The 72089-nt window shown below is 34.0% G+C and overlaps 4 protein-coding genes, 1 long non-coding RNA gene and 1 other non-coding gene across 7 annotated transcripts; 4 read left to right on the top strand and 2 right to left on the bottom strand.

Moving 5' to 3' along the window:
• Nucleotides 1-470: 470 nt before the first annotated feature.
• On the bottom strand, nt 471-1591 carry LOC106373155. Its single transcript, XM_048766802.1, has 3 exons — nt 1555-1591; nt 882-1444; nt 471-731 (listed from the first exon to the last, which is right to left on the bottom strand). The coding sequence occupies exons 1-3, from the start codon at nt 1589-1591 to the stop codon at nt 471-473; spliced, it is 861 nt and encodes a 286-aa protein (XP_048622759.1).
• A 683-nt stretch (nt 1592-2274) lies between these two features.
• On the top strand, nt 2275-2380 carry LOC125592125. Its single transcript, XR_007327974.1, has one exon. It is a non-coding gene; the product is annotated as a small nucleolar RNA R71 (small nucleolar RNA).
• A 27233-nt stretch (nt 2381-29613) lies between these two features.
• LOC111209128 lies at nt 29614-31830 on the top strand. The gene is made up of 7 exons (XM_048765484.1): nt 29614-29749; nt 29847-29942; nt 30939-31001; nt 31089-31136; nt 31272-31334; nt 31426-31488; nt 31598-31830. The coding sequence occupies exons 2-7, from the start codon at nt 29889-29891 to the stop codon at nt 31613-31615; spliced, it is 309 nt and encodes a 102-aa protein (XP_048621441.1). The 5' UTR covers nt 29614-29749; nt 29847-29888; the 3' UTR covers nt 31616-31830.
• Nucleotides 31831-36894: 5064 nt separating this feature from the next.
• Nucleotides 36895-40238, top strand: LOC106415559 (importin subunit alpha-2-like). The gene is made up of 11 exons (XM_013856308.3): nt 36895-37275; nt 37358-37454; nt 37540-37631; nt 37701-37832; nt 37901-38086; nt 38161-38324; nt 38400-38478; nt 38891-39019; nt 39118-39245; nt 39361-39735; nt 39856-40238. Exons 1-10 carry the CDS (start codon nt 37051-37053, stop codon nt 39731-39733), a joined length of 1605 nt encoding a protein of 534 aa, XP_013711762.1. The 5' UTR covers nt 36895-37050; the 3' UTR covers nt 39734-39735; nt 39856-40238.
• Nucleotides 40239-43229: 2991 nt separating this feature from the next.
• On the top strand, nt 43230-44674 carry LOC106413700. 2 transcript variants are annotated; one of them, XR_001282641.3, is made up of 3 exons: nt 43232-43789; nt 43875-43945; nt 44169-44674. It is a non-coding gene; the product is annotated as an uncharacterized LOC106413700 (long non-coding RNA). The 2 variants fall into 2 exon arrangements; XR_007327320.1 differs by having other exon boundaries at nt 43230-43789; nt 43875-44674.
• Nucleotides 44675-63529: 18855 nt separating this feature from the next.
• Nucleotides 63530-64367, bottom strand: LOC106413767 (leucine-rich repeat extensin-like protein 5). The gene has a single exon (XM_013854509.3). It carries the CDS (start codon nt 64106-64108, stop codon nt 63608-63610), a length of 501 nt encoding a protein of 166 aa, XP_013709963.1. The 5' UTR covers nt 64109-64367; the 3' UTR covers nt 63530-63607.
• Between the last annotated feature and the right edge of the window lie 7722 nt (nt 64368-72089).

Raw genomic sequence — 72089 nt, 5'->3', positions numbered from 1 at the left:
CAAGGGACCATGAGCAAGAAGCATTAAGTTCATTCAGTTCAAATAGGGTTTGTAGTTGGCTTCAAAGACTGAGTTTCAGCAATCAACTAGTTTCAGGAAGAGTTTTCAAGGCTCGAAGCATACAAGTCTTTTTGAGAGGTGCATAAGCTACTCAGGTGCAAAGTAGTGTTCTTTACAAGGCGTTTAAAATCATTGCTCCCAATGCAAGTGAATGCAACCTATATGCTCTAGACTCTCCTAAAAATGCAAGTGATGCAATCTATATGATTTGTTTTTTTTTTTTTTATGCTAAAAGGTATGTATGCAGGACTCAATGAAAAATCATCAAAGCAAACATGATCAAATACTTGGTACCTCCCCCAAAATTAGATGACACAGTCTCTGTGTTGTCAAGCAGAGAGAGATACCCAAAACAGAAAGCTAATATGCAAAAATGAAATGGTATATACAAGGGAAAGTAGAGAAGTACCTCAAGTGGAAAGTGGAGAAGGAGGATCCTTCTCAATGTAGGGGTCTCCAGAAGTGATGGTTCCACAATACTCAACATCCAGTGGAGACTGAATTGGGTAAGAGACAGCTTCGTTGACACTGAGGAGTGTGACCTTCTTGTTGGCGAAATCGATGCAAGCACCCACAGTAGTAAGGAATGGTGTGCCCAGGATCAATGGAACTCTCTTCTCAGTTGCCATCTTCAAGACAGTGAGGTCTATGGGGATGGTGCAAGATCCAATCTTCAAAGGGAAATCCTTGATGAGACCAATAGGGATAGTAGAAGAAGAATCCCCAAACGTGAGAGAGGAAGTATCTGGCTCCATGTGTTCAATCTCAAGACTCTTCACCATCTCCATTGAGATCACATTCACACTTGCACCAGAATCAACAAGAGCATCATCAAAGTTGAGCTTACCAAGAGAGCAAGACAAGGTGAACTTCCCTTGGGATTCTAGTTTAGGGAGAGACTTTGGTGTGACTGGTGGATCAAGTTTCAAAGTTGAGATGTTGAGAAGCTCTGCTACTTCTGCTTGGTGGTCTACAATGTCCTTGATGAGCATCATTTGGACATGAGCCTCACGCATACCCGAAATCGCTGGAAGCTTAACTCCAATATCACTTAGGTCTTTTCTGAACTTGGAAATCACCTTCTTCTGAGCTTTGGTGAGAACCCTTTGTGGAAATGGGAGCTTGTCATAGGGTGACTGCTCAACCTCAGTGGTGTCCTCCAGCTTGACCTCTTTCAGCTTCTGGTTAGCTCTCTTCGCAACTGGTTTCTCAGCCATGGGTTCATCTCCCTTCAAAATCTTTACTTCAACCATTTTGTCAGCTTCCTCCACAATCTTTGCTTCAGCTGTTGCTACAATCAGATGCTGAACCTGTTCAATCTCAGTTCCAAACACCAATCTTTCAATTTCATCTACCTCTTTCTTGTGGTTACTCAATTCAATCCCTGAAGAAGTGGTAGAGAGGACAACATTGCAATACTCCTTGGGTGTTTGCTCAGATTTTCCAGGTAGAGACCCTTGCTGGCGATTCTGGTGAGTGGTCATGGAAGCAAACTGGTTTTCCAAAGCCCTGAACTTGTTGTTGAGCTCATTGTAACTTCCATCAATCTTGGAGTGAAGGTTCTTCAACTCATAACCAACCTGCTTTTCACTTCTAGTCTGAGACTCCAAGATCTGTTTCAGTAGAACATCAGTGCTGCTTTCCTGAGGAGTAGAGGTAGAAGGATTAACTTGTTGTTGAGAAGACTGGTTCCCTTTGTTGGAGAAACCAGGAGGAGGGTTTTGCTGAGGCTGATAGTTGCCTTGCTGGTTGTTCCTAGGCTGATAACCACTCTGTTGGTTGTTAGGATAGGATTTCTGTTGGTAGTTGTTGTACTGAAAGTTGGGCTCTTTCTTGTACCAACTGCCATTGTTGTTGATGAAACACATCTCTTCTTGACCTTCCAAACCCTCAACCTCATTGATCCCAGGTGGTGCATCTGGGTTTGAGTTACCAACAAAGTTTAGCTGCTCTTGGGTGGATTTATCAGCAATGAGTATGTCTATCTTATCCTGTAGAGCCTTTAACTCCTTCCTCGTCTGCTTGTCATCTGTTCTACTGCCTCTGTCGTGGTCTCCACTGTAGAGTGCGTCACTCTTTACCATGTTGTCAACCAGCTCCTCTGCATCTTCCTCAGTTCTTCCCAAGAAGAACCTATTGCTAGCTGTATCCAATCTGGCTCTGTACTTAGGAAGAGCTCCCCTGTAGAATGTGCTCAACAGGCTTTCCTTAGAGAAACCATGGTGAGGCATTGAGCTTGGTAGCCTTTGAATCTCTCCCAGGCTTCACTGAATCCTTCCAAGCCCTTCTGTTGAAAGCTGGAGATCTCATTTCTCAGCTTAGCAGTTCTTGAAGTAGAGAACAACTTCTCCAAGAATGCTTTCTTGCAGTCATCCCAAGTGGTGATAGAGTCGTTGGGTAGAGACTTCTCCCACCGACGCGCCTTATCCCCTAAAGAGAAAGGGAATAACTTCAGCTTTAAGGCATCCTCTGACACACCATTGGTTTTTGACAACCCGTAGTAGCTGTCGAACCTGTCCAAGTGATCGAATGGGTCCTCTAAAGCCAAGCCATGAAATTTGTTGTTCTCGATCACGTTGAGGAGTCCTGACTTGACCTCAAAGTTGTTGGCTGTCACAGCCGGTGCTCGGATTCCCAGTTTATGACCATGAATGTTGGGCCGGTCATAAGTACCAATGGGTCGAGCTGCCCGCGGTTGGTGTTCTGCCCCTTGTTGTGGATCTGCCATATCAACGTCCAATTCCTGCAAGTGGGCTTGTTGCTCTTCTTCTCTTCTAGCTCTAGCACACTCTCTCTCTAAAGCTCTGAAGAAGAAGAATCAGTAACAAAACAAAATTTAAAATGACTTAGTCTCAAGCAAGTGACTAAATCTCAATGTTTCAATCTACTCAGAATTTGGCAACGGCGCCAATTTGATATTAAGAGTTTTCAAGGCTCCTAAGACAAATGTTGTAGTATAAAAGATTGTCGAACCAGTTCTGAGGGATATCAAAGCACCGAGAATGCAAGTATTCACTTAATCTAAGTGCAACCAATGATTTAGATGGGTTTTAAACTACTACTAATACTAGAAAGCAATAACAGAATGATACTTTCTTGACTAAGGGAAAAGAGAACTCATGGGCATAGGGATTAGACCTTGGGTGATCAAGTATCGAACTAAGGATGACAAATGATCAATCAAACTATCAACCTTAAGCCTAGACACAATTCTAAGCAAGCTCTATGTCTAGATGAACGCTCATTTGCTAACATATCTCAAACATCAAATGTCTTCGGTTGAATAATATGAAAGCAATCATTACTAACAAGTCTATTAGCTATTTTAGCACCTTTAACAACAAATGTCTTTGGCAAAGTATACTAAAAGCCTAGGAGAGTTGTCTCAGGTATTTCAACAAACACCTTTTGGGTGGGAAATGTCTATTGATCAACTTTTGAGTGGCCAACTCAGAAGATGCATTATGAATACTGTAATAGCAAGGAACAAGAATGATCTACACTAAAACATCCTAGAACTAACCTAATCACCCTTAATCTCCCTAACCCATGAATTCAAAAGGTGATTACTCTATAATATCCCTGATTCCTCTTAAACCCATATTGGATTTCAGATTAATCATGTAGAGAAATAGATAAGAAATCAACAAGAACACAAGATGAAAGCAATGAAATCTGAATCAAAAGAAGTTTTTACTAGTTCTTCTCTCTCGAAAAGAGATTCTCTGCCTCCAATGACTTACAAAAGTACTTAACTTAGGTTTAGAAAGTGTAAAAACATCAAAACAAATGACCAAAAGGCCCCTGAAATAACATAAAAATCGTCCAAGCAAAACACGCGGAGTGACCTAGCATAGTCGCTCCAGGAGGTCACTCCCGACGCATTTCTTTGTGTCTCGACCCGTCAAAATGCGAGTGACTTGATCTGGTCGCTCTGGCTGGTCGCTCTGGCTGGGAGTGACTTGAGCTAGTCGCTCTGGCTGGTCGCTCTGGCTGGGAGCGACCTCGGTAGGTCGCTCTCAGAGGTCACTCTGCGATGCTCGACCAGGATGGATATGCTTCTAGTAAATTGATCATAACTCCTTCATTACATCTCCAAATGACTTGAAATCACTTCCATTAGAAAGCTAACTCAATTTTCTGTGTCTCCACAAAATCTTAGCAACAGGAGATTTCTCTAAAGGCTCCATCCATGCTCATCTTTCACCTCCTTTTGGATCACAATGCTCCCAAACATCTCAAATCACTCCATGGCCCACTCCAACACCTAATAAGGACAATGAATACAAAATGCAACCTAGACATGGCTAAATTCTAATTTATATGATGAAAATTCTCATGGATGAATGGATAAAACAATGTAAATATGCAAGATATCAGTTCCCGTTTGTGGTTCCCGATCCCCGAGATCATCGTCCGTGTGTTGGGTCGTTTCGGGGTGGCGATAAGCCAACTGAATCCTCTTGGCATCCAGCACCTCATAGGGATCCTGGTCCTGAGCTACGAGCATGGTCTCTCTCTCACCGTTGATCACTTCGAAGCGCTTCTTCGATTACAGATCATCAGGGACACGGACACGTACAGGCTAGTTCCTCGGAACTTCATGTCAGTGGTAAAGGGGGTTGCTTCTAACTTCAACTCTTGGAGGAAGTTTTTCTTCTTCGTTCGTGAAGACGCGGCGTCTGTTGAGGAGAGTTGTATCCCACTGTTTCGGAGGTTGCCGAACGATCGTCCCTTTATCAACCCTCTTGCTCTGTTTCCTGAGGACATTATTGCGATGAGGGATCTGCACAGGAATGGTCTTTTTTTCTGGACTTCCTTTACGCCGAAGAGAGTTCGAAAGGCGCTGAGGTTGTGCATCCTTGTCCTGCTTTGGGCGGAGAAACAAGGAGTGATTCCGAACCTGAAGACCAAGGTCCCAACGCCGCTCCCACGATTGTGACGGGGCCGAACTCTTCGAAGGGGAAAGATATTGATCTCGGCGACCTGGAGTTTTCGGTGGACGACTGCATGCTTCCAGGATGGGATCTGAACCTTGCTTTCGGCGATGGAAGCGGTACGAGCGAGGTCCCTATTCCGGACTTCAATGATTTCTTCGCTGGTCTTCCGTCGGGCTTTGACGCTCCTCAGGCCACGAGCGAGTCAGGGAGGCTGAAAGTTGTTGCGGAAGGATCTCGTATCATTAACGGGGTATAAACTTTAAGAATTCTGACGATCGTTATTTATTATTTTATTTTTTTGCTTATAACGTGTCAATCGGTTTTATAGGGTTTGAACTTGCTTAAATCGGCCATCGAGGCGAGCCATAGAGAGGCCATGATCTATCGCTTTAAGGCGGAGAAGGCGGAAAAGGATCTTGCTCGCATGCGAGACGAGATGCTGGCGCGAGACGCTCAACTTGCTCGTGATCATGCCAGGGCTGTTCGTTGGGCAGAACGGAAGGGCAAGAGGGAAATCGTCAAGGTGATGAAGACTCGCGCTTCTCAATTCCAGGTTGAGTACGGGAATCTTAACGGCGCTTTCAACTCGCTGGGCGACTTCCGTGAGTGTCGCGGCTCCGTCGGGAGCCTTTGGAAGACGCAAGAAGATGACTACGTTTTCGAGAGAGAGATGGAGTTAATGAAGGGTGGCATGAAGGATCATGCTTACGCTGAGGCGACCATTCCTCCGATCGATGGGAAGATTCAGGGATTCTGGGATCCCATCCCGGTTTCCCCTGATACCGTAGAAACTACGACTGATTTTGCCGGTGACGATGAGGAAGTGAACTTTCCCGCGGATGCATTCGGAGCTTCCTTTTCCGGGAGTTTTAACTTTGATCAGTGAGCGTTTTGACGGGAAAGATTTTTTCCCTTTATCTAGTATTTAGCGGCCGAGTGTGGCCTTTGTTCATATATGTCTGGCCGAGTGTGGCTTTCGAACTTTGTACGGGCCAATTTTGGTCGTTTTTGTCGGGATTGGCCGTTGGTGGCTTTGAACCCCTACCGCTATGCGGTTTATATAATGGATGTTTGTTTGAGTTACTTTGTTTAGAGTGGGTTTTGAAGTAAACATTAGTTGTCGTCTCATATTTATCTTCGTTGAGGCATTCAATCTGTTAGTTTGTTCGAGACGTGAGTTTTCGTAAAAATTATTTACAATCTTTCGGGAACGTTGAGATATGAACGAAGAGACATGTTTTAGGATCTCGTATCGTTTAGATATCATGTCTTTGAGATGTCTGAGACCAATGCGATGGGTTTAGGGCAAGACCTAGGTTTACTCTCGGTTTTAAGGTTTGTGCGGTGACTAGCCGGCTACCGGTTTTCCTGTTACGATTTCTATCTTATTCGTACCGATTTAAAGTCCGCGATAGGTTCTCGGCTTATACGACTTGTATGGTACGAATCGAGCATCTTTCCAGAGACAATTTTTGAGCCAACTGGAAGTGCTAGACCAAAATTTCGGATTTTTTTTGTAGCGCGCTTTCGTCCTTGTGTTGGGCGTTTGAAGATCAAAAGAGTGATCAAGTTGCGTTTGTTTAAGACGGTTGATGTGTTCGTCGGGGCCAATCGACAAACGGAGTGTAAGATTTGTAGTGGTCGCGTTCGGACAATTTGTTCGTATCATCTCGATTTTTAACTTAGCGACGTCTCGCAGTTATTTCGAAGACTATACGTATATTTTTGGTGCTGCAGTGAGATTGTTTTGCGATTTTGTCTTAAAAAGGAGCGACGCATATTGATCGTAAAAAATTTTGAAATCTCTATAGAATTTGATTAACAATAACGCATTTTTTCCTATGTGGGAGTATACGAGTATACGCACCCACTCCCCCCCCCCTTTTTTGAGAGGGGGATAGCTGAACTCGTCTTTCGACGAGCTTCCTACGTACCCCTTTCGAGGATCAAGCCATCTCGTAGTTCTGTTTTATGCCGCGAGTGTTTTCACTCGGCGGTTGTCGCCGTGCTGATCGCCTTGATCGAGATGATCGTGGCTGGGTCAGTGTTCTCTTCCGGATGTTCCGGTTGAGTTGTAGTGTCGGCTTCGGACTCATGTTGAGTTACGACACCCGAAGCGTCTGCGTCTGCAGACGATGTTAAATCGTCTTTTCTCGAAACGTTGTTGGTCAAAGATTTATCAATCTTCGTGCGTTTGCGATTTGCCGTTGCAGAGGTTGTCATCTGTCTTAACTTGTGTTCCGCGAGGAAGCACAGTCGCGACTGTTTCTGACATCCCCAGATAGCTGCGACTCCGTTTGGGGTCGGGAATTTGACGCCTAGGTGGTACGTCGATGGAACGGCTTGCATAGCGTTGAGCCATGGGGTTCCCATGATCATGTTGTAGATGGCAGGATGATCGACTACCGCGAACTCGACGGTTTTTGTGACTCCTTGGCCATGACTGGGAGCTGAATCGATCCGAGGGTCATCGATACTTCGCCCGAAAAGCCTGTGAGCGGTTTCGGAGTTGGAGTTACTTCTCCGAGTTCGATGCTCATCCGATTGAGAGTGTCGCGGAAGATTACATTGACCGTGCTTCCCGTGTCAATGAATACTCTTCCGACTTCCAGATCTCGTATGACGAGTTCTATGACGAGCGAATCGCAGTGAGGCTGATCGATCCCGCCGGCTTCCTCCTTTGTGAAGGTGATTGAACAGTTCTGATCATCTCGGGTAGGAGACCATGTAGGCCAGTTTGCGGTTGACTCCACCTTCCGCTGGTAAGCCTTGATGGCCAAAACTGTATCGTTGCAGAATTGCGATCCTCCGATAATCATGTTGACTCTACGACGATTGTTATCGTTCCCTTTGTCGTCTGGCCTCCTGCCGCGTTTATCCCCAGATTGGTTTCTTTGGGGAGATCTCTCCGCGGGAAGATTTCTGTCTGGCTTCGGGGGGCGATCGGTCTCGAGGATGAGATATTTCACGCTGGTCACTTCCGAGAGTTCTCCGGCTAGTAGCTTCGCGGCCAGCCTTGCTCCCAAGACCTTGCAGTTAGTCGTGCAGTGTCCTCGAGACTGGTGGAACTCGCAGAAGGTGTTTTCATCATATCCTTGGTTGCGAGTCCACGTATTACCCGTGGTTCGGCCCTGGTCAGAGCCGATCGCGTAATTATGCGCTCCTTGGAGTTCTTCCCCTTCGTGATGGACATACTTGTCGTTACGAGGGTTCTTCTTCCTCGTTTTTGGGTCTACATCTTTTGAGGACAATCTCGCCGACTTATGTTTTTGCGATAAGATTTTCATTTCTTCCTCGATCATGATGTAGTCCTTCGCCTTGTAGAGGGCGTCTTGGATCGTCCGCGGTTTTTCGAGGGATATCCATTTTCTGAATTTTGACTTGTACCAGAGCGCCTTTCTGAGCGCATCGATGGCAACTTTGTCACTTATCCCGCTCACCCTGGACATTACCAACTTGAATCGGCTGATGAACTCGCGGAGGGGTTCCTCTTCCCTCTGGGACAGACTCCAGAGATCGACATCGGAAGTTTCTCTATCTATGAACATAGAGTATTGCTTGAGAAATTCTGATGCGAGCTGTCGGAAACTCCCGATAGAGTTTCGCTTAAGGCGCGCGAACCATTCGAGGGCTGCTCCTTCTAGATTCTCGACGAACAGGAGGCAGTAGTCGGCGTCTCTCTCGCCGTCCCTCAGCCTCGCTCTTCCCATCGTGATGTGGAAAGCCTGAAGGTGCGCTCTCGGATCGGTCGTACCATCATACTTCGGTACTTTGATTTTTCCTGGATCGGATACCCTCGTATCTGAGATGCGAGCGGTGAAAGGGGTCTTCCGAGCCCCTTCCAGCAGCCTGTCGATCTCGGGGGCCGCACTAGTAGCGTGATAGATTTGGGATTTTACGGCTCTTACTTCTGCCGTAGTCTTGGTGATATAGTCGCGAAGATCGCGTATATCCGACGTCTCGTCAGCAGATTTCCGCGCTTGTCGGCGTTTACTGCGAGTGAGCTCGGTTAGTTTTTCAGCCAGCTCTTCTTTTTCGTTCCAATAGAGGATTTCCTCCTCTTCTGTCATTGGTTTATCGAACGGAGAGCTTTCCCGAGTGAATCGGCTTCTGGTCCTCCTTGGATGTCTGTCGACGTCCTCATCAGTATTGTTGGAGACATCGCTAGGATCCAGGTCGACTTGCTCGACTCCGTTGTCCTCTGAAACCTTCGCGGGAGGCGGAGGGCTTTCGGAGTTTCCCTTTTCGACGGGAGATTTCTCGCTAGGGTTTCGACCCGAAGGTCGTTCCTGCGCGGCTCCAGGCCTGTTGGGTGGGGTTGCAAAGTCGAGTCTTTTCCCGCGGACTTTAGTGGTTCTGCGAGGGCGGATTGCTCGAGTCCTTGCCGTTAAAGTTTCAACTTGTTTGGTCAAGGTGCTCACGAGCTTATCCTGTTCTTCCGACCTTTTTTCATAGGTGGCGAACATCTTTTTAAACTCCTCGAGCGCCGCGGCGTTGGCTGGTTCGTTGGCCGCGGATACGTCCGCTGCGGGAGTGTGGAGATCAGTGCCGCTGCCTCCATTAAGAGGAGTCTGCACGTTATCCGTGTCGTCAGTTGACATGTCTGGTTGAGCGTGATGTGGTTGAGAGTTAGATTGATCCGTACCCCTCCTCCTTCTAGCGCCAAACTGTGGGAACCGAAATTCGCACTGTCGATTTCCGTTTGAATAAGGAAACTAGGAAAATCCTAATTTCTCAGAGGTCCCAGATATCTGCTAATACCACACGCCAAGCAATCAGAACACAATAATGACAACGATAAAATATAAGAAATCAAAAAAAGAGAGCAAAGTAGATCTTATTCTGAATTCGCGTTTGAGCGTTACAACAAGGTAAGAGCCTGGGCTACAAGAGCTGTCAGCGAGATTCCTAGTTCTAAAACCCTAAGACGGCAATAACCTAGTTGAGTCGCAGCACGAATAACAAAAATGGAAATATGCCTAAATCGCTCTAAGTGCTAAGTTTGCTGTGAAAAATCCTCCTTCATGCCTCTCGCCTAGGACTCCTTATATACTGGCTCCAAGGTCGGTTTACGCTTTTTCCCTTCTGCCCTTAAACCGTCATAGCATAAAAATGGAGATATTCCATTTTTTCCGATCTTCGTAATTATCTTCAAAATTTCGTATTTATCCGCGGAAACTTAACATTTATCTTTCCTTGCGAACAAAACGTAAACCGTCATGCGGCTTACGGGCTGTTGGTTAAGAAATCGTAAGTTGGGCTTCGAATCATGTCTTAGGTCCCTTTGGGCCGTCTTCCGACTCAAAGCATTTATTACGGTTCTTTCGATAAAGAACAAACTTTCCGCGGTTTTTACGGTAAAGTTTGATCGATAACTTAGCATGGCGGGGAATCGTGAAATAGTCTCGCTGCGGTCTTCGGGAGATAGCATCGAAGGGTAGACGAGAACGCATGGACTAATGTCGTATCGACGTTTCGGAAGAGCTCGGTCGCTACCGAACTTTGGTTCGAGCTCGGTCGCTACGTAGCGACCGAGCTCCGGCTAGCGACCGAGCTCCGGCTCGAGCTCGGTCGCTACGTAGCGACCGAGCGGAGCACGTGTTCGGTCGCTGCGTAACGATCCTTTTCGAGCTCTTTGTCCAATGACTCGCGTTTCCTCCGCAAAGCTTTTTGTAAAGAAGAATCTATTTCGAGAAAGTATTTGTCGAAGAAGGTTTCTACATTTTTCTTCTTCGGGGATTTGGACGTTAACTTCGTCGTAACCGTTTTCGACCCCAACAAAACCCGAGCGGCCTCTGGGTGTCGCTGTGGTGAGGTCGCTCTGGAGCTGGAGCGACTTCGCCTTGTCGCTCTAGGAGGTCGCTCCGAAACGAAAATGGCGAGCGACCTCGTGTTATCGCTCTGGTAAGGTCGCTCTGAGAGGTAGGGCACAGCGAGTTCATGGCGTCGCTTCGGTAGGGTCGCTCCCATGCACTGCTCATCCAATGATCACCTTTATCACCTCTTTTGAGCTCCAAACGCACCCAAATGTCTCCAAGAACTCCATGTGGTACTCCAATACCTAATAAAGACTCATGCATGCAAAATGCAACCTAAACATGGCTAAATCCTAGTCTATATGATCAAAATGCACATGGGTGAATGGATAACACAATGGAAATATGCAAGATATGACTCTTAGATAGTCATTGTAAAGAACACCCTCAATCACCAAGTTAATAAAAAGTTTATTCAGTTTTTATCAAAGATTGTTCTTTGTATAAAATATCGGTCTTTAGGATTCAAAGAGAGATTCTTTGTTGTTCTATTGATTTCGTGAGTCTGGTTTGTTTGTGCAAATCAAACAAGCTCAGTACACAGATTGAGAGAGTTAATCACATCGTTTCCATCATCCATCAGATTGAGAGATTCAAACAAACATTCATCCGCAAATCCACTTCAATCCATCTTTTGATCAAGCTGAGAGTGATACACATCCAGCAGCTTGATTCCACCATATCTATCATTTACCTTTGTTTATTTATCTTAGTTTATTCTTCATAACATTCGTATCTCATTCATCTTTCATTTGTTTCAGGTCTTACAATCGATTTCAAACCATATCGACCAACCGGTCACATCTTTGGTTGATCCGATTTGAACCTCCAACAACCAGTTGGGCGACCCAGCTTCCAGCCTGTAACAAAGCTTCTCAGGTTTTTGTGAAAGACGGAAATTCTTCTACAAGAACAGTATAGAAATGATTCGAACTTCTTCTATGAAAGATAGTGAATCCACATGAATTTTGGTGCTCAACACATCAAAAGTGTTATATGTTGGGAAAAAGGGTACGTTTCAACATTCAAGCTTCTTAAGCTACGTGTTCTTAAGGCTGTTTAGCCTTGATCCATGCTTGGTAGCAATTTTTAATTTTAGTATAGTAAATCAAATAAAAATATATATTGAAGTTTTCACTGTGTTGTGACTTGTGAGTATTGTTATATAGCTAATAAGAAATTGTGAAAATTATGTTCAAAAAGCTGCAGATAATAAATGAGTATACAAAGGTTTTTAAATAGTAATATAAAAGAAAAGTTACATAATATCTTATGCAAAATATTTTTTTAAAAGTCATGAAAAGATTAATATTAGAAATTTTAAAATACCTATTAACAATCAAACTATGTATTTGTAATATAATATAAAATCTGGCGCGTGGCATCGAGAAATTCATAGCATATTTAATGACAAAGATTAATATGTTAAGTTAAAGAACTAATTACAATTTAAATTTCTTTGCTCCATAATATCTACGGCTAGTCATTTTACCAATCATTTGAACGATTTTTCGACAATCTCTCAATCTTCAAAAGAGCTATTTTTCTACCAATGGTTTTAAAGACCGATTCTTCACTGAGTTATTATACTTTAAAAGGAAAAACACATTTCTTCTTGAAGCAATTGCATCTCAAACATCAGTTTCTTACAACTATGTTTTGTGCAACACTTTGTAGTTTTTTGTAGTGTCACTCAAAATATTCATTAAAATATAAATTATTAGTGTTTTCTTAATTGCAACAAACACTTTCTTTTTGTCATTCATATTTTAACTTACCATACATTTCTTATAAATTGATTTACATGTTAAACTTACTGTTTGAGCAACACTACAATATAATAGTATGATTGGTCTTGATTTCTTTGCCCACGTGGACACTCTAAAAACTCTTGCTCAATCCTTTTTATATATTGGAATTTTCATGAGAATCCAAATATGTCAGCTAATTAAGTATTTAGATTATAGTTTTAATTAACTTTTTGTTTATTTGCATCTTCATCATCTTATTTATATATATATATATATATATATATTATATTCAAAAGACAACCACTTTAAATTTAAGTTTTAAGCATTTTAAATTCAATATAAAATATATTTTTTTATAAATTAACCATAATTTATGTATTTTATATATTATCTGTAAATATATTTGTCTGAACCCGGGCGTAGCCCGGGAAAACCACTAGTTTATATAATAATTATAATATAATAGACAAATAAATATCAATCGTATTATGGTGATAGATTAATTTTCGTTTTAAGATTAAATAAATATTGCGGCGGCACAGCCAAGCCAAATAATTATAGTGTATTTAACAATCAAAATTTATTAATGAGACGACATACCGCCCGCATTAAAATAGGTAAATAATAGTACATTAAAACAACCACTATAAATAATAAATAGTAATCTAGGCGGTATACCGGCCATTATAGTAGGGTATATATATACATATAAATTTTATCAAATCGGAGAGTGATCATGCTGATAACATGTTATAAAATAACTTATAATTTTATAACATTGGGAAATTTAAATAAGGCTGAAATTTTATATCCGCAGAGAAGAAATAATATTGATATATGATAGATATACGATAGAGAGTGTTTATTATAAAGAGGGAGAAGAGAGGTAAGGTGCAAGTTACAAATGATCGAAATCGATCGTTTATATAGAAGTAAAAAAGGTAGAAGTTACTGTATAAATAGTGACAGTAGGCTCTACTCAAATTTCTTTCACACGATCATTGAATGCAACTTTGGTTAACATCTTCTTTTTCACGTTTACAAGGGATACTATATTTTTGATAACAGAAATCAAACTAGCTCAAATTAAAATAATAATAACAATAACAATAATAATAATAATAATAATAATAATGATGCAGATCCGAACATGTCATGAAATCATGTGGTGTATTTGTTGGGTTTAACTTCATGTGTCACTCTGAAAATCTTTGAGAAAAAAAAGAATATAGTACGTTACATTTCGCTTAATTCGTTATATAGATAATGGGTCTGATTCAATTCACCTAAACATAAGTTCTAAATGGTGACCAAGAGAATGAATAAAAATAGTAAATTCATTATCATTCTTTACAATTTTGCATTATTTAGAAAGAATATTTGTTATCTGTAATTCTTTAACATTCTTTTATATATACAGTTGCAAAAATATATTCTTTTATAATTAAAGAGTTATAGAGTATATTTATTTCTTTATCAAATACAAAGAAGAACATAACTAATAAATATTACTTTTCATTTTTCTTTCGTTCTTTTTCTTTTTAATGGTTACCAGTTAAGTATTTTTATATAGAGATTGAATTGTTTTTCACAAGGAGATGATACATTTACATTGCTTTATGACACATCAGCCTTCATAAGAATATATTTTTAACAAATTTAAACTGTAATCTAGCCACTTTGCAGCTTTAATAAATTAGTTATCATTAGTATCTTCCTTAATTTCATCAATTTTTTTGTCACCACTTTAAATCTTCCTCTTTATGATATCAAATTCTCAATTATGCTCCTATGGATGTATCCAATCAAAGATTTAAAAGGCGATGGACAAGATGAAGACCAAGAGGATGAGGAGACTTTCGATTTTGGTCGTATCTCATTGCATCTTTGTTTTTATTTTGAATTAATTTAGAAATACAGTGCAAAAGTATTTGATTTTCGTGAATTTCGGTTTGGATATCTTGACGTGGTCTTTCCATTTAGGCAAAAATAAAATAAACTATTATATTTTTTATATTCAACTTGGGATGATATGTGAAATTTCACGAGTAAGCACTAAGCAGTATGTTCCACAAGATCAATATCAGGAAATAAGATCATTTACAAATATATATATATCAGGAAATAAGAAAACAGTTTGGTACATTTCACCAAGCAGGCAGTTCAAGTATTTTAGCCTTCGGCTCAATCTAGAAGTGAACGGTGAAAGCATCATGAATCATTTTGCGTATGGACTGAGTGCTCCAATCTGGTTGAGTCTACAATGATACACCTATATATATTTGGTGGTGGTAAAAAACATTTAAATTTAGCTTAGCACCAAAAGGAAGAGCGTGGCTATACAAAAGATCCGTAGATCAGAGAACATTCAAGAAAATGTTATGATTTAAGACAATTTCTTGTGAAGAAGGAGAGCATGGAGAAGATGATGTCATATCCAGCGGAAACATGGTCATCAGATCAGGTAAAAATGTTGTGATAAAGTGAAACCTCTAAACCATCTAGAATACTTCAAATTGAAACCCCTCTTTTTAAAACACAAAAAAAAAAGAATATTTCAAATTGACTAAATTCATTCAAGAGCATGAAGGTAAATATTCTTTCGAGAAAAACATGAAGATAAATAATTCTAAAATTAAAGAATATGTTATCATTTAGTTTGATCCAATACATATTAATTACCAAGACCAATTGTTTACTGGAAACATTTGACACACATTTCATTTAAAAGATGCATCGAAACACCTTCAACCATCAGAAATCCAGAATCATCTTCATTTAGCAAGAATTAAGTTTCCCAATTTGAAATTCAATGGCTAAAGTGTGGCAAAAATGCCATTAAGCAATTAGATGATTTATCTCAAAATTTTAATTTAATTAATGCATGACTTTATTTATATTTAATTTGTTTGACCCTTATAGTTCATATACACGAATCTATAAAAATTTCATCTAAATTGTGATTAGTAATTTTAGAATAAAAAAGAAAAAAAAAAGTGAAAAAGTAGAAGTGGGAGAGAAAGTAAAATGGAGTAAATAAGTTTACACTTGTCTCTTGTATATACTAGAGTATATATATATATATATATATATATATATATATATATATATATTTCTCTATTTCAACAGTAATTGGATAGAATAAAATAAAGAACATGATTTCACTTGATTCGTAAGTTTCTCGAGTAATTAAGAATAACTTTTTTTTTGAACATCAATTAGGAATAACTTATTCTCACTGGAAGTCGCTATTGATAAAGAAACCAGAGTTAGATACATACGTAGGTACACTTGGACTATCCAACTGATGTCAAAAATTATTTCTTGCCGCCCAGCTCGGCGTAGGTTCATCATTAGTTTGCCACAGACACATTGACACGCAAATCCCGTTTCTATTTGTTTTCTTCATTTTTATCTTCTCAAACTACATTTTAATCTTATTTTCAAAGCTAATGATGTATCATTTTTTATTTGCAGATTTGTGTGCTACACTGTTATTAGAGTTCCAAGGATAGAACCATTACATGTCACTGTTAAAAACTAGTACAATACCAACACTAGCCGTTAATTACTTGGTCGAGCCGTCATTTAGATTCACTGTACAAATTATTATATCCTGATTTTCTTTTCGGTTGGCTACTAAAGAATTTTGCCAATTAAAACACGTGTATAGATTGATGACATTCTTTTAGGGCCCTCCACAGATTTTCCAATTTCTTCATCTTCAAGAATCCTAAATCTGTTATAAAAATAACTGAAATTTTATTATATCGCAGAAATTTAAATAAGGAAATATTTTATACCCGTAAGAAAAAGATAACACTGATAACAAGAGAGGATGTGTTATTGAAGGAGAAGGATGGTGTGTAATACAATGAACGAAAAACGTTCGTATATATAGAAAGAAATTCACTGTGCAAATAGTGCAGCGGACCCCACATCTTTTATATTTTCTACAAACGCGGCTGCTCCTTTTTCTTGACTTTCATAACACTCCCCCTTGGGGGCCGGTGTCACTATCCGCTCTCGCTTAACGTTTTTGTTGCCTCGTTAAAAACCTTTCTAAGGAAAACCCAATGGGAAAACCATAGTAAGGTAAAAAGAGTACAACTACGTAAGCTCCCCCTCGAATGAGCAGTCATAGATCCTTCTGATGACGCATTCCAATGTTACGAACATGTTTTCTGAATACCAAAGTCGGAAGTGATTTTGTGAAGAGGTCAGCTGCATTGTCGCATGATTGGACATATCTTACTTCAATCTCTTTCTTCTTTACGAGCTCTTGAGTATATGAGAAGAACTTCGGATGAATATGCTTCGTTCTATCGCTTTTAATATATCCGTCCTTTGTTTGAGCAACACATGCTGCATTATCTTCATATAGAATAGTTGGCTCCGTATATTCGCCAATCCCGCTGCTTGAACAGATGTGTCGGCCCATTGATCTCAGCCATACACATTCTCTACTTGCTTCATGGAGTGCAATGATCTCAGCATGATTTGAAGAAGTAGCCACGAGCGTTTGTTTCTGGGAACGCCAAGATATAGCAGTGCCTCCGATCGTGAAAACGTATCCTGTTTGTGATCGGGCTTTGTGTGAATCTGAAAGATATCCTGCATCTGCAAAACCAACCATTTGACCTTTTGAACTTTTAGGATAAAACAATCCTAAATCAATGGTCCCTTGGAGGTAACGAAAAACATGTTTAATCTCATTCCAATGTCTTCGAGTTGGAGATGAGCTCAATCTTGCCAAAAGATTCACAGCAAATGATATATCAGGTCGTGTATAATTTGCAAGGTACATCAACGCTCCAATTGCACTTAGATATGGTACTTCCGGACCAAGTATCTCTTCTTTTTCCTCAGGTGGTCGAAATGGATCACTTTCAATATTAAGTGACCTAACGACCATCGGGGTGCTAAGAGGAGTTGATTTATCCATGTTAAATCGTTTCAACACTCTTTTAGTGTATGTGGATTGATGCACAAATATACCATTTTGTGAATGTTCTATTTGTAGGCCAAGACAATATTGTGTCTGTCCAAGATCTTTCATCTCAAATTCTCCTTTGAGATAGTCTGATGCCTTTTGTATTTTTTTTTGAGTTCCGATAATGTTAAGATCATCAACATATACCGCGATTATTACAAATCCGGATATTGTTTTCTTGATGAAAACACATGGGCATATAGGATCATTCACATATCCTTCTTTTGTTAAATGATCACTGAGACGATTATACCACATACGTCCAGATTGCTTTAACCCATATAATGATCTTTGCAATTTTATTGCACATAACTCTTTAGGTTTGGAACTTAATGCTTCTGGCATTTTAAATCCATCAGGAACTTTCATGTAGATATCAGTGTCTAATGATCCATATAGATAAGCTGTAACAACATCCATGAGACGCATCTCTAGATTTTTATCAGCTGCTAGACTCATCAGGAATCTAAATGTAATGGCATCCATAACTGGAGAATACGTTTCTTCATAATCGATTCCAGGTCTTTGAGAAAAACCTTGAGCCACTAGACGAGCTTTGTATCTCGTAATCTCATTTTTCTCATTTCGCTTTCGAACGAAAACCCATTTGTACCCAACTGGTCTCACATCTGCAGGTGTGAGCACAATAGATCCAAATACTTTTCGTTTATTAAGCGAATCAAGTTCAGCTTGTATTGCATTTTTCCATTGTTCCCAATCATGTCTCTTTTGACATTCATAGACAGATTTTGGTTCTGGATCATCGATTTCTTCATTTATTTCACTTGACACAATATATGAGAAAACATCATCAAGGTCATTTTGTTCATTTCTATTCCATATCCTTTTATTATGGATGTAATTAATAGAAATCTCATGATTATCTTTCGATTCATGATGCTCTGATTCATCAGAATCCTTATCATTTATTTCTTCCAAAATATTTTCTGCTATTTTGGATGCATCATATATTTCAGCTTTCTTCTGTTTCCTAGGATTCTTATCCTTAGAACCAACAGGTCTACCACGCTTCAGGCGTGTTTTTGGCTCTCGTGTGTCATCCTCCTTTTCTTGTTCATTTGGCATTTTGATACGAGCAGGAGCATTTGCAGCTGGTATATGAGATTTAGTTACCGTCTTGGTATCTACAAATGCATCAGGTAGTTGGTTAGCTACACTCTGTAAATGCATAATTCGTCGAACTTCTAGTTCTGACTCTTTAGTAGGAGGATCAAGATATAACAATGATGGTACACTCCATTTTATATCACTTCCAACATTTTTGTTTTCTCCCCCTAGAACTGGGAATACATTTTCGTCAAAATGATAATCAGCAAAACGTGCTGTAAAAACGTCACCAGTCTGTGGTTCTAGGTATCTTATAATTGATGGGGAATCAAAACCAACATATATTCCCAATCTTCTTTGTGGTCCCATCTTTGTACGTTGTAGTGGTGCTACAGGCACATATACCGCACAACCAAAGATTCTAAAGTGGGAAATGTTTGGTTCTCGACCAAACGCTAACTGTAGTGGGGAATACTTATGGTATGCACTCGGTCTGATCCGAATGAGTGCTTCTGCATGCAAAATGGCATGTCCCCATACAGAGGTTGGAAGTTTTGATCTCATGATCAATGGTCTTGCAATCAATTGCAGACGCTTAATTAAAGATTCAGCCAAACCATTTTGCGTATGAACATGAGCAACCGAATGTTCAACTTCAATTCCCATTACCATACAATAGTCATTGAATGCTTGGGATGTGAATTCACCAGCGTTGTCTAGTCTAACTCTTTTAATAGTATAATCAGGAAACTGTGCTCGCAGTTTGATTATCTGAGTTAGAAATCTCGCAAATGCCACATTTCGAGATGATAATAGACAAACGTGTGACCATCTACTGGATGCGTCAATTAATACCATAAAATAGTGGAATGGTCCACAAGGTGGGTGTATAGGTCCACATATATCGCCTTGAATTCTTTCAAGGAACTTTGGTGATTCTTTATCGATTTTGGTTGGCGATGGCCTTACGATCAATTTTCCTAGAGAACATGCAACACATGTCATTTTATTCCCTTGAGAAATCTCCTGGATTTTCAGTGGATGACCATGTGAACTTTCTATGATTTTACGCATCATTGTAGTTCCTGGGTGGCCAAGGCGATCATGCCATAACGTGAACTCTTCTGGGTTCCGTTCTACTACAAGATTTGATTCGATCTCATCGATATAAGTATGATGTAACCCCGAAGGAAGCTCTGGAAACTTTTCCAATATGTGTTTTCTGCCACATTTCTCAGAAGTTACATACATGTATTTCTTTCCATCCTCAGTTGCAGACTGAGTATCATATCCGTGGAGATATATGTCTTTAAAACTCAACAAATTCCTTTTAGAACTTGGAGAATATAGAGCATTATTTATGGAAAATTTTGTTCCATTCGGTAAAGTAAAGTTTGCTTTACCAGTTCCTTCAATCACGTCTGCAGGACCTGATATTGTATTGACGACAATTCTTGTCGGTTTTATATCAGAGAAATATCTCTTTTGTCTCAGAATAGTGTGCGTTGTTCCACTATCTGGTATGCATATTTCACGAATCCGTTTCTTGGATTTTGCTTCATTAGTATTCTGATCCATTTCTGAAATTGTCATAAATATTAATAAAAGAAAAACATAAAATTCATTCATATAAGGAAACACATAATAATTATACAATAAGATGACGTTAAAAACATCATTATTTGTTTAAAACATGAAATATAATAATTATACATGGTAATACTGAAAACTATTCAATACTCTTATCATAGGCATTTCGATTCTCTTCAGGAGTAATCTAGTCCAGCTCATTAGCGAAGTCGGAGGATTCAAGGTATGAGGTCCCTTCAACATTTTCCGTGAGGTTCACCTCTTTAGCCTTTCCTTTTATGGACTCTTGATATAACTTGCACAAATGTGGGGGAGTACGACAGGTACGGGACCAATGTCCTTTACATCCACATCTGTAACATACAGTCTCACTTTTCTTTGTGGTATCCTCTTCAGTTTCTTTGCCTTTAGGAGGTTGTTCAGATCTAACCCATTTGTTAGATCTAATACTTTTAGGATAGTAAGGCTTTCCACGTTTGTTGTTGAAACGCCGACCACGACCTCGGTTGGTCTGGTTTCTCCTTCCCGAATATTCTACCGCCGTAGCATTCACTTCGGGAAATGCCTTGGCTCCCGTAGGTCGGGAATTATGGTTTTTGATTAGTAACTCATCGTTCTTTTCAGCCAACATGAGTGTTACCATCAATTCAGAAAATTTGGTGTACCCACATTTTCTGTAAATTCGGGATAAGACGTTGTGTTCTTTGTGGAAAGTATTGTATGTCTTGTCAAGCATTTCTGCTTCGGTGACAGGGTTACCACAATATTTTAATTGTGCAACTATCCTCAAGATAGTGGAATTGTAATCTCTAACCCTTTGGAAATCCTGAAACCTCAGGGTTTTCCACTCTTCAAGAGCGTGAGGGAGATTGATTTCCTTTTGATTATCGAACCTATCTTTCAAGGCTTGCCATAGTACGGCTGGGTCCTCAACGTCTCCATAGTCGTGAGTTAGATTCTCATCTAAATGCTTCTTCAGGAAGATTATCGCTTCGGCTATATGCTCGGGTGGCGATTTGTTACCGACTTCTATCGCTTCAGTTATCTTTTTTATTACAAGATAATGTTTCACATTTGTGACCCATCTGACATAATTTTCGCCGGTTACTTTCAGAGCCGGGAACTGGAGTTTCTCGATGTTTGCCATTTGTATTTCTAAAACACAAAATAATAATTTTATTAGAACTTCATAATTTAAAAACCGTTTACATTAATCATGCAAGCAATTACAAGGAGAAGTGATGTAAAGAAAATTAAACCGATATTCATCTTAAATTCACTCGGAGTAAATTCTCCAACGAATAAACCATAAATAGAAACACAAATAAAAATGGCACATAAAAAAAAAGTGCGCGAATCATCTTTCTTGAAATTAAAAATCGGAGGAGAGCGATTTGAAATTTTTTGAGAGAAGATGAAATGTTTTGGATGATGAAATGGAGTGAAAATGAGTTGTATTTATAGATGAAAATTACTGTTCATGACCGTTGGAGAAAATGGAAAATTTTTGAAAAATTTTCTTTGTGACCGTTGGGGTCAAATCGAGTGCACTAAAAATCAGTCTGAAAATATCGTATTAAACAGTCAATCAAATCTATAAAATTTCATAAAAGTAAAAAATTATGGCAATGAAATATTTATGTTATGACAACAAATCATGTGACGGCTCAGCCGATCAATGCAGAGTAATAAATAAATTATACGGCGGCTCGGCCGACCAATTAGCAATAAACAAAATATAAGGCGGCTCAGCCGACCAGTTAACAACAAACAGAAAATAAAGGCGGCTCGGCCGTCCAGTTAACAATAAATAGAATATAAGGCGGCTCGGCCGACCAATAAATTAATTAAAATATTAATAAATAATATAGGCGGTATTCCGGCCATTATAACATAATATAAATAATAGTACAGGCGGTATACCGACCATTATAGCAGGGTATATATGATACAATAAATTTTACCGAATTGCAGAACGATCGTGCTGATAACGTGTTATAAAAAGAACTGAAATTTTATTATATCGCAGGAATTTAAATAAGGAAATATTTTATACCCGTATGAAGAAGATAACACTGATAACAAGAGAGGATGTGTTATTGAAGGAGAAGGATGGTGTGTAATACAATGAACGAAAAACGTTCGTATATATAGAAAGAAATTCACTGTGCAAATAGTGCAGCGGACTCCACATCTTTTATATTTTCTACAAACGCGGCTGCTCCTTTTTCTTGAATTTCATAACAAAATCCACCTTTTTGAATTCAATTCAATACATTTACTTTCCTTTCAAACCTATTTACTCTGCAACGGCTAGTAGCCATAATTCCAGCTTGGGTTCATCACACTACTTCAAAAGGTTTCAAGGCCCACCATGCCATTCCTGATTCCTCTACTTATACACTCTGTTCAAAAACTCGGGCGCCTAGCCGCCCGTTTAATCGCTGATCGGACTTAAGCCGCCGCGACTTTGCTTAATTCGGACAAAAAAATCGCCAACTGAAAAGTCGGCCCAACAAACCGATTAATCGGCCTATTTAGCGGTTAGTCGGCCCATTATTTGGTTAGTCGGCCCGACTAAAAAATTGCAAACTATGAATGTATTTTTAGGCCTACTAAGAAGCCCAAACACTTGACTAAATCTCTACTAGGAAGAAGACAATATATAGATTACAATTTCCCTTCTTTTTCCCTCACTCACCGATGTGGGACTTTTGTTAAACAACTTGATTAATAATCGAAAATAAATAAAACACACACCCCTGCGGTTCGAAGACAGGTTGATTGGCGTCAGCACAAGGTCCAAGCCACCAGGAGACGTCAACTTGTTTGTCCATTCACACATATATTAATATATATACAAATATAAATAGAATAAAAATATAAAAACTAGGCCCCAATTAATCCCCGCTTAATCCCCGATTTCTTGGTAACTTGCTAGGCCCGGGGTTCCCGCCCGACTAGCGCCTAGCGTAGTTTCGAACAGAGCTTATACAACGTTGATGATGTCACATACGACAAACCATGACGAAGATTATACAAAGATGATTCTCACGGATTCGTCATGTGGTTGATAAAGAGAAACCTTATGGATGGCAAAATATTAGTTTGCTTGAGGGTAGAGATCAAATTCGCCGGCTTAAACAAGAAAATAAAGCTCTTAACGACTGCAACTCAAGTGTATAATTCCTTCGAATCAAGATTCATCAGCTACACAAACAATATAGAGTGAGCCGGCTAAAACTGATATTGTTCTCCAAGATATTCTTAACCAAGAGAAGAAGCTTCGCCAATTTGTTGTTCTCTTATGGGGGAGGATTTCTAGCAGCCACTGCAATCATCGTTTCTATCGTAAAAATTTAGTTATTATTGGTCATTTCTCTGTCTGTCTTATCTAATCCATCTTTTCAATCTGTAGATTCGCTTCTTACCAATATCCACATCTTCAAATCTCCATATTTGTCTATTTTGAATGGGGTTTCGAATACCAAATTTTTAATTTTCGTTTCCGAAACAATTAATTGTAGTTGGCCATTCTCAAATAAAATCTGAACACTATTGCTGCAAACAACATACCTGGATATCTGGTTTTAAAATAATACAAATCAAACTCTCTCATTGATACAGGCATAATCTCACAACCGGATATCCTAAGGGCATCTCTAATAATACTCTACAATTTTCTCTACATTTCATTGTAAAATAGAGTTACTCTATTATAGAGTTGAATTTGCTTCAATGGTTTACTCTATAATAGAGCTACTCTATAATAGAGCTACTCTATAATAGAGCTACTCTATAATAGAGTGTAATATAAAAGAATGTTCTTTTTATTCTTCTATTTTTAGAGTAAAAAACAATATTCTTCTATATTCTTCTATATTCCACTATATATTGAGTAACTCTATTATAGAGTAAACAATTGGAGAAATTCCAACTTTATAATAGCGTAATTCTATTTTAGAATGAAACTAGATCTTGACTGCACTTTGCAAGCGCGGATTATTTTATGATGAAAAATTTTACTAATAACTTAACAAATATTTTGTTAACTTGTAAGAATTTTGTGTATTTAATTTTCTTTTATATTTAAATCGATGCTTTTAAATTCGACCCGAATCCACGGTCAAACCAATTAATCCGATGATCCAATAATTCAATTAAAGTTTTTTAAAATATTCATATTTTAAAAAATCACTAAAACCCAAGACTAACCGATTGAACCGATGGATGACCGATATGTAATCAAATTTAATATAAATTGTTATATTTTCATAATTTGTCACCTTTTAATCCAAATTTTAAAGTTCGCTACTTTGCAATTTTATGAAATTATGACGTTTCTACAAAATTTGATAGAGAAAATGATAGATATAAAATGATTAACAACTATAAATATCTCTTGATCTTATTACTCCTTTTTATATAGCTTAATTAATTTATTATAATTGTTTTGTGTAATTTATCTTGTTAATAATTTATATTATTATTTATTATTAACAATTAATCTTAAACATTTTTTTAGATAACCTATATTTTGAACATTCTTCATAATTATTTTTGCTATTATATTTATTGTACAATGTATAACCTTTATATATATTTTTTTTATGTAATGGATATTATTGAATTATTATATTAATAAATAAATGATATAACTATTATTAAGTAAATATAAATAAAATAATCAGTTAATTAAATTGATTTATTATTGATTGAAATGTTTTGTAGTATTTAAACCTGTAAAAATAATTTCTATTCATTTTCATTGTTTTCTAAATTATTTGATTTTTTACATTATTTATTTTATCTAAATAATCTGAAAGAAAATTGTTAGAAATTATTAAGAATATGAGTTCTAATATTTTACATTGTTTGGACACAAGATTAATTATAGTGTTGTTTGGAAATATGGATACTAGTGTAAAGAAATAAGTATATTGTTTAGAAACATAGATAGAAATATAAGGAAAAAAGTATTAATGATTTAATGTAGGTTTAACTATAAAGTAGAAAAGTGTATTTAATTTAAAAACTTACAAAATAAAAGTTAGGTCCAACACAATGTTTCCGTTTTAATAATATAGATATATAGAAATATAAGGAAAAAATATTAATGATTTAATGTAGGTTTAACTATAAAGTAGAAAAGTGTATTTAATTTAAAAACTTACAAAATAAAAGTTAGGTCCAACACAATGTTTCTATTTTAATAATATAGATATAGAAGAAATTAAATAGTACCACTGGAGATGATCTAACAATATCTAACAAAATAATATTCACCAAATCCAGTGACTAAATAGCAGTAGCTATGACATACATTGTATGGAGTGTTCTGTAATTTTGCATACCCATATTACCCAACGACGCAAATACTTTTGAAAACTAACCAATTAATTTATTACCACTCTCTTTTATATTCACCTAAACTGATCAATTAATAACTATTATGTATATAATTTATATAAAATCAAGTAAATTCAGTTTTTATTTTTTTAAAAAAAATTTGTGGTGTTATTTGTAAAATTATTTTTAAAATTCATTATGTACACATTATGTCACTAAAACACCAAATAATTTAACATAAAAAGACAAAAAAAAAATTTACAAATTAGTCAATATTATACTGTAATAGCAAATATTCTTTTTACTTTAAATTAAAAATATTTTTAAAATAGAAATATAAAGAGAAACTTTTTTTATAAATTAACCGCTTTAAAAATTAATAATTTTATAAATTAGTAAAATATTATAATTTTATTTTTACTATTTTTTCCTCAGGAAAAACTTTATCTAGTCAGATGTAAGAAAATTACTTGTGCGGTTCTTACAATTCACAGGTTTTTTTTGTATTGAAGGATTATATTGAAATAAGTGAAATATAGTTTTTACACATAGGCCACCAAAAAACATTGTTCTTCTGGAGATAGAAACCGACCGAGATAAAAAAATTTCACAGAGATAAATTCAAAAACAAAAATCTAGATAAAATATCATACAAATATATAAGTAGAAAATCATGTTTTAAGGTTTGAAGCGCCATGATAATTGCAAGAGAAAGTGAAAACACATCGTTTTCAGAATAATTGATAAAACAGATATTTGAGACCTAATCCGGATCCGCTCCAAAAATAGGATATCTTGGGTGCACGGATCTAGATCCGGATAGTAAACTGCCAGATCCATCGAATACGGATTCGAATATCTTGATTTTTAAGTCTAGATATCTGGATCCGTATTTTTTAAATATATTAAATTTTAAATTGTATTAATAACTATAGTTGATATATTAAATTAATACATAAAATTAATATTATATATTAATTTTTATAATCTTATATATATATTTATAAAATTTGTATAAATATTTAATTTATATGTTATTTTAGAATATTAGTATTTTTTTAAGATTTTTTAATTATTTTATTTTATCTTTACATATCCAAATCCGGATACTCGTGGGTAATACACTATTTAGACGGATATCCGGAAGGAACAGATCCGGATACTAAAATCTTGAATCCAACAGATCTGGATACTAAAGTCACGGATCCAGCTATCTGGATACCCTAAAATTTTCAGATATCTGGATTCGTCCCACCCTAATCACTATGACGTTGAGATAATCTTGTCGCTAATGTAAACGATAGCTCCATTTTTATCTTTTGTAAGAAGCCAATTGATTGTATTCTCTTGGTGAATTCTTTTTGCCTTATATGATGATACGGCTGAAAAACTATCAATTAAATACGAAAACTTTTATATGAACAGTTAATTATATACTTTAACATTAATAAGATTGATTTTTTATCTATTTATTAAATGGAAATGCATGTAAATATTATATAAATAAAATCCGTTTTACAAAATAAATATTACTAAGGTTTTGAATGGTAGAAGATAAAATAGAAACCTTCGACAAGGTGGATCACACACACACACACAAACATCCATTAACACCATTAACATTGTTCAGATAAGTGATTCTATTTAAATAATAAAATAATAAAATAATAAAAACTAAAGTTGCAGTTCGAACAGTCTTTTCATTATTCAACTTGTACAGTAAAACCACCGTATATTGGGTATATTTGTGTTGCATCCTCTTGTTTTATTATAATTTTTTTTATAAATAAAACATTAAATATTACTACTGTAATAAAAAAAATTTATAGGTAAATTAAATAATAAAATATGTTAGAAAATAAAAAATCTACAATATTATTTAAATATAATAAATAAATATTTTAGACCAATTGATTCGCTAAAGTTTCAACTGATCAGCTTGATCCATATTTGTTCCACTAGATCCACTTGATCTGTTAGATCCGCAATGCTTTATCCATTTTTACCATTCGAATCATAAGATTTAGTAGATGACTAGATAAATATTTTCAACTATTCTAAAAGGCACATTCTCTTTTTTTCTCTCATCTATTTTTCATAGCAGAGCGGTTTCTGATTTTTTATTTGTTATCAAATTGGATTTCGTCTCTGATTACCCGTTTTTTTGTTTGTACATATTTTGAGGCTGAATTTTCTTACTTCAATATGATCGGACCTAATAATTACGATTCAGCTTCTTAGCTACGGTCGGTCGAATTCTTCTCATTCTTCTGTACGAGATGAAGTTGATTTAATCTTCAATTTTCAATCAAACAAAAATATATCTCATATTTTTTGTTGGCAAAACTATTTTAGTCCCGCAAAAGATTAGTCATTTGGTTTTGTTTGTTATATTTAGTGGTTGATTTTTATTGAGACCAAAATATTTTGGTCAACAAAAATATGAAATTCTTTTGTTCCACTTTATTAAAATATCTTACTAAAAAAATTGTTTCCTTAAAAGTTATAACATTTTCATCTTGATTACAATAGTTCTCTAAGGAATATATGATTTAGATTAACTTAAAAATAATAGTTTTAAAAACGAACCAAGAATAAAAAAGTTTACTCAATAGAAAACGTAATTTAAACACACAAATGTGAAGTAAGTTTAGATATATCAGAGTAATAAGTAAGTTCCTAAACTAAAAAAAATAAACATAAACATAAAAGTGATAGTTGTTCTTGAGACTAACATTGTAATGATTCTTTCTAAATGAATAATTAGTTAGAGCCTGACTGGTTCAAACGCAGCGGTTGCGGTTGCAGGAGTTTGCGGATGCGGGTGGTTGCGGTTTCTAGCGGTTTTAAGGAATTTGTACGAATGGTTCTACGGTTAGAAATTGGTGCGTTTGCGGGATAGTTATGACTGGTTAACTACCAAATATATCAGCGGCTAAATAGGAAATTAACAATATTTACATTTTATATAATTATAAAAATATAAAAAATCATAATTTTATAATAAATACAAAAATTATATTTACAAAGTTATAGTTTTAAATTTTTAAAAATTATAGAAAGTATTTTTATTTTTAAATTTTATAATATTAAGTATTATATTTTAGTATTTTTATAATTCCAATTTAAATTTTGATTAAATATTTTATTTTTGTATTTATATTGTTTTAAAAAAGAAAAAAAATTATGCTCCCGCAAAAAACGCTAGCTGGAACAAACTTTTGAATTTATGATATTTAGAGCGGTTTGAAGCGGTTTGGAGCGGTTTGAAGCGGTTTGGAGCGGTTTGAATGATTGTTGCAAAACGCCAACAACCGCTACCAAACATAAAAGCTGCGTTTGCGGGTGGTAGAGAGTAAACCAGTCATACTTTAGTACTACAACAAAGCATATGTGTATTCAAATTCAACAGCAAATAAATACAACAAAAGCATATCACAATATATATAAATTCAAAAACAAATAAACACAACAAAGCATATTGTATTAGTGGCGGAGGCAGCGGGTTAGGAGGGTGGTCAAATGAATGACCCACATGATTTTTATAACATAAAAAAATTTACATGCATTTTTACTAAAAATAAGAATTTTTTTGCAAATTGTGGGTATGTTGACCCATGTAATATATACACATTATGCGTTTGACCCTCCTAAAAAACTAGGCTGGTTCCGCCAAATTTGTATATGTGTCTAGCTTTACTTGAAGTATATATTTTATTTAGTCAATAACAAAAAAAAATTTTGTAGAAAAATAAAAATAATCTTATTTGTTGTCAACTAAACTATTTTTGATCCTATCAAAAATCTTAAATATAATTAACAAAATTAAACGGTTGACTTTTGACCGGACCGAAGATTTGTTCAATAAAATTTAAGATTTATTTGTGTTTAGTTGAAAATTTAGGATTTAAATAACGTGTTTGTGAGATAGATTTTTTAGTTTAAATTTGAAAGTTACGAATTATTTTGTCATTTTCTTCTTAAAAATTAGCTAAGAAAAAAATCCTAGAAGTTCAAATACGTGTATGTTGCACTTTTAGTAGCCTTTGCTTAACTACAACGCACGTGTGAACGTGTGATTTATTATCTCATGAGCGTGTGTATATATAATCTGGCTAATGGGTGAACGCATGTTCGTATCTCACCGTCTTCCTCTTTTTCCCGTCTCTGAACCACTCTAAGGTACACACCGTACACAAGAGATTAATTCCAAAAGGTGTGATGTTTTTTGGGGATTAATTACTTAATTGATTGTTTTCTGTTTAATTGATTCGATCAGGACGAAGTGAAGGAATCTGAAAAGGCAAAAAGTTAGAGAAACATGGCGACTGATTACAACAGAGCTGACGATTTCTTATTTTCTCAACGACAAGAGGTAATTAAGTAAAATCAAAACAATTGACGAATTGAATGTTTCTCCTGTTTCATGATTTTGTTTTAAGCAGTTTTTAAGTATTTTTCTTTTAATAAGTAAACAAGAATATACGATTCTGAATCAATCTTAACAATTGCAAAGGTATTATCAAATCTGGGTAGCAATGAAAATAATATATGAAAGGTAAATCCCAATATTGTTGCAACTATAAGAAAAGTTTTGACTGCAGTAGAATTGTTTATAAATTAGAGACATTAAGTTATAAATCTAAGTTAATTAAGATAGGATTAGTAGTCAAATACATTGCCAAAACTAATCGTCGGCGACTTAAGGACGGCGTACACGTTTGTTTTCATCTTACGTCTGTTTACCATTCAAACATTATCTTCTTGTTTTACCTTTTTTTCTGGACAAAACTAAATATTTTAATTCGACAAATCTATTTTTGCAATTTATTATCATTCATAATTTTGGAGTTTTAAATTTGATCCTGAAAGGAATTTTTGTTTGTCGGGTGGAAGATATTTTGGATAAAAGCATAAAGAAAATCTTAATTAGAGATATATATATATATATATATATATATATATTTTTTTTTTTTTTTTTTTGTCAAACATTAGAGATATCTTAATGATATGGACGGCCTAAACGATAAGACTTATAATCTTACAGCAAAAAATAAAGAAAAAGATAGACTTATCGTCGTATCGTCGTTTTGTGGTACGTTTGTTCACTTGTCACGTGGTACGTTTTTGGACACCTGTTCTCCATTCGTATCGTCGATTGGTCTCAGTTTTTTGTTTCAGTGTCCGATTGTGATCGGTACAGTACAGTGAACTTCTTTAACCTGTCGGTATGGTTTAGGATTTATTGGCAAGATGATCACTGTCTTTTTGCCTCTCTTTAGTTTTGAAATGTAACTATAGATTTTAATATTGAACAAAAGAAAAACATATTAATATTTAATTTATTAAAATTATTTTGTTTTGTCCTTAGTCTACCTCTGGTGCTCACAAATACGGAGGACTTGTGCCAAAGAAAAAGCCACTTATCTCGCAGGTGAATTATCTCCAAATAACCTACATTTTTCATATATTTGTAATTTGAGCTGTTAATGTACTAACAATTATTTTTAAAACAATGCAGAATCACAAACGTGCTTTCTTTGATTCAGCAGATTGGGCTTTACACAAGGTATATATATCACTTTATGTAATCTACCTAAATGTGAATTTTTTATTTTCCAATTTACTTTTTCCTTCTTCTTTTTGATATATGTGCGTAGTTTTTAGAAAATATATATTGTATATAATTATTAAAATTCCACAGCAAGAAGCAAGTGTAGATGAGAGAACAATAGCGGCAATAGAAAACTTAAGACCCAAATTACAGGTAACATTTTTAACCTACTTACTTATATCAGTACCAAATGTAGTTAATTAGTAATATTAAGTCTTCCCGTACGTGTCTTTTATATTTTCAGAGAACGCCTCGAAAGCAACTTCCTCTTAGAAGACCCACCTGTGCAACTGGACAAGAGAATTTGGTGGGTAAATATTTATTAGTATAAAAGTATATCTGTTATTTTCATATTATGTAAATGTGATTCAGATTTAGTTTTGACAGATAACTGAAGAAGTTGATTTAATTTGCAGGCAGATTCGAGCTTTTAAGGTACAACGCTGAATGGTTCTACGTGTAAATGTAACGTGGTTGGGGTACTTGGGCTGGGTTGAGCCTGCTCACGTGTTTCATGTTTCCATTAAAAACCTTGTATGAAGTTGTTTTGTTTTAGCTCTTGGTCCATAAAATGCTCGTCGTTTGAATAAATGGTGCAGACAATTGTTGCTGTTTCTTTCTTTTTATTTTAACCTTGCTTGTGATTTTAGTGCCTGCTAGATTTTGACATGTACTTTTAAAACGTAGAAGTTTTTGTTCATCAAAAATATATTAAATACAGATAAAATATATAGAAATTGTACTCATTAAACCAAAAAAATCCAAATTCGCCAACAAACCAAAATTATTTTCTCTCTTCCTTTTTATCTTCCCATTTTGCTCTACTCTCTTTAAAAATCTAAATTTTTTTTTCACAAATAACCCTTACATTTATACATATTATATATATATATATATACACTATCTTTTAATATGCGTAATTTTTATTTCTGCAAGCACATAAATAGATAAATTATATTTATGTAATTATTTTAACATTTATTATTATTATTATTTATTTATATTTGTAATCTTATTTCATCTTTTATCCAACATTTAATGTGCTTATTATTTCTTACTAAATTATTTAAATTATATGAAATCAATATTTCATGTCTATTTTGGATCTATAATTTCATCTATGAATCTAGTGACCCGTATATAAGCCGGTTTATATATAATGAAAAGTGTTTTACTAAAATTCTGTTAAAATCTCAAAAACAGCATTAACTCGGGTCCAGCACTGTCAAGAGAGAAGTCCTAGCGCCGTTAAGAGAGAAACCCTAGTGTCGTCAAGCTTTCAACCAGCCGGTTTCGGTGGCTCTGTTAACATCAGAACCGGCCAATTTTCTTCTTTTATCTCTTGTGATCTATTGCTGCTTGTTTGGGGTTCTCTTTTTGGGTTTTTGGCTTTTGGTTTGATGATATCTAGGGTGAGGGGGATGTCTTCGACCTCAGATTTGTGTTTCTTCGTTCCTGTTTCAAAAGTGGAAGGTGTGGTTCATCAGTTGTTGTCAAGTCGAGGGTTGCCTTAGATATGAGTTGTGGTTCTTCTGTTTCTCTTCGGTCGCTTGCAGTCATGGTCAATTCGTTTTTGCCTTGTTCTAGCTTTTTGGATTCATCGGTGTGAGGTGTATTTGTTGTAGAGGTATATACCTCTCCTTTATCAACCATGGATGGGTGATTGTTTCGAGACGAAGCAGTGGTTTGATTTGCAAGTCTTCTCTTGCGAGAAGCTGACCAGTTTTACTTTTGTAAATCGCTATTCTGCCTAACGTGTGTGTCCGCATGTAAGACACCTCACGGAGTATTCCATGTCTCAGATCCATTAGATGTATAGAGCAACAAGGCTTCCACCCGCACGAGGAATCAGAAGACGGAAACCTTATCTAAGAGCACTGCTCATGCGTCTTCCTCAACGCCAAACTCAAATACCAAGTCCTCGACCTCGGCTGAAACCAATCATTTTATTTATTTCTTCTTTGAGAGTTTTAAACCTCAGAGAAGATGTCTGGGCCGTACATAATATCTTAAAAAGATAATGAAGGCTAAAAACTTGGTTGGAGCCTATTTACGTGATGACTGATGATTGTGTTATATGATACTTTACTCCAAAACGAATATACAATATAAACTCTATGAATTATTATCGATAAATTAATAAACACTATAAACTAATAAATTTTTCCGGTTTCAACTTGGACCGGTGTAAAATAAAATATTATTTGATAAAATAGTAAGAATAATACTTTGAAAACTCATAGGTAAATATATGGTCCTATTAAAATCATAAATTAACAATTACCATATATATTAATTTTATATTAAAATATACAAAATTTTGTTGTTGTGTATCTTTTTTCAAAATAAATTTCATCTGTAATTTTATTTTTAGTTTTATGGAATTGCATATAAAAGTATAAAAGTGAATTTGTATTATATAATATGTATTCATATACATAAATTATATCAATGATCTAGTAAAAATAGTTAAAATTCAAATGTATAAACACTAACCAATATATAATATAATGAAGCAAATAATTTTTTTTCACTTTTATACACTGTTTTTTTCAAAAAAATATAGATCTAAAAAGGAAATTATCATAAATTAATAACTTTATAAATTAATAAATTTTCATAGCCCCAACATTATTAATTTATAGAGTTTTTACTGTGCTTTTTAAGTTCTAACTATTATACCATTCAATAGCCAAGTAGATGGAGTTATTTTAATATATTCTAATTAATTCAAAAATTTATGTAAAATTTATAAATTCAAGTAATTTTATTGATTTTAAAATCTAATATTGTATATTTAGTTAGTATTAATAAATCTAGAAGTTTTATTAGATTTAATTTAAATAATTTTTAAATTTTTCTTCAAATTTATTGTAAAATAAGAATTTTAATAAATCTATATAACTAAATAATACATGATTTGAACTAAATTTACAAATCACGAACCTAATATCATATGATTTTAACATGAATTTTAAAACATGAAATGCACACACTATATTTCTTTGCAACAAAATTGGGGAGGGTAGAGACTCTGCAGATATGTTTTTTGGACTTCAAGATCATTCATATTCCATGAGCGCAAAATCATATTTCAGATTATTTAACTAGGACCGCGAGGTCTTTCTATAGAAAACTCTGTTTTATTGATTGTTCTATTTTGGTCTGGTTATCCGATCACACTCAAGTTTAAGTAATATAATAGCATTTCGTTGTAAAAAATAATTAAAAAATTGATTTTCACCTGGTGTATATTTCATCATAATGATATATCTTATCTATTAAAATAGAAGTCACAACTTCTTTTCATGTGTGATATTTAAAAATAGACCCTTACTAAAAAGTCATTAATTTAAAAATATCATATAATTATCATCATTAACTGAAAAACATCCTATGATCTTATCCATTATACTAAATAATATTCTTTTCCCTTTAATATTGAACTGTATTTAAATAAGTCACTAACCATTAATTAAAAACTGATCTAAAGTGGGAACGATTTATTCTTAAATAACTAAACAATTATAAACATATAAACCAAATATAAGAAATTAGATATGTTTATAAACAACTATAAAATGCAAGTCATTCAGTGTAAAAAAACATGTCAGTTATTAAATTCTTTGTTCATTAACTGAACAAATTGGTTCAAGGTAACTTTGGAAACGATTTAACATACTCATATTTTTGTATAAAATTATTTATATTATATACCCAGTATCATATCATGACTATTTTAAGTACTCGGAAAACTTACATGCTCTACATATTTGTACTATATTGTATACATCCAAAATGAGAATAATGTAAAATCAAACCAAACAGATTAGATGAATAAACAAATTAAAAGACTATATAATATAAATTTCCTTTAGAATATTAAAATATCAAAACAGTCACCCACATTCAGTTAACAAGTCAAGAAAAAATTGGTATATGTATCAAGCAATATCAGTCTTTCATATCTCCTATTTAAAACATGTTCAACCAAATCTTACCAAGGTAAAATGAGATACAATAAATAAATTTAGATCTCCCATAACAACTTCAAACATCTTTTATCTATTTACATAAAAAATACCAGTGAAACTAAGGTTGAGCTAAATACCCGAATCCAAAAAACCGAACCGATTCTAATCTGAAAAAATAGTACCAAATCCAACCGGAAAATATCCGAACGGGTTCCAAAATTTTGGTATTTAGAAAACTGAAATCAAACCCGTCCCGAACATAAATATTTTAGGTATCCAAAATAATTTTATTTACTTAAATATATTAATTATTTTTAGATTTAGTACATAAAGATATATCTAAAATATATAACATATTTTAAAGTTGTTCAAAATATTTGAAAGTATATATAAATAGTCAAAAATAAATTTCAAAAATAGTCGAACAATACTTAAAACACTAAAAACACTTGAAATATATATTGATTTTCTATCCAAATATTCAAGGTAAACCAATTTTAAGTTAAATTTAGGTATTTTAGTATAGTTTCTTAAAATTTATATGTAATATATTATTTTAATTTTTTTTTTTTAAAATTAAAAGTATATATGAATTTTAATTTTTTAAAAATAATTTAAATGGGTTTATCTAAACCAACCGAATGAAAATTTATAAATACTCGAATAAGACTAAAAGTTTTAACCCCGAGAAACCCAAAATTAGAATATACCCGAACCAAATCCGAATGAATATCCAAACGTCCACCCCTAAGTGAAAAATATGATATACCATAGAAAATATTGATTAACCTATAAAAGAAATCGCTATCTTAAAATACCATAAAATCTTCATTTTGTTTCCATATATTTAATTAAAAAATCTTGATACACGAAATCAAGTTAGATTTTCCATTAAATTAAAACTCCAAATATTTAATTATCCATACTAATTGAATATAGATTTACCTTTACAACTTTCAGAAAATCTAAAAGAGTAAAATATTTATTCATCAAATGATGTAGTTGAATATTGTAAAATTGTCATAAAATACAATAAATTATTAAATTAATAAATTATTTTTATTACTTTTTGTTAATTATACTTTTAGATATGATATTTAAATAATATATGATTTCAATACAAAAGTATATCAATCATTTAAACTTTGCATATTTAAAAAAAAATATTAAGTCGTCTTATAATTAAACGCAAATCCAATGAGATAAATATATAATAAGAATCTACAAATAAATGTGATGGTGAAACAATCAATTAGATGACAAACATGTAAAATATAACATTATTATGTTTGAATATTTGTATGGATGATGTAAAAAAATATTTTATGTTTATAAAATTAAAATCTTAACCCGGCGCGGGTGTTTGACCTAGTTTTTTACTCCTTCTGTTTTGATATGTAAGTAGTTTTAGTAAAAAATGTTTGTTTCACAATGTAAGATATTTACATAATCCAAAGCACCTTTTACATTTATTATATGTTGTGTGACCAATCAAATAATTCATAATTTTTTATTATTGGTTGAATTTATGTATTAAATGCTATTTCTTCAAAATAATTTTTTTTTTAATATTCACATTTTTAACTAAAACTACTTACAAATATTTGTAAAAACCGAGGGAGTATTAAATAACAAAATTAGCTGTACGATATGGTAAAATAAATAGACTAGTGTCGACAAGTCAACTGGGTCTCTGTAACGAAATCAAATAAAATTAAAAAAATGTATTTTGTAAACCAAACGAAATTTCAATCTCTGTAACTTTTCCTCTTTTCTCGTTCCCCTCTGCTTCGCCTAGGGTTGATTCCCTCTCTCTCTCTATATATCCGCCGATTCTATTCTAACACTCTCTCCTCTCCTCTCACATTCGTTCACCAAGAAGAGCAGTAGCCATCATGTCTCTGAGACCCAACGCGAGGACTGAGGTTCGCCGTAACCGCTACAAAGTGGCGGTGGACGCCGAGGAAGGACGAAGGAGGAGAGAAGACAACATGGTCGAGATCCGTAAAACGAAGCGCGAAGAGAGCTTGCTCAAGAAGCGTCGCGAAGGTCTTCAATCCACACAGCAGCCTCAATTCGCTCCTTCCTCCGTTGCTTCCGCTACATCCGTCGAGAAGAAGGTATAGAATCACTATGGATCTGGAACCGATTCGATTTCTAGGGTTTTAGAACTGATTAGATCGTTTTTGATTGTTGATTAAGTTGGAGAGCTTGCCGTCTATGGTTGGTGGAGTGTGGTCAGAGGATAGGAACTTACAGCTTGAAGCAACTACTCAGTTCAGGAAACTGCTTTCCATAGGTGATTTTGCTGGTATCTGTGTAGTTTGGATTTTACTAGGCGTGTTCTTGAAATTGAATGGATGCCTTTTGTTTTGATTTGGTAGAGCGAAGTCCTCCTATCGAAGAGGTGATAGCTGCTGGTGTTGTGCCAAGGTTTGTGGAGTTTCTCAACAGGGACGATTATCCACAGCTTCAGGTTTGTGTTATCTCTCTCACATTTGCTGCAATTATCATCTGAAACTTAATGCTTTGTGTGTGGCTTCAGTTTGAGGCTGCTTGGGCATTGACGAACATTGCTTCTGGGACTTCAGAACATACGAAGGTTGTCATTGAACACGGTGCTGTTCCCATTTTTGTGCAACTCTTGGCTTCTCAGAGTGATGATGTCCGTGAGCAGGTACAGTATGTTTCTTCATTAATATTCGAGACCAAGTATGTTGTTAAAGTATATTTTCTTCGTCTTAGGCTGTCTGGGCGTTAGGGAATGTTGCGGGTGATTCTCCACGGTGCAGAGATCTTGTCCTTGGTCAGGGAGCTTTGTTACCATTGCTCTCTCAGTTGAATGAGCGTGCTAAACTCTCCATGCTCAGAAATGCTACTTGGACCCTCTCTAATTTCTGCAGGGGCAAGCCACAGCCTCCGTTTGAGCAGGTTTGTCTCTCATTTCTGTCTTATTCTTCTCTTCCTTATTTGATCAAGGCACTTCTGTGATCTCGTAAGAACAGGTTAGTCCAGCTCTTCCAGCCCTTGAGCGCCTGATTCATTCGACTGATGAGGAAGTGTTAACGGATGCCTGTTGGGCCCTCTCTTATCTTTCTGACGGCATCAATGAAAAAATCCAATCTGTTATTCAGGCAGGTGTTGTTCCCCGACTTGTCGAGCTTCTCGAGTGAGTCTTTTCAATCCTGTAATCCACCTTGTTTTTGTACATGATTATGTGATGATGAATTTTGGCTTGCTGTAGGCATCCATCACCGTCTGTGCTTATTCCTGCTCTTCGAACTATCGGTAACATCGTCACTGGAGATGATGCACAGACACAGGTATTCTTATTCTTTCAGTCATTTCTCTCAGCATACATGTTCCACTCGTCCTACAACATTAATGGGAAGAATGGGACATCACTGGCTTATCAGCTGAATGTGAACTATATGATAATTATTTTTGGTTCTCAAAAGTTACTTTCTACTCATCAGATTAATTCACTTGAGAATATTATGTGCACCTCTGGAAAAAGAGGTCGATCATTTCTTTCTAAAATTTGTCTACCTAGTACCATGCATGTTTTCACATAGCTCAAATAATACTGCACATAATTTCTGGTATTCTGTCTCTTTTAGATGTATGTGTTCATCATTTTAGGCCTATAATCCTCTGTAGGTCTCAAGAATTTAACCGTTTATTGCATAACTGTTTTTTGGTTGGTTTTGAGCTGATGAATTTTTTTCCCTGCAGTGTGTAATTAGTCATGGTGCACTCCTTAGCTTGTTGAGCCTTCTGACTCATAACCATAAGAAGAGCATTAAAAAGGAAGCTTGCTGGACAATATCAAACATCACTGCTGGAAACAAGGACCAGATTCAGGTGAACTTTCGCCCAAGATTTATTTTGTTCAGCTTATCAGTTTCAGAAGGCTTTCGTTGTTTGATGGAAATTTTGTGTGTTTATGTTCTGTGATGCAGGCGGTATGTGAAGCTGGTTTGATATTCCCTCTCGTCAACCTGCTTCAAAATGCAGAGTTCGATATAAAGAAAGAAGCTGCATGGGCAGTATCCAATGCGACTTCGGGAGGTTCTCCCGACCAAATCAAGTATGATTATTCGATATCAGCCCCCTCTTCTTTGGATCTCAGCCTCCTTTGAAATATTTGTTAGATCTCTCTTTTCAAACGATCACTTAAAACTTCCCTCTGTTCCGTGCTTTAGGTACATGGTGGATCAGGGAGTCGTGAAGCCACTGTGTGATCTTTTGATATGCCCCGATCCGAGGATTATCACCGTGTGTCTAGAAGGATTGGAGAACATTCTGAAGGTCGGAGAAGCTGAGAAGTTGACGGGAAATACCGGGGATGTAAACTTTTATGCCCAGTTGATCGATGATGCAGAGGGATTAGAAAAGATTGAGAATCTGCAGAGTCATGACAACAGCGAAATCTATGAGAAGGCAGTGAAGATTCTTGAAACATACTGGTTGGAAGAGGAAGACGAGACTCTACCACCAGGTGATGTCTCTGCTCAGGGATTCCAGTTTGGTGGTAATGATGCAGCCGCACCGCCAGGTGGATTCAACTTCCAGTGAAGGTAATAAATAAATACTCAATACTTTAGGACTAGTTAATCCTGTCCAAATGTCTTAGACTGGGAAGTTAATAGTAAATATGTATTTTGTGTAATTCTTTGAGTTTGGTTTTGTTTCAACAGGAGCTGATTGAATTGAAGAGTGAAAGGAGGTTTAAGAGTCTGTGGTGGGGGCACTGGTTAAATTGGTCTGAGTTTGAGTCTTCTCTTCTGTGTTAAAGTCGGGTGGGGTTTGAGTCGTAAGATAAGCTTGTTTGGGGGGGGTGAGGTTTGGGTAGGAGTCATCAGAGGGAATATTTTTATGAGAACCAAAATGGGTTTAATAGTATGTGTGTGATGAGAAGCCTGCAGGAGCTTTGTAACATTTGTGTACTACACAAGACTGCGAGGTCAAAAACATTTTTTTTTTTTAAAATTGGTCAAACTTTATTTTGTCGTAACGGTGACAAATTGGGTGTCTTTATTGTTAATATTTTTTTTTTGACATATATAAATGTTTCCAACCAGTGCGGTTCATATCTTTTTGGGCTTAATGTTCCAGCACGCTTATTATTATTTTTTTTTGAACAAGTGCACACTTATCTATATATAAAAATCCCTGTTTTAAAGCGGGTATGCGGTGGATGTTTAATCGGCGTTTTCAAACCGGTCAAAAACTCAATGCTTCAGCAAAAAGGCAAACCACTCAAAAAGTCGGTGCTGAAGCAAAAAAGTCTTACAATTATTATATCCTAGGCTTATTAGAACATTTTACGAGACTAACATTGGTTTAATAGTTTATTCACAAGTTTGCCATTTTTGTTTACGTTGCATCACCACGACTCTTTTCAGCAGCTTCTAATTTTACTAACCTTTTAGATTGCTAAGAATTACAACATATGCTAATGGTATTCATCTAATATAGATTGCTAACAAAAATAATACACACTAGACTTTGATCCGCGCGCCAGCGCGGATATCAATTTTCAGTTTTTAATTATTTATTTTATTAAATGATGTATTTGTAATATTCGTTCATATTATATTCATTAAGTAAATATTTTTTTTTTTGCATCTTAAACTATCTATTTTTTTACGAACGTGTGATATCATATAAAAAATATATAAAAAAAAATTATAGAGTTAATTAGATAATTTTAAAAACATAAATTTTTCTTTCGTGTGCGATATCATATAAATAATGATCCGTCCAGTTAACAAAAATCATGATTATTTTATGTGTAATTTTTTTTATTTTGACCATTTTCTTAAAACTATATTAAATTTTACATATTTTAATTAGAATATTTTTAATATCTTTACCTTTTTATTTGAAATGCAACTCAATATTTTTTTCACAATTATAACAAAATATTTAAAAAATATTTTTAGAATTTGTTTGAAAAATATGAAAATTACATTTTAAATTAAAATTATCCTAAAATATGATAAGTTTTGATGTAAACGAAAACTCAAATTATGTCAAAAATAATGATATTCAACGATAATAACAATTTTAATTGATTATTTTTTAAAAAATACATTTACAAAAATATTATTTGAAAGAAAATTCATTTATCTTTCAAATATAAAATGAAAATATTATAATTAAATAATAAAAAATATAAATAAAAACCATAAATTTAGCAAATGACAACTGAGTTATATTATGCTAAAATTTTCTTTCTAACAGTTTATCAAATGACAAATGAGTTATGAGCAAATAATACCATATAATTTTTAAAAGCATAGTCATTCTTAAATATTTTTTGAATAAATAATTATTTTTAAATTTAATCAACTGAAAATAATATACGTACAATTGTGTGAGTCAAATTCTAGTTTTATTGATGTATGTTATATATTAGTGCAGCATGTTTTAGGTAACATTTTAATGATGCACGTTTTTAAAAATTTCCATTATTAAAATTATGCACGTAAGGATAACTCATGAGTTTTTTTAGTTGATTAAATGACATTATGTCCAAATTTATTTAAGGATATTTCATTAAGGTAACTGAAAAAGACAAACAATAAAATAGGAAGTTTAAATTCATTTAATCATATTTCATTAATGTAACTGAAAAGACAAGTAATAAATTAGGCAGTTTTATTCGTTTTAGGATATTTCATAAATGCAACTGAAAAAAAACAAGCAAAAAAAGGAGTTTAACTAATGAAGTAAGAACATTTTTAAATAGGTACTTCTCTTTTAATAATATAGATATATTTCTTTTTAAGAAACTCGTGGAAGGAGTTTCTGTTAACATAAACTAGACCCTGACCTGCGCGCTAGTGCGGATATGAATTTTCAGTTTTTAATTATTTATTTTATTAAATGAAGTATTTGTAATATTCGTTCATATTATATTCATTAAGTAAATATTTTTTTTTGCATCTTAAATTATCTATTTTTTACGAATGTGTGATATCATATAAAAAATATAAAAAAATGAGTATAGAGTTAATTAGATAATTTTAAAAACAGAAAAAAAAAATTTCGTGTGCGATATCATATAAATAATGATCCGCTCAGTTAACAAAAATCATGATTATTTTATGCGTAATTTTTTTTATTTTGACCATTTTCTTAAAACTATATTAAATTTTACATATTTTAATTAGAATATTTTTAATATCTTTACCTTTTTATTTGAAATGCAACTCAATATTTTTTTAACAATTATAACAAAATATTTAAAAAAATATTTTTAGAATTTGTTTGAAAAATATGAAAATTACATTTTAAATTAAAATTATCATAAAATATGATAAGTTTTGATGTAAACGAAAACTCAAATTATGTCAAAATAATGATATTCAATGATAATAACAATTTTAATTGATTATTTTTTTAAAAAATACATTTACAAAAATATTGTTTGGAAGAAAATTCATTTATCTTTCAAATATAAAATGAAAATATTATAATTAAATAATAAAAAATATAAATAAAAACCATAAATTTAGCAAATGACAATTGAGTTATATTATGTTAGAATTTTCTTTCTAACAATTTATCAAATGACAATTGAGTTATGAGCAAATAATACCAAATAATTTTTAAAAACATAGCCATTCTTAAATTTTTTTGAATAAATAATTATTTTTAAATTTAATCAACTGAAAATAATATCCGTACAATTATGTGAGTCAAATTCTAGTTTTATTGATGCATGTTATATATTAGTGCTGCATGTTTTAGGTAACATTTTAATGATGCATGTTTTTAAAAATCTCCTTTATTAAAATTATGCACGTAAGGATAATTCATGAGTTTTTTTTGTTGATTAAATGACATTATGTCTAAATTTATTTAAGGATATTTCATTAAGGCAACTGAAAAAACAAACAATAAAATAGGAAGTTTAAATTCATTTAAGCATGTTTCATTAATGTAATTAAAAAAACAAGTAATAAATTAGACAGTTTTATTCGTTTTAGGATATTTTATAAATGCAACTCAAAAAGATAAAAAAAAAAAAAAAAGAGTTTAATCAAGGAAATAAGAACATTTTGAAATGTGTAATTGTCTTGGATACGCCTTCAAACACCATGGCTCCGTGAGCTCTCTTAAGGCCTTTTCTTAGAATTGCAGGCTCAAAATTAATATTGCTCTCAAGCATCATTTCGATGACGACGAACAAGAAATAAGGATGATAGAGACGGAGAAATCGTCTAGCAGTTACGGAGTCTTCGTGTGGCCCAGCTCCGGCGAGAGGTTCTATGAGTCGATCGGATCTCATCCTTTACATGGTGATCCTTCTGAAGCAGCAACTGGAGCTTCTCCTCATCATGTTGGTGTTCATACGACTGATGCTGCTGCTCCTCCTCCTCCTCATGGTGAAACTCTGATGAAACGTAAGAGACAACGGCTTAGAAAATACGGACAAGACGGTTCTGTTTCTTTGGCATTGCCGTCTTCCTCTGTTTTGACCATTAACACCTCTAGCAAACGAGGCTGTGGTCAACCTACAGGCTCTGGCAAGAAACAGAGATTGTCTTCCACTGTTAAACAAACTCTGTCCGAAATCAAGAACCAGGACTCTTTAATGTGTCCTTGATGCGTGGGAAAAGTGTAAGACTTTCTGTCTATGTATTAAGTTGCTTATTAGATCAAGAACATGGATACTTAATGAGATTTTTGCTTTTGTTTTGGTTAGGTGAGTTGATGATGCCTTCATCTTCTGGAATGAGCTTCACACCACACATGATCGTGGTTTCCATAGGAGAAGTAATTAATGTTGAATCACTATTACAAAAGCTTTCATGATATGTTTCATTTTTTGCTGAAAAGTTATAAAACCTAATTTACCAGGATATTGCATCAAAGGTTATAGCTTTCTCTCAACAAGTTGATAATGTTTGGAGAGTCTCTATTCTCCCAGATGGATCTGAGTTTTTGATTTTTAAACAAACAAGTCTTGAATTGTTCTTTCTGATGTTGATTCTAACAGAAGGGTGGTATAGTGATACTGACCAAAAAGTAGAGAGAAGAATAAGCTAGGATGGTGAAGAATCTGTCCCAGTAAATCGGTGAAATGAGCAGAGAAGAGAGGCAACATGAAAGTGAAGCCACTCCAAGTGTTAGCAGTCGTGGCTGCTCTTGAGTTTCTCATCTTCACCACATCAGTTAAGTAAGTCAATAAGTTTGATGCAACTCCTTTGAATGCATATCCATCCCTCTATCCCGTCAATCACTATGAGAAGGGCGCAAGCTTTTCTAATTCCATTTCTCAACTCTCCACCGGCCATCGAGCAAGACTATTTAAGCTTCAAATTTTGTGTGTATGTGTTTTGAGGGATAAAAAAAGAGAGGTAAGGTTATGTTTTGTGTGTGTGTGGGAGAGAACTATGGTTATGCTCTGTGTGATGAATTATATTTTATAAAGCTTTAGGACATACATTTGGGTGAGTGCAGTGCACACTCCTATATTGATATGAGTACAAGACAATATATATTTTTGTGTGTGTCTAATTTCAAAAGGAACTATATTTCTAAAACATTAAAAAGGAACTATAATAATCCAAATTTATGTAGCTGAATTTATGATGATACTTGGAGGAGTCGGTGTACATTTTCTTTGGGTTGAGGAATTGAGTTAAAGGAGAACAATTGAAGACCCTTAAGGTCGGGCTTCAACTCTTTGGGATGACTGGTTTGGCCTTTGACGTTGTTAGGATGTGGCTAGGTTGGGCATGAATTTCTGCTGCTTGATGTCTGTGTGCATTGTCAGATTAATAAGTTGGGAAATCTGCTACTCTACTTGACCTTTGATATGACGTCAGTGGATTTATGAAACTCTTTTCCATTCATACTAGTCTCCTAGATGTTATGTCGCATCTTCTTCCTGCATCCAGATTATAGGTTTAGCTCTCTCTCGCTATCTCGGGGTTATGACATTATAAATGGTAGATGTCAGTTATGGTGAAAGTTCAGAAGATTTAGACTTCCGAATGTTCGTTAATATACATCTCATTGTTACTTGGCTGCACCTCAGGTCATCTCTTGATCTTTATCTTTTAGTCTTTTGATAAGTTGATTTGTCGGGACAGAGACCATCTCTTGGTGACCTGCAAATATCTCAAGAGCTTGCACTTTTTTCTGAGTAGTTACTGCAAAATGGAGTTGTGATATTGGATGGGGGCCTGGGAAGTGAAATGTTGCATTGCTTCGTATAATTAAATGGCTATTTGGGATCTTTTTCATACTTGAATTTCGCCTTAGATCCTTCTGTGGTAGTAAGAGATTCAGATCTTCTGCAGTTTCAGATACTTCAAGTTTATGATGTCTTCAATGGTTGTCCCTTTACGTCTTCTCTGTTCTCAACAATCCTTCCTTTTTTTTGTTTATGCAGGTTTTTTGCTCCAACACTCCGGAATAGATCTGTATGCTCTGGATCCATCGCAAAGGTAAATTATTCGGCTATCTATTCAAATTTGACTCGGGTCTATTTGGATTTTTGGTTTTTGGAATTCCTGAAAAATAAATTTTATCCTTCAAAAACAATATATTTAATTTTTTTTTTCATCTCTATTTTCGTTGAATTCATTCTATATACGTTTCTTCCATTTCAAAAAAGAAAATATCATAAAATATCATGTAATCCAACGACTACATTTTATCTAAACTTTATTTTTATGGGCTATTATTCAATATTATGAAAATTACAGTATAAATTTATATAACTTATAATAATATATGAATTAAAAAAAGAAAAATTAACGTATCTTGGTATAAGAAATGAATCACTGAAGTGAACAAAGGAGATGCACCATTTTTTGGGACATAAATCGTGTTGCAAAACTATTTATTTGATGTTGAGAAACAATATTTTGGAGATTACGAAATCAACAGACACGAGAAATAAAAAGCAAGCAAAAATAAAATAGAAAAGAAGAAAATATTGGTTGCATAAGAATCTCAGATGAACTGGTTTATAGTGAAAAGATTTGAATTTGTCATATAAACTCTTATTCTTTTTTCTTAAAGTTCTTGACATTTGAAAAGAACAATACATTTCTCATCTTCTCAACAAATGAGTTTTAGAGAATATAGCCACTAAATTTGTTTGTGTTTTTAACATAGCTAAGACCCAATGATTATTTCTATCTTTTAATCTTTCATATGTCCTGGTCCATATATAACTGAACATATATAATTACAAACCCAAGATGTAATACATCTACATGATTAAAATTTACATAGTTTACGTTTTATATAATGATTAATAATAGAAATAGTGAATTAAAATGTAAATTAAATTTTAAGAATTTTTTTTCCATACACACTCATCCCGCGCAATGTGCGGATCTCTATATGGTTATATCTTTAATTGAGAATCCTTCATAACTAGGTAAAAAAAGCATATAAATCACTAAAATCACTAAAATTTGCTAAGAATCGTGAAAAACGATGGTGAAATACGATAAATTAAGGTTTCTTTCTCGACAGGTGAAAGGAAGAAAACAAGAGTAATTTTGGACTTATTAAAGACAAAAGTGAGAAAATAACAAAATTACACTCTCCTCTCTCCGAGACCTGGGTTACTTTAAATACTTAGAAACATTGAAATTTATGAGTGTTTGTTGCATGTCAAAAAAATGGTATTCAGTCAATTTGTAACTGAATTGCTGTCAACCACATAACATGAACCCGCCAATTAAAGAAAGAGAACCAACTCGTGGTTGAATCCTTTTACACAGTCTATACTATAACCAAAGATTCTATACAATAGACTGGTTATCTGAGTCAAAGAAACTCTAGTATAAAACTAATCTTTGTGAAGTGACAAAATACTTTGAATTTGTGTTTTTAAGAAGAACGAGATTTAGAATCAGTAAACTAGAGTTTTGACCCAAAAAAAAAGAATCGGTAAACTAGAGTAAGAGAAGAAGATAAGTAAAAGTTCAGTGAGTGTTTAATAAGTATTAAGCTACATTAAGGCATCCTTTAAATCGTGATACACAAGACTCTTACATTGTCAATATTGTTTAGACACAAGAAAGAGAGGGAGACAATGAATTCAAATGAACAAAACTTGTATCGATTCTGTGAACTTGTTATAAGAGATGACGAAGCCTTTAAATAGGCAACAACTTACGATAAAAAAATGACCAAATCAAGAAAAACTACAAGAAAGAAGGCGAATTCCGACGAAGAATTTTGTCGAAATCCATCAAAGAAACGCATTTCTGACGAAATTCTCTATCGGAACCAGCTCATTGGAAAAAAAATCCGACGAAATGAGATTTCTGGTTTCAGAACATGAGATAATTGACCCACAGTACATTTTTATAAAATATTGATGATTTAGAAGGAATTATCTGCATGTTTTAAATATATAAGTGTTTATAAGAGAACAAAATCAATATTGTAAGTTGGATTATCAAAATATGTTTGTTTAATTGTATAAGTGTTTATGAGAGATATTATGTACTCGTTGATATATTCATAGAGGATTTTATAAGTTGAAAACTTTGAACGATTGTTAACTCACATCGTATTAGACACTTAATATGTATTTTTATGACGTGTCGGTATTCGATTTTATATTTTTATTGAATGTTTCATATAAAAAGTTTGCAAGTGAGAAGGATTCAAAGGGATCACAGTGTGCAATATGTGGAGTATTTGAGGAAACAATAAATCACTTGTTCTTTGAATGCCCCCCTGGGCGGTACAAGTTTGGATACTTTCAAAGACCCCTTCGAATCTAGATATTTTTCTGGCTCATTCACTCTTTACAAATATGGATCATCTATTTTGTAGAGTATCTCCGCTTCTGGAAGATCATCAATTTGCTTGAATTTTATGGTATATTTGGAAAGCTCGAAACAACAAAGTTTTTAGCAATTTGGATATAGATCCCATGGACACTCTCAACTTGGAGGAGACATAATCAGTCTTTGGGCCGAGGTTAAAGAATCAATTATTCGTAGGATCGATAGATCTAGAGAGGTAGTGGATTCGACTTTACCTCATATACCGGGAAGATGGTGTTTTAGGGATGGGTCATGGAAAGAACATGAAAGTTGTTCCGGAAAAGGTTGGTATAACACGCTCGAAGGCTTTGATGGGATGATGTGAGCAACGAATACCAGAGCCAATCTTTCTCCTCTACCTTCGGAACTAGAGGCATTCATTTGGACAATGAAATGTATGAGAAATTTACGGCAGTTTCATGTAACTTTTGCAACAAATTGTTCTCAATTGGTGAAGATGGTTTCAAAACTGATGAATACCAGCTTTTGCAAGCTATATCGAAGATATCAAGACCCTCAAAAGAAGTTTCAACCACACTGAGCTCATCCATATACCCAGAACACAAAATACCAAGGTGGACAGCCTCGCACGAAGTGCAAGGAAACAACTGTCGATTGTCGTTCATATGGACGGACGCAGAGCTACCAGCTTGGTTTATAGAGTCTCCATGAGTCTTTTTATGTTGATGATTTTTTTTTTTTGAATAATTCATATCAAAAACATTGATTTCCAGGAATTGTGTCAGGATGTTCCAACGGAATTCCAAGGAAGTTAAACCCCAAACCAAAATCCCAATATATAGGTGCTTTCCTCGGAATTATGTCGGAATGTTTCGACGGAATTTCGAGGAATAACATTTAAATTTTCTTTATTTAAATAATTTTTGAAACCAATCTCTGAATTTTTTTAACAATCATTTTTTATTAAAAATACAGTGTAAATTATTTTTAAAAATAGCAGGAATATAAAATTTTCAATCAAAAATATATTAATTTTAAACAACTCCAACAACTAACAAAAAAAACTTCAATAATTAAAGTTACATATATTGTTACAAATTTTCTAAATACGTAAATCTACTCAAATTTGAAGAAAAACATACTATGAATCCGGATCTTTGTCAAACTCTCCAATCTCAGCCTCTGACTCGGAGTGTACAACAAGATCATCTCAAAACTTGTTTAAATCGACAACGAGTTGAACATTTGCTGAGAATAATATAGAGAATCTGGAGTATTATATTTATCTTCTACTTGATCTAATTAGATTTTTAGTTAGTGAAGCTTGTATGATTTTATAATGCACTGCAATAGAATATATTTTAGTTTGTTGTATGAAAATGTATTATTCTGGTATGATAAATAATATTTGTTTGTTTTTGGCTTTACATGAGAATTTGTACGATCCTGTGAAAACTATTACATAATTTAATAATCATTCATAGTTGCTAAATGCTAACGACAAGAGAAAAAAACTCTCAAATACCTTATTCATTGTAATCTTGAAATTTTTTTATTCTAAATGTTAAAAATTTGTAAATTTTTATTGTTTTAGTTTGTTTGTTAAGATCCTTAGATATTATATTATTGTATTAATAAATTCATATTAATTGTTCGTTCTATCATTTTTGACTTGTCTTTCATGCTAATTCATTGTTGGTCTTCTTACAAGTTTCTGTGGAAATTGTAACTAACTGATTTGACAAGATTTTTTTGTACTCTTTATTTTTCATCTATTTTATATATATTATTCTTTAAATATCTTTTTTGACAAAAATCATTTATGAGCATTTAATTTTTATATGTTATTTAAGGTGAATGAGACTAATTATTTATGAGAATTCATCATGTAGCTTGTTTTAACAACGATAATAATAACGTTTTGAAGATTAGAACATGTTAGATTTTTTTCAATATAGCCTATTTTATTAAATTATATGAGTTTTTGTTTATAACTGACTAAAATGTGTCAAAAATGTAAAATAATAGTGTTGATTAAAATTTTAATTTTGATTAGTAAATAAATTCGTTAATTTCTTTGTTTGATTAAGAAGAATTTTGAAATTCAGAAATGAATGATGGCTTACTCTTACCAATAGCTCTTTTAATTTTTTTTTTTTTTTTTTGTAAACTGTTGAAAACCAAAGAATGAAATTGCTAAGTAGAAAGAAACAAATTGAAATTAACTAATATTTCAATTTTTTTAGAAACTTTGTGCCCTATTATTTATTAGCATATGCAATGATTTAAAAATAAAACAAAATATATAAAACTTCAGGGTAATTGTTTCTTCTTTTATTAAGTTAAAATTTTATATTAATAATGTTTGTTTCGGTAGTTTTAAGCTTTAGTTTTTAGTTTTTAGATTTTAGTTTTTGGTTTTTAGATTTTGATTTTTGGTTTTCAGCTTTTGTTTTTTGGTTTTTATATTTTGATTTTGGTTTTTGGTTTTTCTCTATTTTTTTAAAAAATTAATTAATACATTACTGTGAAATATATAATAAAATAGCAATAAATATTGAGATTTTACAATTAAAATTTATCAAAATATTGTGATTATTATTTTAAAATAAAATACAATAAAATATTTTAATTATTATATTTTTATAAAAAAATATATTATAGTAAAATATAAATAAAATATATATAAAATTACACAAAAATAAAAATATTTAAAAGTTTGAAACTACTTAGAAAATTTTATTATATAATCAATACATCATTTTAAAATAAGAAAAAAAAATTTAAAATTATAAAATATTATTTATTTTAGTGTGTCTAATAATTCTTACAGTTATTCAATAATTTTATTTATAGCAATTAATAACTAATGATTTAAAATTAATTAATATTATATATAAATATCAAAATTTATTTGCAGATATGAGACACAAATAAATTATTTTACATTATTGTTTAAATGATATCTTAAAAACTTGTTTGGAAAATTTCTCTTTATGGAATATTATTTATTTAATTATAAATACATAAAAGAAATAAAATTCGTTTTTTATCAAAAAACCCACAAAAGTTAGTTTTTGGTTTTTCTTCATAAATATATTGAAATTTTGAAAAACTAGTTTCCCTAAAATTTAGGGAATCTACTTGTTAAAAATCTTGATTGGCAAATCAAATGATTTTTACAAAAAATAAAAACTAAAAACTAAAACTTGATTGGAAGAAAAGTGGGTTTTCCAAAAACAAAAGCCAAAAACTACTTCAAAATCTGTAAACAATCAACCTCTTAATCTCTTTAATCTTAATTTGCCAAAATTATTATACGTATCAAGTTAATTCCTATTTCTTATTTTATTCTGTAATAAATAGTTTTGGAAACTTTAATGTTTTAAATAATAAACAAAATTTTCTATTTTGTATATTTTATTGATATTTTAAAATTTTATATGAGGAATTCAATATGTTGTAGTTCAACTTTTAAAATCATATGTGATTTAAGTTCTTATAGCTTTTAAATTGAAAAAAGTTTTTGTATTATTTTTAAAAATATATATTTTTAATTTTATTTAATTTATTGAAATATTATATGTTAATTTTTATTAATATGAAATTATTATTTATCTGTTAGTTTATTACGGACTTTGAATTTATATATGATTTGAATTCTTATTACTTTGACTTTTTAAAAAATATTATATTCTTAAGAACAATTAGTTAATGATGGGGTGATTTTAAAAAAATAGTAGCTGTATCAAGTTGATTCTGTTTCATGATTTTTTTTTTGTTAGCTTACCTTATTTTGAATGAATTCCTACTTTATTTTGGGGAAAATAGTTTTTTGATGTTTTGGCATTTTGAAAATAATGATTTGGCATATTATGATTGGTGGTTTAGTCATATGCATACGACACCCTCAATAGTTTATAGTCTATTATTAAAATAATTATTTGAAATATTTTGAAAATTGACACGTAGGATTTAGAACCACCAATCAAAATATACCAAATCATTATTTTTAAAATGTCATCACTTCCAGTAAATATTTATTTGAAAATAAAATAGAAATTCAAAGAAAATAAAGTAAACTAACCAAAAAAGTAACTCATAAAATATCAACTTGATGGTCTTGAAAGAAAGTTTTATTCGCTAAGAGATTATTCATGTACCAAGGACGCAAAACAAGGAAGCGGACAGTCTTGCACACTGTTAGGAAAAATCCGTCATTTGTCGTTCACATGGATGCAGAGCCACTTGTTTGGTTTTCCGAATCAGTATGAGTCTGTTTAGTTGATGACAAAAAAAATCAACTTGATATAATACTATTTAGAAAATTAATATGAAATTAACTAATATTTTAAAGAAATAATATGATTTAAAAAACAAATCAAAGCTATAAGAATATAAATCAACCTAATTTTCAAAGTCCATATAAAATAAATTAAACTAGCAAAAAAATTAATTTAAAATGAATCAACTTGATATATAATACAAGCTTAAGGTTAAGTTATAATTTTTTTTTATAAAGAGGTTAAGTTATAGCTTATCTCCTTAACTAAGATTCCTCACCAAAACCCAATAAAAGATGCAACTGACTTCAATATACTACCATGAAGCCCAAACGAGAATCCTGACAAAACATAACCTTTTCTCCGCTTTTCGTTACAAGAACCATAAGGATTACAATGATGTGGAGCCAGTCCAACTTGTAGGGAACGTACGTAGCTTGAGCATCCGCATAAATAAAAGGTCTATTAAGGTAGGTACCACTATGAACTTCAAACAATCTCCATCAATACAATATCAAAATGTTAAAATTAGGTATAGGCATTCAGTTCGGTTCTCGAAAATTGAAACCATACGGTTTTAAAATATTTCGTTTCAATTCGAGATCATTTCTAATTGAATTAAGTAACCATTCGGGTATTTGTTTTAAATATTTTGGAGTTTTATGGTTATCTTAGGACATATTCGTTCTTTCTGCTATATTTTTGATAGTTTAAGTTATTTTTAGTATTTTTTTTTATATTTTTAGCTCCATTCAGTTATCCGAAATATTTCAGTTCTATTCGGATCGGTTCTGATTTTTTTTGTTCTCAAAACTTGGAACCATTAACATATTTTTTAAGTATGGTTCAGTTTCGGTTCAATTCTTTGGTTCTCGTTAATATACCCACCCCTAGTTTAAAAAAAACTACATTATGTTCTAAATTACATTATATTCTAAATTTCCGATTATAGAACATTGAAATATGATTTTACAACACATTTTTGGTCGAGAATTGGTAACTTACACAAATATTTTTATTTATTTTTTGTAAATAACATACACAAATATGGTGGTTAATAAACGTAATTTTAACAAGAGCTCATTGTAGCTGACGTACACAAACAATACTTATTTCATTACTTGACAAAAAAATCCTCTTCCATATTATTATTCGTAACACAACTTTAATAAGAGTATAATACGCTATTAGATAATACGTATAGATATTAAAACTGTTGAAAAAGTCAAGAATTCCAAGGAAGACAGACATCAAACATGTTATTGATTTTGTTAAGCTTGCAAGGACCATTCTTACGTATATTCCACTCACAGTGTGTGCATCCAAACTTCTCAAATTCTTTATCTCTTTTTTGCTTATATATATCGAAATAATGTGATTCGTTTCCCCAACTAAATCTGCAAAAGAATAAAGTACGACCAAAAATATCAGGTTTAAAGCGAAAGAACCATGATCCACCTACTCCCAGACCCCCGTATCCAAGATCATTGTCCCCCGACTGACAGTGGTAGCCTAACGATAATCCACTTCCAAGATCATTATGAATCACCACTGTTGTCTTTTGGGCACAGGACATGGTTGCATTCATGAACATAATCATCGTGATGAAGAAAACTATATGATGTTTTAGAGAATCCATTTATCTTTCTGGTACGTATTATTCTTAGAATATTGGTTCTTTATATATAGTGAAACAATATATGCTCTTGAATCACTAATTCGAATTAACATTTAATTTAACACTAACTATGAGAATATTCTTATTCCTTAATTTTAATTAAAAGTTCCTTTTCTTTTTTTTTTCTTACCAATTTTTGTTGTCAATTTCCTTTTTCTTAGCATATATGATCTAAAAATTAAAAGAAAATTAACATATATAAATTTGGTGATCACCCGGCTTTTATTTTTTTGGTAAATATCGTTATGAATATTGTGGTGATGACATTATGGCAAGTCTTAGATATGCTTGTTATCCAAGATTTACTTGTTCTCCAAGTGACTTTGTTCCCAAGCTATTGTAATCCTATATAAAAGATTCATTATTCATAGAATAAGATACACCAATTCTTCTCTTCTTACTTATAACATGTTATCAGCATGAAACTCTAGTGAGTTTGGGCTAATAGGTACAGATTTTTATTTTATGTTAATAGCTATAATCTATGTTCAATCCTTCTCTAAATCATGCTTATTATCAATTCATGGTTTGTGAGAGTGAGATTTATAGTTATCAACATGTTGATTTTGATTGAGTTTAAAAGTTTCAGTCGACAATATTGATTTGCCCTTGTTTCGTGGAAAGGAAAAAATCATTCGATCAAACTGAGACCTTGTCGACAAGCTAACGCGCAATTTGTTATATTTATATTCGTATGTGTTTGATTTCATAATAGCTTGTGTTTGCTTTAGATTTTATTATATGTTTCGCATGTCATCACGTAATTGTTAAACGTGTTAGTGTTCATTCGTAGTATTGCTATAAACCTATGCTTAACATGTTGTATTGTTATTAACCTATACTTTCATACGGTTGCATATTGCCACTGTTTTTCATACAACATGTAATTATATAACTAATAGCTATCTTGACAATTTTATTGTTGAAACTGTGAACTAAAAGTTAGAACCTATAGCTACAATCAAAACCTACGAATCATTCTTGTTATGGTTGATACTCATGTGTTTTCTTTATTAGCCATATGGTTATTGTTTCATTACTTAATTCATTAGTAATGATCGTTTACACTTATTGTTTAGGTTTATTCACATACATACTTTGTATTCTTAGCAATAAGATATGAGTCTGAGTTTGACCTAATTGCTGTCAATACAATAAATGATATTGTTTTATATGTGAATGGTTCTTGGTTCTCATTAATTTATATTCCACCAATCAATGATATTGTTTTATACGTGAGTGGTTCTTGGTTCTCATATATTGTTAGTAATAATATTGGTGTAATGCTACGGATTTAATTTTGATATTAAATACTGATGTTTACTAACATATCAATAGTCATTTTATATGAGCAAATTTAAGTATTTCAGGAATATTTATTCTTTGTAAAAGAGAAAGAAACCATGTAAGATGTCGAGAAACATGAAGAGTTGTAACACTCATCGCTGGTGCTTTTCTCTTTATAAGATAAGTATTTATCTATGTTTTATATACATAAGTATATAAAATAATTTGCATAAAAGTTAGTACGAGGGTTCTATTTCATTACCATTACATATATGATAGTTTTAAGCTTAAAGCTTGATCTTAAAAAATCCACAAGTTTTGGAAAACAATCCAAAGAAAGGTATAATCACTAGAGTGCGATTACCTAAAGTTTATTATGTATTTTGCATCTAAATATTACAAGACATGAAGTCTGTAGATAAATCTTAACTATGTTGGATAAAGTAAAATTTCTCAAAGAAATTTTAATGATGCAAATATAGTGAAAAATACAGTTTTCACACGTAATGTTGTCCAACATACACATGGATGAAAAAAAAGATTAAAGAAATTTATATTTGTATCTTGTCTCTTCGAGACTCAGAAAAACAATGAACTATTGATGTAAGATCAAAAATCACGTCTAGTTGGTTATGATTCATTCTCTTGAAGAGAATTTAACATTTTGAGAAAGAATCCATACAAATAATATTGGTAAGTCCAAAAAGTAGTTGTAGACGTGAATGTGGATATATATATATATATGGTTATGGTTAAGGTCAAAACCAAAGAGTTTCTTTTTAGAATTTATATTCCACTTGAAGTTGAAAAAATAAAAATGGTAATAAAGAAGAGAAAGATGAAAGAAAACTAGTGAGTACAATAAAAGGTAGTATAAAGTTTATTGAATGTTCAAGAAGATGACATATATGATGCTCCAGAAGAGTACATAATATTATTATAGATAAGAATGCAATTTAAAATTCTTATTGCATTATATTCTTATAAGTCTCAAAAGTTTGAAGGATATGAGAAAGAATACATAACCCAAATATGGTATGTTGTTGATTCTAAAATGAGATTTAATTAGAAACTAAAAAATTTGTAGTATTATCATCTCGAGAGGAAGAATTAAAGAATCTCACAGTTTATAATAAGTGAAACATCCAAAAAATTATGTTTACACTCAAATTGGTTGACAAATCCTTCTTAAAGTAAATCTATGGAATTTTGAAACAAGTTATGTTGAGATACTAAGCGAAAGAAATGTTAAATTCATTGCAAATCAAAAATATTTCTCAAGGCTCTAAAAGTATTTTAGAGAAGTACCTACATTCTCTTATAGATTTTACTACATAAATATTAGTGTAGTGGAGATAAATACATAGTAAACCAAAAGTTTACAAAAACATTTGGCACGAACCAGTTAGACCATTTTGGTTTAATAATGATTCGAAAAGATACATAAAGATTTATGTGAATATTCATTGAAGAACCAGAAGATTCTTGCGAATGATTTCACATACGTTGCTTGCTCATTAGATAAAATGGTAATACGGTTTTCACCAGCCAAATGAAGTTATTGGCATGAATAAATGAGATGTTGGTGGACTGATCACCCACCATGCATTTTTATAATCTTGGTGAATTCACGTCTTAAGTATTTGATAATTATTACATGTTCAGCGTAATAAGTATTGAACATTTTGAGCAACATAATTCGTATCAAGCCAACAAGTAACCACTAGTTCTCCTCATCATTGGTATTGGGTTAGAAACCAACAATTTTTCGTCTAAGAGTTTTGCATGTGCAATATACATTCCAGTTTCTCCACAAGCTTATTAAGATGTGTTTCAAATGAGGTTGGGAATATCTGTTGGATATGAATCTCCATTGATAATTAAGTATCTAGAGTCATCTCCGAAGGATAAGTAAGGCTCGATATGAATGCTCAAATTAAAACGAGTATCTCCAACATAAAGGGGAGAAAATACACAGATGGAAACGAAAATAAGTTGAAATGAATTATAATCGATCCTCAGACTAAATAGAATGTGAAATAGAAGTCCAAAAGATAATTCAAAGATATAGCTTAGTAAAGCAGTTGCCAGACACATTTACTGACCTAGATAAATAGTGATCAAGTCACATATACCAGCTGTAAATACTCCAATAAGAATTGATGTTTTACAAGAACAATATCAAACTGCTAGTCACGCCTGCAGCGTGGTAGACATGTTGATTCCAAAGATAAAAATCCTCGTAAATGAAAAGGATCATAAATTAATAATGGTCAAGAGGAAACAAAGTTTTTGAATGATATCCAGAAGAGATGTTAAAACATGACTGAAATAATTCAGGTACCAGAGAAAATGAATAGATCTCAATAAGTTATGTCATGTATAGAATAAAATGGAACCGATAAGAAAATCGACGTCGAGGATATTTATGCATGCAAAGTAGCAGTTGATATGATGAATGAGAAAGATGATCATAAAAGAAAGTCTATTGAAAAGTGTACACAAAAAAATGATTGGCCAAATCAGAAAGAAGCAATATACAAAGATATAAACTCTCATGAAAGAGAGAAATATTTGGACCAATAGTCCATACACCAAAAGGTGTAAAACAAGTGGGACAGAAATGAGTCGTTGTACCAAAGAAAAATCAATATGAAACTGACTGTGAAGAGACACTCTCATGAGGTAGATGCAACTACTGTCAAGTTCTTTATCAGTTTGGCAATAAAAGAAGAACTTGAATTATATGACCCACTGAAAAATGATAATCTTTGAGAGATAGAATCCATGAATGATTGATGATAGCAAAATTATGTTCACGGGAACTCTAGTGATTCGATCGAATTGAAACAAAATATTTTAGGGAATTTATGGAAATATTATAAGATTAACTAATGTATCCATTTGTATTTATCAAGAGATTATGAATTCATAGAATCATGGATTTGAATATAATCCAAACTCTCTAAGAGTTATAATAAATTGTTTGTTTGGAAGAAAAATCTTGAAAAGACTACATTGTTATGTATTACAAACTGGACATCTAGATCTTGAAGATCCTTAAAGATTTTAAGATGATCACATATGATTGATCTTGAAGTACCATATTTAGAGTGTAGTTACTCACTGATCTTGAAGTACCATACTTAAGAGTGTTGTTTGAGCAAGTTACTGATCTCTTTCATAATTGAAAGATGTAATTTCATATGGCTAGAAAAAAAATCATAATAGTAACTTTATAGTTACGAATGAATAAATCGTATGTACATGACAAATGATTAGACGATTGTATGTAAAGAAATTTGGCTTGAAGTCCAAATAGACCAAGAAATTATTGTCTATGTCAAAGAGATTTTGGACCAGAAGTCTAAAGACCCTAAATATTATAACAGAAATCAAAAGAGTTTGTTCTGTTAAGATCAATTTCCAAATTAAAGAGATATATTTGATCGGAATGCATATCCTGAATATATTGCTTTCTGGGGAAGAGATATAAAACTATGTGTGGTTGTACTCTTTTCGTTATCATGGTTTTTATCCCACTGGGATTTTCCAAGATATAAAGGTTTTAATGAGGCAACAAAGAACACACAAATGACAGACATCTAAAGTGAATGTTATAATTTCAATATGGATCATATCAAGACTCATTCACTGCAGAAGAGTGGCGATATCCGTGTCCTACATGTTCCTTCAAGTGACAGTTTCACTTAGGGGTGGGCGTTCGGGTATCCGTTCGGGTTCGGATCGGGTATTTCGGTATAGAGGTGTAGAACCCGTTCGGGTATTTCTGTACTTCGGGTCGGTTTCGGATATTTTTAGTTCAGATTCATTTATTTCGGATCGGGTTTGGATATTTAGGTTTTGAAAAAAACAAAATTAAATTTTCATTTTTCAAATTTCTTGTATTTAAAAATATAACTTTCACTTAACTAATTTTTATTTTTAATAGATTGAATGGTTAATAGATTTGGACATAACATTTTGAAACTAAAAAGACATTAATTTGGTTATTGTTTTTAAATTTTGGATGTAACTTTTTGTTAATTTTTGAAATAAAAAATTTGACATGCATTTTAAGTAAGTAGCAAATAATTTTCTTCGTAATTGTATGTATATCATATGAGCTTAAAATATGTGTAGTATATCAATATAAATATTTTATATAAAATGAGAGATGTAAACTAGAAATATAAGGTTAATTATACATATGTTCGGTTATTTTCGGATATTCATTCGGGTTCGGATATTACCCGTTCGGGTTCGGATATCCAATCTCTCCTAATTTAATACCCGTTCGGATATTCTGCTACGTCGGTTCGGATTTCGGTTCGGGTTTTTCGGATCGGGTTCGGGTGCCACTTTTAATATCGGGTAAAGTGCCCACCCCTAGTTTCACTGACTTATTCACCAAGACGCTAACCACTGTTACTTTCAAGAAGTTAGTTCATCTTATCGGACTACATCGTCTCAAAGATCTCGATCTATGTACACATGAGGGGAATTCATTACGCGATGCACTCTTTTTCCCTTAACCATGGTTTTTCCCATTAGGTTTTCCTGGTAATGTTTTTAATGAAGCAACATCTACGCGCATAATGGACATCAAGGGGAAGTGTTATGAATATTGTGGTTATGCCATTATTGCAAGTCTTAGATATACTTGTTCTCCAAGCTTTATTTGTTCTCCAAATGACTTTGTCCTCAAACTATTGTAATCTTATATAAAAGACTTATTATTCATGGAATAAGATACACCAATTCTTCTCTTCTCTTCTTACTTGTAATTATCCCTTAACCATGGCTTTTTCCATTGGGTTTTCCTGGTAATGTTTTTAACGAGGCAACATCTACGCGCATAATGGACATCAAGGGGAAGTGTTATGAATATTATGGTTATGCCATTATGGCAAGTCTTAGATATATTTGTTCTCCAAGCTTTATTTGTTCTCCAAATGACTTTGTCCTCAAACTATTGTAATCTTATATAAAAGATTCATTATTCATGGAATAAGATACACCAATTCTTCTCTTCTCTTCTTACTTGTAACAAATATATATTTATAGTTTTAACTTATATTATGACATTTCTGATTAATCACTTTAATGTAAAATTTCCAAAAATATTATATTTATCGAGTTAATTCTTTTTAATGAGTTACACATTATTAAATTTTACTTTATTTTCAAGGAAACATTTTATGGAAATATTAATTTTTAAAAATATTAAATTAAAATTTTCATTTGGTATATTTTATTGATATTGCAATTTCATATGATATTTTCAATATTATGTAGTTTCAATTTTTTGTATTATTTTATTAAAAACAATTATTTTTAATTTTAGGTTAATTTTCCAAAACAGTAAAGATCAAACTGATTCATTTTAAATACCTTTTGTCTGTTAGTATAAATTATTTTATATGGAATATAAATTTATGTCATTTATATTCTTATTAGGTAATTTTTCTCTGCTCATGCACGAATATAATTATTGTAAAAGTAAATAAATTATAACAATTAATCAATATCTAAATTTTAAAATAATATTAATTTATTTTTAGTAAGACTTTTGATTTTATGTAGAATATTTAATCGGTTCGTATATCATGATTGGTTGGGTTATTTTTATTATGTGTACGTTAGAATGTAGGATTTGATTTCTATTAAACCCAATTATTTTTTTAAATGTACTAAGATTAATGTTGTTAATTATTGTACTAAATTGTTGTTAGTTATTATACTAAGACTAATATCTTTTTGGTATTGCTTAGATTAAGATCGGTTGAAATATATACATATATATATATATATATACTAAGATTAATATTTATATATTTTTAATATAAAAAAAAAAGAAAATAAGATGTAGTATTGATAGGTTTGGAGTTGAACAATCAAACAAAGCATACAATCTATTATATTTTGTAAAATACTTTTTTGTCATTTATTCAATTTTATAAAAACTATAGATATTAATATAATTAATAATTAAACAAAAATATTAAGAAAAATATCATTTAAACTGAAATATTGTTGTATTTTGTTATTAAAAATACCTCAACTTATGTTATCTTAGTTATGTAACTATATGTATACTAATTTTAGTTCATTAAAGCTACCTTTACGTTAGTTAAAGGATTTTCTTCTTTAGTTCATTAAAATATTGGTTGATAGAAACTTAAATTTAGTTTTTAATTATTAAAATATTTTGAAAGTTTTGACATATTGAAAACAGTCTTTCATTAAATTTATGTTAATTTAAAAAAAAAATAAGTATCTATATCAAGTTAATTTTTAATGTTTTTGTTAATTTACCTTATTTTGTATGAATTTCTATTATGATAAGGAATTTTAAATCTTATATGGACATTTTCAATGTCTTCTTATATACTCAACTTTTATATGGTATAAATTCCTTTACTATGCTAATTAATAATTTCTCCGTTCCACTAAGATAGATTAAAAAAAAATTCATAAAAATAGACGTTTTATGTTCCTATACAAAATTGAAAACTTTAAGAAAAATAATTGAGTTTATTGAATTATTATTGGTTAAAATTTATTAAAATTGATGGTTATAAAAATAATGCACTTATAATAGTAATCTAATGTGTTTTCTTAATATGTGTGTTTTTAATATATATGAAAACAGTATAAAATCTATTCTTTACAGAGAAGAGTTATCTATCTATACAATTACATCAGAATACTGACTTGCAACACACATGCCGTGTGGGGTGCAAGTCACTCCTCCGCCAGGGAAGGTGAAGATAAAGACTCTACCAATCCTTACTCTAAAAAGCGAGTACTCGCTATTTTTATTGTATTTGATACTTGATTTCTCTTGTACAAGTAATAAAAAAATAAATGTATATTTGATTTATTAAAATTGAGAATTTGATATCTCAAGTTCTTGATAAAAATGATTTGCTTGCAAATTACTTGTCCCACTTTATTATTTGCTATTTGTGAATACTTTTGAATTATTTACGAATATTTCTAAATATTTAAAAAGTACTTATTAATGGTACTTTAGTTGAAATGGACATGAAAGTTAGCTTTGTTTACTCCACTAAAAAGAACATGAAAATTATTTTGAACGGCATATTTACACATATTATAGAGAAGAAGGATAAAGAAAACAATAATATTTTGATATGGAAGCATTGTAGATTTCTTACGATAACAAAAATGTCTTCTCTTGGCAAGTCAACTAGTAGCAAGCGAGATAGATAAAAAATTTCAATACTTGTTATTTGTCTTATATTTGCAAGTATCTAAATTTACTATCTAAATTTACTATTTAATACTCAATTTGATGACGACGAATACTTAAAAAATCACGTTGAAACAAATATAAAACGAGCAGTGAGTAATTGTGTCCACATGGGGTATTCCGTGGCTACAGGGGCTATTCGAACTCGGATCCGTATTGGCGATAGTAACTACCTCAAGACCACTAGCCCACCACCCCGTTGTTAACCATGGGGTGGTGGGCTAGTGGTCTTGAGGTAGTTACTATCGCCAATACGGACCCGAGTTCGAATACCCCTTGTGGCCACGGAATGCTTTACGCCCTCCCCAAATTTAAAGTTATCGCGGTGTTGGTGCCGGGTCCTTGGGTAAATGGGTATTAGTGCCGACTGGTTTCAGGCCAGGGGGATTAGGCGGTTGGCAATCGGAAACCAAGTGCGGATTACGGGTCTTCGGGCAATCGAAAACCACTTGCGGATTACGGGTCGCCGTTGAACCTCCTGTTTATAAAAAAAAAAAAAAAAAAAAAAATTGTGTCCATCCCTAAATGCAAACAAAAGAAAAGACATATTAGACATATTATTTAATAGAGCATGTAACAAGTAATGGAAAAATATAATAATAATTGATAACGAAATTTGTTAATTTATCATTTGGTTTGACAATGCCAGTAATTGAATTGTCAAGGTGGATACGAATAAAGTAACGAGTAATAATGTCCAGTTCTGGCAGTGACGATGTTTTGATGATGTAGCACTAGGCAATGGTCTGAAGCATTAGCCATTGACCATATACAGTATCAACCAACAGTAACTACGTTATGTTGTCCGTAATTAATATTCGAGGTAGCAAAACAAGACTTTTATTGCTTCCTTTCAACTATAGTTTCGACTGGAATGAATTAAAACCAAAAATAAAGGCAAACAAACCCCCACACCCCCCCCCCCTCTCCCCCAACCCTTTATTTATTTTTACTAGAATTATAAGATAATAAAAGGCTACATTCATAAAATTGTTAAAAATGATAGAAGCACATATAAATTTGCTACTTGTGCAAGCAAAAAGTAGTGGAAAAAAAAAGCAGAAGGAATAATAAAAGATCTCTCATGCATAGTGTTCTTCCTTACAAAGATCTGAGGGTGTCTTGATGTTACAATTATCTGTCTTATAAGTAAAGAGCAAAAATTATAACCAAAGAAAACGCGTAAGAGAGTTTGACTTTCACATCAGATCCGGCCGACACAATAGATTGCTCGGGAGGGCTGTGGTAGTAAAACGGAAAGTACGGAACGATTGGGTTTGGCGGCGGCGTATAGGGGTTGTAGTTCCCTCCACTTTTCGGCGGCGGATAATAGTAGCCACCATCGCCGGAAGAAGATGGTGGTGGACGGTAAGAGCCAGACTGAGAAGGAGGTGGGTAGTAGTAGTAAGGACCACCACCACTACCGCCGGATCTAGGAGGCGGAGGACAAGCAGTGGTGGTGGTGGTGGCTGGAGGCGGAGGAGATGGAGTCGGAGGCGGAGGAGAGAGGTTCGGCTGACAAGGGTTGTCACAAGAAGTGCACATTGTACAGTCAACGATCTGAGATTTTGCTGAGGTAAGCGTGGTGTACGTCGTGAAGAAGAGAAAGTGGGAAAGAAAAAGGAGGAGATGGAATGTTTCCATTGTCGGGATGAATCTGGAGTTCGTGTCTGGTGAGAGAATCTGAAAGTGAACGAAGCAAATTTGAGGAAGAAGACAAAGAAGAGAAGGGCGCACAAGTATTAGAGTGAAGCAGAAGAACGTGTAGACTGTATCCAATACTTCCTTTTATTTCTCACCAATTTATTATAAACTTTTTTTTTGTAAAATGTTTTTTTTTTTTTAACATTTGTGTAGGTTAAACTTTATAAATATCTTTATATGGTTAAAGAAGCTTCATATTTATATACGTATCACTATTTCCACTTTTTGTTCACGTGACTAGCAAATAAGAAATTAATAAAAATTGTTACGTGCAGCAGTAGTATTTTATTTACTGCCTGTGTCATGTGATATCTAATTCAACTCCATCTTGCGTTTTCATATGATGATGATGAACAAGGTTGAATGTAGAAAAGACACGTGGAAGAAGGAATACGGTTGGATTGGAAGAAGCTCATAGGATCCGATGAGAAACGCGTAAGAATGGAAGTGAGCACGTGCATGTCGGCTCGTTTATCAGCACAAGTGCCTTCTCTCATATTGTTCGGATCTCTGCTCTTTATGTGTGTGTAAAAAAACGCAATTACGATTTCTTTCCCTTCTCACTTCATTGATTGATCTACTGCGTACATTAATATAATTGGTCAGATGTGAAGCTTAAACGATTTATTTTTTACAGTCATGCATCTCCTATAATATGATAAAAACACGATTGGCATCATTTTAAAAAGGCAAAGATAGAAAGTATGTAAAAGCAATTAAAGGCACACATGAGCAGTAATATAAAAAGATCCTCGGGTACTGAGCTAGTGTGATCTATCATGAATGATACCCACCTACTCGTAACCACGAACCTCACCCATTGTCTGACCAAAGCCCTCTCCTCTTTACTTTTTTACCACCACTTCCATTTTCACTTCCTATTTTTGTGACTATTTTAAAAGTGTTTTCACACAATTCTTTTTTTTAAAGTAACATGAGTATGACAAACACAATGAATGTGAACACGTTTTAATTTAACATAAAAGACAGTAAGTGAAGTGTTATTCTTTTCTTTTGCATAAGATAATTTTGTTTCAAAATAACGTTGTAGTAGTATACACAAGCTTTTTTATCATCATCATCGTCGTCGTCAATATTATTTTGAAAAGTGGATAAGAACGATCTACTTTATTTGTGAGAAGCAACTCCAAAGTATTTATCGTACGAAGAATAAATAAAAATAATAAGTTTATACCAAAAGTAGAGAAGGTCTCAATGGGTATTAGAGCGAGATACGACGTCGGATCCGCTGGTAACCAAACATGCCAGCTCCAGGTGATGAACCTTCGAAAATGAGTGGCAAATACCCGGTTGCTGCTTTGTATCTCTGCTGAATCTTAAATCATCCAATATACATAATAATAATATGTAAAAGGACATAAAATAATATACATAAATGTTGACCACATCAATGATATACAAGTGTATTTGTTGGCTGCTGCGCAATGAGTTACGGCCAATAACCGGAGCCACCACCTGTGATTTTGGCTCCATACAAAGTTCCATCCTCGCTTTTAGAATTGTTATGCTGCATCCCTTGTACTAACTGCACCAGCCTGTCTGTTCCGTTTGATCCTAGTCCGCACGCGCTGTAGCTATAGTGACACTGAACAAACAAACAAAGGATAAAAGCCCAAAAAGAGCATTAATATAACTCGGTCTTCATTTTATATTCAGAGTAGAACAAAATACAGTAGTTTGAAGTGATAATACCTGATAAAGAAGCCATCGTTTTTGTGATTTGTGTTGTGCGAACGTGACCAAGACGAGATGAGAAAGTGAAAACGGAACCGTCGCGTTCCGTTCACAGATTTGCACCGCGATGATTCGCAAGTCACCGGAGAGCCTCGTCTTTGTTACCGTAGGCAACGTAAGCCACCGCCGTAGAGATCCGAGTCAGAGCAAGGGAGATCACGATCTCTCTCTTTCTTGCATCACCGCCGTCGCTCACTCTCAATCAGCACTGATAGAGTAAAGTAGATGAAAGATTTGTAAACTGAAATACTCTTGTATTGAAATGGAAATAGCTTTGTAAAGTTCAGATGTGATTTCTATCTCATGGCGATATAGATCAACACCTACGATCTCATAGCGATCATTAAGAGACTCATATCGTCTTCTCTCAACATACAAAGCATAAAGAAACTACAACGACTCTTTTCTTTTATTAATACTCCATCTCGAGCTGAGGAGACTCTAACCGCTAACCCTCCGCTTCCTTCAGAGTCTTCTCCTTTCTTGCCAGCTCACCCATTTCCTCCAATAAGAATGCATCACTCGGATCGGCCACGTCATCCAACTCCTTATTCATAATCTTCTTTTCCCGCCTCACATAAGAACGTTGGTACTTATCAATACATCTCCCTTTGAAACCAAGCTTGTCCTCAAGCTTGAAAGCTGGATAATCCTCGACAAACGAACGAAACGAAACCCACGAATTCTCATGAGACGGCTTACCCACCCAGCTAACCAGCAGCTCCAAATAACCCTCATCGTCATAACGCTTAGCCAAGACTTCCAATGGTTCTAGAACAGCTTCTACCTCATCAATACAATTCTCTGGTAAGGGATGAACTACACGATCCACTCCCAACGCCGCTTTCAATTGAGAACAATGGAAAACGGGATGTATACGAGAAGCTGAGGGTAGATCCAACTTGTATGCTGCTTTCCCCACACGAGCAATCACACGGTAAGGACCGAAGTACTTAGCAGCCAGCTTTTGACACACACGGTGAGAAACAGACTGTTGCCTATACGGCCTGAGCTTCAAATAAACCAGCGTTCCCACATCAAATGAAACATCCCTTCTATGCTTATCAGCTGTCTTCTTCATCATATCTTGAGCGCGCACCAAATTATGTTTGATGAGAGCCAACACTCTGTCACGTTCACGCAAAGACGTTTCCAAATCAAAGTTACTCGTAGACCCCTCCTCAAACTTGACCACTACCGGAGGTTCCCGACCATAAACCACTTGAAACGGTGTAGTCTTTAACGAAGTGTGAAATGACGTGTTGTACCAGAACTCCGCCCAAGGTAGAAACTTACGCCACGTTCGAGGATGCGCAGATGCGAAGCAGCGCATATAAGTTTCGAGACAGCTGTTCAACACTTCAGACTGACCATCAGTTTGAGGATGGAAAGCCGTACTGTACTTGAGCTGCGTACCTGCCAAACGGAAAGCCTCCTTCCAAAACGAACTCAGGAAAATGCGATCCCTATCCGACACAATGCTACTAGGGAACCCGTGCAGTCGAACAATACCCTCCACAAAGCAGTTTGCCACTTCCACCGTAGTGAAAGGATGACGAAGACTAAGAAAATGAGCATATTTGCTTAGCCTATCAATCACCACGAGCACCACATTCACCCCCTGTGAAGTAGGCAAGCCCTCAATAAAATCCATTGCAATCTCATCCCACACACGTATTGGTAAGGGAAGAGGTTGAAGAAGACCAGCAGGAGACAGTGTTGATGACTTATGTGTCTAGCAAACAACACACTCTTGCACATAACGCTGCACTGACCGTGTTATTCCTTCCCAATAGAATGAACGTTGCACTCGTTTAAGAGTCTTCAGAATTCCAGAATGACCACCACCCAAACTATCATGCGCCTCATGCAATAGTAACGGAATGAAAGTCGATGTCTTAGGTATCATCAGCCTCCTCTTGTACCAAAGACGACCCTCAATCACTTGATAGTTATTGTTGATCAAAGAACGATCGAAGACCCTTTTGATCATACTTTGTAACTCTGGATCAGCATCAATTTCTTTATACAAATCCTGGAGCTGTAAAGTTGTAGGAGTTGTCAAAGAGAGCAACAAAGTACTCGCAGAAACGTCCAAGCAACACATGCTCCGAGAAAGCCCATCCGCAGCCTTATTCTCACACCCCGGCTTGTAAAATATCTCAAAGTCAAATCCCAAAAGATGAACCAACCACCGTTGATACTCCATATTGACCTCCTTCTGTTCCAACAAAAATTTTAAACTCCGCTGATCCGTATGCACCTCAAACTTTCTTCCAACCAGATAATGTCTCCACTTCTTGACTGCCAACACCACCGCCATTAATTCCCTCTCATACGCAGGCTTTAACTGTTCTCGATCAGTAAGAGCATAACTAAAGAATGCAATTGGCTTCTTCTCCTGCATCAGAACAGCACCCAAACCCACGCCAGAAGCATATGTTTCCACAATAAACTTCTTCGAAAAATCTGGTAAAGCTAATACTGGAGCAGTACACATAGCCTTTTTTAATTCCTCAAAAGCCAGCTGAGTAGCAGAAGTCCATAAGAATTGCTCTTTCTTCAGCAAATTTGTAAGGACTTAGCAATTAACCCATAATGCCAGACAAAACGCCTGTAGTAACCTGTTAAAACTAAGAACCCTCGCAGCTGCTTAACATTCTTAGGAGTAGGCCATTGACGCATAGCTTCTGTCTTTGCACTATCAGTTGAGACACCATCTTTAGAAATTATGTGCCCCAAATACTCGACCTGCGTCATTCCCATCACGCATTTCTTCTTGTTTGCGAATAACTGATTCTCCTGAAACACCTTCAATACAGCTTGAAGATGCTGCACATGTAATTCTACTGACTTGCTGTAAACAAGCACATCATCAAAGAACACCAGCACAAAGTCACGCAAGAACGGCTTGAAGATCTTATTCATCAGTGCATGAAACGTTGCAGGAGCATTGGTGAGGCCAAAAGGCATCACCAGAAACTCATAATGCCCTTCAACTGTCCTGAACGCCGTCTTGGGAATATCCTCCTCGACCATACGAATTTGGTGGTAACCAGAACATAGATCCAGTTTAGAAAACACCACGGCGCCATTCAATTCATCCAGTAGCTGATCTATGACCGGAATGGGAAACTTGTCCAAGACGGTGACTCTGTTCAGAGCTCTATAATCCACACAGAACCGATGACTATTGTCCTTCTTCTTCACAAGTAAAATCGGACTCGAAAAAGGACTAGTACTAGCACGTATCACTCCAGACTGCAGCATTTCCTCCACCATCTGTTCCATAATCACCTTAGTTGCGTGTGGGTAACGGTACGGTCGAACCGAGACCATGGAGACTCCTGGAAGTAATTGTATAGAGTGCTCACTTCCTCGAAAAGGAGGTAACCCCTGTAGCAATGCAAACACCGACTCCCAAGCCTTTAACAGCTCCGTAATTGCTGGATCACAAGTAACTGTAGACGTTGTCACAACTGCACTAGAGAGCATCAATTCCAGAATCTCCAACTTTGTACTCACAGCGGAATGTAAAGATTTCAAGGACAAACGAGGTCCGTGCAAACTCCTATCTCCCAACAATGTAACTCTCCCTCCTTGATAAGAAAACGACAACTCATGTTTCTTCCAATCCATCTCACATTTGCCCAATGTCTCCAGCCATTGAACCTCCAAAATAACATCTACTGATCCCAATTCCAGCGAAATAAAGTCTGAAATGAAACACGCATTGTTAAGCTGAATAGGAACATCTCTGCACTCTCCCAACCCTTTAACTATCACGCCATTCCCTAAAAGTACATCCATACCTCCCGCTTCACACAACTTCAGATGTAACTTCTGCATCACAGTTGGAGATAGGAAATTATGCGATGCTCCACTGTCCACCATGCAAATAACATCACTTCATTGTCTTAGGAGCGTCGATACCCACAAAAGCAGAGTAAGATAATGTTTTCAACTCCGGATGTAACCACTCCTCAGGTCTCTCCTCTCGCTCCTCTTCAGCATCCAATAACTCCACTTCAAATCCATTAATGACCGTAAGCACTCAGAATTCCTTCTTTGGACATATTGCTTCATGCGCTTTAGACCATTTATCCCCACATTTAAAACAAAGCCCCTGCCTCCTTAACGCATCCAATTCCGCATCAGAATGACGCTGTCTTGGTCGTTGAGATGGCCTAGAAGGTGGGACATTCTCTTTCTGTGGCTTGATATCCAACATCACAGCCTTCTGGTTATTATTATAGAAACCGCCAGAACGAGCATTAGTGTTGCCACCACCATTAATAAGCTTCGAAGCCACCGTTGAAGCATCACCCAAAACACGACAGAACGTGCTAGACTCCATTTTCAACACGGCTGCAATGTAGTTTGAAAAGCCCTGTGGTTCCTTCATGCAAATCACCTCCTTCATCTCTCTGTTGAGACCAATATAGAAAATCCGTTCCAAGTGATGATCATCCAGTCCTAAAACCTGAGCTGATAAATCTTCAAACTCCGATACGTAATCAGCTACAGAACCAGTTTGCCTGATAGAAAACAAGCGTGTGCTCGGCTCATCCTCAATAGATTCAGAGAAACGCACAAACAAGCTCTGTTTCCAACTCCTAAAGCCACCACGACGCATCACCCACGCAAACCACTTCTTCAAAGCACCTTTCAAACATAGCGGAACCAGATCCAATCTCGCCTCCTCATCATACCTTCCCAATTCATAAAAATACTCCACATCCACCACCCACTCTGAAACTCTAGTACCATCGCAGAACAGCATCTCAATTTTCTTAAGCATATTCTCGCGATTGTCTAAATTAAAATCATCCTCCCTACACGCCAATGGTGAATGCTCACAAACTCTCTGAAAACGGGAAGTCCGTACCTGCGAATGTGACGACGCGAGTACAGGATCTCATATTGGCGTCTGGATTGGTGATTGATCAATCACTTGTTGTTTCCCCAACGCCTTCCGCACCGAATCGAGTTTCGAATCCATCGACGACAACTTCGTATCCAGTGCGCCGACTCGCGACTCCAACGAACCAAAGCGATCGTCCTTCAACTTCGCATCATCGCACAACCTCTCATAAGCTCCCATCAAAAACTTCACCTGACCTTATATCTGCTTCGTCGGATCCATAGAAGCATTAGAATAGCCCGAATTTGAAGACATCGTCGCGATTTGAGAAGATCGAACCGTTTCACCGCACCAATGATAGAGTAAAGTAGATGAAAGATTTGTAAACTGAAATACTCGTGTATTGAAATGGAAATAGCTTTGTAAAGTTCAGATGTGATCTCTATCTCATGGCGATATAGATCAACACCTACGATCTCATAGCGATCGTTAAGAGACTCATATCGTCTTCTCTCAAGATACAAAGCATAAAGAAACTACAACGACTCTCTTCCTTTATTAATACTCCATCTCGAGTTGAGAAGACTCTAACCGCTAACCCTCCACTTCCTTCAGAGTCTTCTCCTTTCTTGCCAGCTCACCCATTTCCTCCAATAAGAATGCATCACTCGGATCGGCCACGTCATCCAACTCCTTATTCATAATCTTCTTTTCCCGCCTCACATAAGAACGTTGGTACTTATCAACCACATCCGCTTATGTGTTTCCATATTGGTACGTCATGATTTTATCACCACCAAAGACCATAGATGTAATTATCAGAGACAAGGCTTTGTGATATTAATTTTGTTGGCAGTGCTTGTGGTGGTTACGTACCTAGATGGAGAAAAGACGCTACCATTAACCGTAGTCCAAGCCGTGTAGCAGCTAAGTGTTATCTTCTTTGTTACTTGTGTAACAATCAACATATTTAGCTTAGGCTAAATGTTTCATGTGTAGGAAGCATGCAACCATTAACCGTAGTCCAAGAGCAGTAAGTTGCTCATTGCGGAAGTCAATAGGGCTTTAAAAGTCTACACAAGAAGCAGAGCATAAAATATTAAATATGGAAAGAAGATCTTTATAAAATAAAGAAAAGACGGACCTTGACCCGGAAGTTTTCAAATATAGGGGGGTCTGGCAGGAGCTTTCACACTGTACGTACGCTTTTCATCAATCACTGTGACCGGATCGTCGTGATCCAAGTATTCATCAATGAATGTCTCTGACCCAGTAGGAAATCTGGAAGCTTATCTGCATAAC

The sequence above is a fragment of the Brassica napus genome, chromosome C8 (genome assembly GCF_020379485.1).
Source record: "Brassica napus cultivar Da-Ae chromosome C8, Da-Ae, whole genome shotgun sequence".
Classification (NCBI taxonomy): domain Eukaryota; kingdom Viridiplantae; phylum Streptophyta; class Magnoliopsida; order Brassicales; family Brassicaceae; genus Brassica; species Brassica napus.
Note: the sequence above shows the minus strand (reverse complement) of the source record. Positions and strands in the feature narration are given on the sequence as shown.

Excerpts from the sequence above, each read along its gene's own strand:
- LOC111209128 (XM_048765484.1), top strand. The coding sequence starts at position 29,889 with ATGGCGACTGATTACAACAGAGCTGACGATTTCTTATTTTCTCAACGA. Across the intron at positions 29,943-30,938 it reads TATTTTCTCAACGACAAGAG|TCTACCTCTGGTGCTCACAA; the intron begins GTAATTAAGTAA and ends TTTTGTCCTTAG. Across the intron at positions 31,335-31,425 it reads ACTTAAGACCCAAATTACAG|AGAACGCCTCGAAAGCAACT; the intron begins GTAACATTTTTA and ends TTATATTTTCAG.
- LOC106373155 (XM_048766802.1), bottom strand. The coding sequence starts at position 1,591 with ATGAGCTCAACAACAAGTTCAGGGCTTTGGAAAACCA. Across the intron at positions 1,445-1,554 it reads TTCAGGGCTTTGGAAAACCA|GGATTGAATTGAGTAACCAC; the intron begins GTTTGCTTCCAT and ends CCACTTCTTCAG. Across the intron at positions 732-881 it reads TCAACTTTGATGATGCTCTT|ATTGGATCTTGCACCATCCC; the intron begins GTTGATTCTGGT and ends TTCCCTTTGAAG.
- LOC106415559 (XM_013856308.3), top strand. The coding sequence starts at position 37,051 with ATGTCTCTGAGACCCAACGCGAGGACTGAGGTTCGCCGTAACCGCTAC. Across the intron at positions 37,632-37,700 it reads ACGATTATCCACAGCTTCAG|TTTGAGGCTGCTTGGGCATT; the intron begins GTTTGTGTTATC and ends GTGTGGCTTCAG. Across the intron at positions 38,479-38,890 it reads GAGATGATGCACAGACACAG|TGTGTAATTAGTCATGGTGC; the intron begins GTATTCTTATTC and ends TTTTCCCTGCAG.
- LOC106413767 (XM_013854509.3), bottom strand. The coding sequence starts at position 64,108 with ATGGAAACATTCCATCTCCTCCTTTTTCTTTCCCACTTTCTCTTCTTC.